The sequence below is a fragment of the Alexandromys fortis genome, unplaced genomic scaffold (assembly GCF_014885135.2).
Source record: "Alexandromys fortis isolate MF-2015 unplaced genomic scaffold, M_Fortis_MF-2015_v1.1 scaffold_14, whole genome shotgun sequence".
NCBI classification, from domain to species: Eukaryota; Metazoa; Chordata; class Mammalia; order Rodentia; family Cricetidae; genus Alexandromys; species Alexandromys fortis.
Window position 1 is genome coordinate 13,671,335 of NW_026067910.1, and position 54,381 is coordinate 13,725,715.

General features: G+C 38.9%; 1 protein-coding gene across 3 annotated transcripts; it reads left to right on the top strand.

Moving 5' to 3' along the window:
* Positions 1-4,195: 4,195 nt before the first annotated feature.
* Trmt11 (tRNA methyltransferase 11 homolog) lies at positions 4,196-49,312 on the top strand. 3 transcript variants are annotated; one of them, XM_050138125.1, is made up of 13 exons: positions 4,196-4,349; positions 7,608-7,673; positions 9,182-9,255; positions 11,420-11,501; positions 11,590-11,682; positions 14,552-14,686; positions 15,523-15,679; positions 21,721-21,801; positions 24,674-24,838; positions 26,272-26,344; positions 26,465-26,596; positions 34,572-34,692; positions 47,969-49,306. In XM_050138125.1, exons 1-13 carry the CDS (start codon positions 4,278-4,280, stop codon positions 48,098-48,100), a joined length of 1,383 nt encoding a protein of 460 aa, XP_049994082.1. In that variant the 5' UTR covers positions 4,196-4,277; the 3' UTR covers positions 48,101-49,306. The 3 variants fall into 3 exon arrangements, with proteins under 3 accessions (XP_049994082.1, XP_049994084.1, XP_049994085.1); XM_050138127.1 differs by lacking the exons at positions 4,196-4,349; positions 11,420-11,501 and having other exon boundaries at positions 7,613-7,673; positions 47,969-48,480; XM_050138128.1 differs by lacking the exons at positions 4,196-4,349; positions 11,420-11,501; positions 15,523-15,679 and having other exon boundaries at positions 7,613-7,673; positions 47,969-49,312.
* The last annotated feature ends 5,069 nt before the right edge of the window (positions 49,313-54,381 follow it).

The following is a 54,381-nucleotide window of genomic DNA, read 5'->3' on the forward strand; positions in this document are numbered from 1 at the left end:
TTTGGAGCCTGTCCTGGAACTAACTCCTGTAGACCAGGCTGGTCTCGAACTCACAGAGATCCGCCTGCCTCTGCCTCCCAAGTGCTGTGATTAAAGGCGTGCGCCACCACCGCCCGGCTTGATGGGGGTACTTTTTGTCATTGGATTTTGATATCTTTTTGTAGTTGATAACTCTTTATATCCTTCTATATCTGTTACTATATACTATCTTTCTAAATCTACATTACATTAGTGTTTCATCTGTATGTCTGGCCACAAATCCACTGTATTTCTCTGTGTACCTTATGATGCTGATAATGTTACCATAACACACTCAAGTTTTACTGAGGAGCTTAATATCACTGTATTAGTTTTTTGTCTGTTGCTATGATAAAACACCATGGACAAAGCAACTTACAGAAGGAAGTGTTTTATTTGGGGCTTATGTTTTTAGGGGGCTAAGGGTCCATCATCATCACAGTGGAGAAGCATGACAGCAGACAGACATGGTGGCTGGAGCAAGCTGAGAGCTCACACTGTAAACTTCAATCAGAAAGTAGAGTGAGCAAACTTGAAATGGTGTACATTTTTTAAGTTCTTAAAACAAGTTCCCAATGACATACTTCCTTCCATGAAAGTCTACACCTCATAATCCTTTCCCAAACATTGCCACTACTTGAGAACCAAACATTCAAATATTCCAGTGAATCCATCAAAATCAAGTAACTTTTAATCAAAAAGTTAATGTGATAGCCTGCATGTAGGCTGATCTTCTTAGCTTTGTTTACTTGGTGGCATCTATATCCATTATAAATTAAGTGGGAAACTCTGAGTTTATAAATCCAAACACACTAGATAGTTAAAAGAATTTAATAGCCAAATTGACAAGGCTATGGGCAAGTGTCATATAGCTCCTTCCCCTTGCTGACCTTTCTTTTTCTCAACATTTTTTTAGAACAAGTTCTTTTTATTAGACTTGTTTTTAATGTTTTTTTTTAAGCTTTAATTGTATCCAGCGTTCATAGCTCACATGAAGTCATGTCATTGAGAAGGCCCAGCTTAGTTCAACCAGACAGACAGACTTATTTGTAAATCTGTAGTCCTTCATTGATGGTTATTGTTATATTTGTTAGCTCAACAAGCCAGACATACTTATTTGTAAATCTGTAGTCCTTAATTGATGGTTATTGTTATATTTGAATCACAGCAAAAGTAGAGCTTAAGAATGATTGAGAGAGAAAGCTGACTCCATCTATTTTTCTTCTTTCTTTAACAAACAGAACTTTCTTTAGCAGTAGGGAATTAGGAGGGTTTGCAGTTAGGGCTTCAGATTAGTTCTGGGGAGTCTGGAGAGCAAGGGACAGGATTTATTGGCATGTGCCTTCATGGCTGTGTAAATTTTGGGACATAGGAAGAGACATTTCCTTCTTATCGGTTCTCTGTGATGCCCAATCCCATTTCAGATGTTGGGTGTTCTGCCTCAGACACATGCACGCATGGTTTGGCATTGCATATGACCACTGCTGTTGGGACTTGTTAACTTTTTACTTCTTTGTTTTGTGTTCTATTAGTCTCATAGCCGAGTTGGCATGTTATAATCACAATAGAAACTACTTTGTCTAATTTCTGACCCTTGCTGTCCAGAAATGGCCTCTGAGTTCTAGTAGGGAGCTGTGTCAGGGTCTTCACTACTTGTAGAATAACAGACTTAAGGATTCAAATTTCTAAGAGGATGGCTGTGTCTCCTTCCCAAATTCTGCATCTTACTGGTTCAGAACACACAGTTTTTATCTAATAAATTTTATCTAATAAATTTGGGGCTTGATACTGCCACCTTTTTCTAATTCTGAGCTCAGCCACTGTCTCAGTTAGGGTTTCTATTGTTGCAAAGAGACACCATGACCACGGCAACTCTTATAAAGGAAAAACATTTAATTGGGGCTGGCTTATAGTTTGAGAGGTTTAGTCCTTTTTTTTTATCATGGTGTGACATGGTGGCATGCAGGCAGATGTGGTGCTGCAGAAGGAGCTGAGAGTCCTGCACCTTGTATCCTAAGCAACAGGGGGTGACACTGAGACATTGGGTGTGGCTTGAGCATATATGATATGCTCATATGATATATGATAGATGATAGCCCATCTCCACAATGACACACTTACTTCATTCAACAAAGCCATACCTACTTCATCAAAGCCACAGATAATAGTGCCACTGCTTATGAACTTATAGGGACAATTACATTCAAACTACCACAGCCACATAGCAGATTACCTGTAACTCTACAACTCTCAAAGTTCTGAGAGAAGCAGTCACCAGCCACCAACCAGCTCAGGTAAAGGAATCTAATGCCTCCTGCTCGTCTGTGACTGATGAACTTTAAGCATCTCATGGTAATACTGGGCCAGAATAGTCTGCTTCCCACACTGGAAATCGTGGCAAGTCTGGGAAGTTGTCATATGATATTGGGGAAACCCAGGTAACTTCTTAAGGCTCTTGGTTTCACTAATAAAAGAATTGAAGGACAGACAAAAACGGAAGCTTGAGGAGAAAAAAAAAAAAAAAGCTCAAACAGAAGCTTGACTATTGAACTTTCAAAAGAAAATTCCAGGGCAGGCAAGCTGCAAGTCTTGAAGTTACTCTGGAGAGACAGGAGGTCTGTCACATGGAGGCAGTCACACTGCTGGGAGAGGAGCTTTAGGAAAAGAGCAGAGCAGCTCAAAACATTTGTTAAGAGAATTTAAATGCATACTTAGGCTCTTGTCAGCACCTAAAAGAAAAAGAAACACAAAAGAATAGTTATATTCTGAGTCAGGACCCAGAAAGCCAGGTAGACCCAGAAGAATGTCCTGGCAGCTGGTTTGTAGGGACTGCACCAGAGAGTGGGAATTCAGGAAATGTGAAGTACTTCGATCTCCTTGACTGCAGGTAAGCCCTCATCCTTGTTCAGTAAAGACTTTTCAGGTGTAGCCTACTGGGGTAGGAGCACCACAGCGATGTAATGGTACCATATACGCTATAACTCAATAAACTCATTGGTTTCCAAAGTGAATTTTGGTGATACTCTGCCTTGACTTGTTCTTGAGACTTGGGGAGAAAGGGTAGATGTTTCTCACATGTACCCAGTGAAGGAATTTCAGCAACAATAACAAACGTAAACCTTTTTTTTTTTTTTTTTTTTTTAGAAAAACAGGAATTCTCATTTAAAAAAGAAAACTTTCTCAATGCTATTGGCCCCATGCAATAGGCTATGTTTTGAAGTGTAAATATTATTATATCTAATCCTTGTAACAGTCATTTGTAGGTGGCAATATTCCAGTTTTTATAAGAAAACAGAGACTCGGAGATGTCACAAATTTTGCTAAGAGCATAGGAATGATAGTGGACCCGAAGTTTGAGTTATGAGAATCACCACACTCTGTGTATTGAGCTCTACTACTACTGCATCGACTGTAACACGTGGTGCTAGGGAGAAGCAGGATACTTTTACACATTGTCTATTGTCAAGGTGGAATGCAAAACCCCCAACATGGAGGTCTCAACAGGACAAAGGGGCAGTACTTTTAAAAGTTAACCACACTTGAAGAATGAGTCACTGTCTTACAAACTGTTGATATTAGACCCATCTGAATGATTAGGACAACCCTCGCCAATGTTTTTAATTTACCATTGATCATGTGTGACTGTGTGCCTGTATAAAACATAATTATTGAGTCTTAGTCTGAGAAAGGTTTGTGTTGTCTTCCATACAGAGTAAAGCAAAGTCCTTGAGAGCTCTTGACAAGTTTTGCAAATCACAAGAAGTCCATTCAATGTTAAAGCCTGGTGCAGGTGAGGCCTAGAATCCTGGATAGCTAGAGGGGTCTACACAGAACAGTAAAATTTAGGTCCAATTTTGAGTTGAATGGTTGAGGAGGGAGTCGGAAGTACACTCCAAGTGGAGCATCACTGGGAACTGCGGGATTACAGCAGTCATGCCCTTAAAAGATGTACCTCTCACTAAGGGCGCAGTGCAAGATAGTGCAGCCTCTGGAGAAGGCACATTCTAGCTCTGCACCCCCCCCCGCCCCCCCCCCCACTTGCCATCTCGATCCCGTGACGCTCCCCCCCCCCCCCCCCCCCCCCCCCCCCCCCCCCCCCCCCCCCCCCCCCCATCTCGATCCCGTGACGCTATCAGGCCGGCGCACTCCTGGCCCAACTTCCGTTTCCTGTCCTCGGTTCGGCTTCTGCAGAAACTTCGCTCCTGGGTGGAAAAGGGGCGGGCCCGCAGAAGCCGCGCAGGCGCACGGCAGCCGCTGCAATGGCGGTGCCGGGCTCCTTGAATAGGTATCTGCTGCTCATGGCACAGGAGCATCTGGAGTTCCGCCTGCCGGTGAGTCGTCCTGGGGTACCCGACGCAGAGACCCGCACTCCCTCGCTCGCCGGATTGGGGGTCTCTGGGCAGCCGCGAGCGCCCGGCTTGGGGCGGGGGCGGGTGAGGTCGCTGGTGGGATGAGATAGCTCAGGGGACCTTTCTCCAGGACCAAACCAAGTCATTCATTTCTCTGGACGTGAGCCTGGCGCCGCAGTTAAGCAGGAGAACCTGATCAGGCCCCCCAGGACTCCTCGTCTGACCGAGGACACAGACGTCCCATGAGGGCGCTCAGGGGAGTGTGAGAAGTATCAGAATATGAAGTTCAGGCATGGTAGAAAGCTTGAGGGTGGTACTTGATGAAGTTGGGAAACAGCTTTTTGTTTATTCAAGAAACGTTTTCCAAAGCGGGTGTAATCGCGTGCTCCGGGAGGCGAGGATGTGCTGACTGACAGCCCTGCCTTCAAAGAGCCTACTGTTCATTTAGGCTAAGGGCCAGCAGACACCTAAGCACAATTGTAACGTTGTTAAGTGCAGTGATGGGGTGCCCAGTAAGGATAGATGGGAGCTTTTAAAAAGACAGTCTTGTTCACCGAGGGATGGGGGCTTTCATGGTGGCCTCCGTGAAGAGGTGACATTGAACGACAGGATTTTTTAGCTGGGCCGAGGAAGTAGGTACACTAGAATTATAAACTGTTGTTCATTTACTGGTTACCAGTTACGTGGCAGAGCGTGGCCAGGAGAGAAGTAGGTTGATGGACCAGAAAAAGCAGACTTGAGAACTCTATAACTTGGAAGCGGGATTAAAGAGGTTAAAAGAGGCAGAGTTAGATTGTTTTTAATAGAAAGCAAAATGAAGGACAGACTTGGGAGGAAGAAGACTTGAGACTGCTTAAGAATCAGTTGAAATGTTAAATGTTTAAGAAATTAACCTAGTGGTGAGCAATAAGGACAGGAGAGACTTGCAGTGTGGGAGATGGGAACAAATCTAGACTTAGGATAAATCTTTGTGATTGTTTTGCATAAGAAAACTACGAAAAGGTGGGATTTTTTTTCAAGTGTAAGTTCTGAAAGTGGTGAGACAATAGAATTGAAGAGATGGTTCACTGGTTAGAACACTCACTGCTCATCCTGAGAACCCAAATTTGATTACCAGTAACCCTATCAGGAAACTTGCTCACAGGTATCTGTAACCCTACTATGGGGAGAACCCACACTTCTAGACCATCAAGCCTTTCTTAGTTTTCTAAGTGTACACAGGTTTTGTGTTTGTTTGTTTGTTTGTTTTTGAGTGGTGGGCCAAGTACAAATGCTTGGAAGCATTGACATTAAAGGAAAACTGGAAGAGGAGACCACTCATCATCCCAAACATTAGAGCCTCAGACACAAGGAGAGAGTGAAGGTTTAGAGAGCAGAAATGAATAGTGTTGAATGCATGTACTTTGGGGTTAAAAAGGTTACTCTCTGAAAAGATAAAAGTGAGGAAAGGGAAATAAGGCAGACTTCACGAATATCCGAATATGAGAGGGGAAAGGACAAGATTAGTTACTGTTTGAGGGGACTAGGGAATAGACCTGCCGAGAGAACAGAGCTTCAGTCACCACCATCTTATTGCCATGATATCTACATTTCTGTGTTGAGCTCGGCTTAGGGACATCCTACCCCAGATAGCTGTGATAATATACATGGGAAGGAATGGAGAGTCCAAGGATGTGGTAATATTTAGGAGATCTGAAAATCAAATTATAGTTTTACTCCCATGTTTCATAATGTCTCCTCTTCAAATTTGTGTTATTCCTGTAAAGAAGCCTTCGGGCTACCTTCACTGATTTACCCATCGTCTGTACTAGTTTGTGATTCATTCACATGTTTGACTTGAACTTACCCCTCACACACACACACAAACACACACACACACACACACACACACTCACCTCGTCAGAATATTTTTATTCTTTAAAATTTCCATACAGATTGTTTTGATTGGATTCACCTCCAATTCCTCCTAAAACTCATAACTTTCTAATGCAAGAAACAATCTGATGTATAGCCAAAGGAAAACTAGAAGTAGCATTTGTTGTCAAATCTCCCATTCCTTTTGGTTTGGAATGGACAATTTGATGATGTGGCTCTCTTTCTCTGCTGACGGCTTTGGGCTGGGTGTTAAGATCTGGCAGGGAGGAGAGGAGAATGTTGGCAGCCAGCAGCAGGGTCACTTAACTTCTCCTTAGTTCCTTTCGCCATAGGGCCAATGTAGAGGAATAGAATTCATTTGCTATTGAAGGAAACAAATTTTCAGTGTTAAGAGGCAAACTCTTTGTATAGTCATTCTGTGTTTGTCAGTCCAAAGAGATTCCTTCAAAGAATCTCTGTGTTATTTGATCAGATTTCCCCTTTGCATGTGTGTTACATTTAACATCTCTACTGTGGGCAGGTGTGGTGGCCTACTCCCGCAATCCTAGCCTTTGGGAAATGGAGGCAGTGAATCAGGAGGTCACAGCAGCCATTGAGACTCTATCTCAAAAAATAAGCACACAAAAATAAAAGACTCACTGTATTAGTCCTTTCTAGTTTTATTCCTATTGGGAAAGGAAGTTAACCATGTACTTATCCATACAGAATTCACAATTATGGTCCCCTAGCTAATTATTTCTTTTCCAAACATCTTAAAATTATGTTTAATAATTGATTTTATTTTGCTTAGTTGTTTGTCTTATTTACTAACCTATAGCATCTGTAAATGTTTTCTCCCTCTCCAAACCAGGACAGGACAGTTTCTTTTTGCACCTTCTATATAAAAATTTCTCAGAAATTGCTTAATCATGGTTAGGACCATACAAATCTCCTCAGAGCTACACATTCCAATTGCCTGATGTTGAAACTTCAATGCCTCAAGTAGAGATCAGCCTACGCTTTTATTTCTATTATTAGACCTGTTTTTCTTAGCAGGCTGAGTTTAAAGTCGCTCTTCTTGGTGGTGTGATGAAGTAGCTGCCAGAAGTAATCACATGGAAGAGTTTTGTTTTGACTCCTGGCTTGAGAGAGTATAGTTGAGGCATGGTGGAGTGGCTTAGTGTGTGGCAGGATCGTGGGGAAGCAGCCTGCTCACTTGACAGACCGGAGAAAATGAGCAGGTTGGAATCATCCTCAAATCCTGCCTCTTAGTGATGGACTCAGTCATCCCTGGCTCCACAAGCCAAGGGCTGAGGTTTAAAACATTGAGGGACATTTCTTAAATACACAATAACAATATGTATTTTCTCTGTATTTTCGATACAGGAAATAAAGTCTTTACTATCACTTTTTGGAGGCCAGTTCATTAACAGTCAGGAAACTTATGGAAAGGTAAGATGAATTTTTTTTTTTTTTTCTTTCAAAGGAAATAGGTATTTATTTTGGAGCCTATTTAAGTGACCATGGTCTGGGAACACAGATTCAGGCTACCCCAAGTTTCATGTTCCAGTATGGGAGCTTCATAGTTTCAGAGAACAAAGGAAGCCAGAAATCAGTCCTTAAATCGAAGTCTTCTGTGATGGCAATTCAGAGTGACTCCTTCCCTATGCGAAGAAGGATGGAGGGGAGAGTATGGATACGATGCGTGAGAGAGCAGCGCTGTGCTTGCCCAGGTTCTGACAAGGGGCTGTAAGGGTGGAGCTTACCAGTTCATTTTTGGGGACAGAGGACTAAGAAACCCCTGCTGATACATCTGAAGCTTTCCCCCTTAAATAAAATAATTAAAATTAGTAGCAATGTATAGACACTATGACTTTACATCACTGTTAATTCTCAGGATGCCTCAGACCACAGCTATCCAGAAAATGGGTGACCAGGGTGAGCATGGTGGCGTACCCCTTAATTCTGTCGCCTGGGAAGTTAAGACAGGAAAGTGACAAGTTTGATCCTAGCGTGGGCCACTTAGTGGGACTTTGTCTTTGAGGGGGGTTGACATAGTTTGGTTTCTGTTGTGGTGATAACACTAGGACCAAAATCAAGTCGTGGAGGAAAAGATTGATTTGGCTTTACAGCCTGATTCTAGTCCATCGTGGAGGGATAAAAGGGCAGGGACCTGGAGACAGGAACTGGAGCAGAGACCATGGAGGAATGCTGCCTACTGACTTGCTCACTTGCTTTCTTACACACTTCAGGACCACTTGGGATGGCACAGCTTCCAGTGGGGTGGGCCCTTCCATATCCATCATTTCTCAAGAAAATGTCCCTGAGATCTAACCCCCTGCCAGTCTGATGGAGGCAGCTAGGTGTGTCAGGGAACAAAAAGCGAACCATATGGAGAGCAAGGAAAGGGGGAAGGGAGGTGAGATTTAGTAATTAGGGAATAAATCAAGGCAATATATTTACTTAGAAGTTAAAATAATGATATAAGGAGTGATTAGTAATAACAAAACTTCCAGTAATATATGTCATATATGCATTAGTTTTCTAGTCAAACTTCATAAAGACAAATGAAAAGTCATCTTAATCCAGATGTTGCATGCAGGCTTATAATTTCAGCACTTTGAGGTGGAGGCAGGAGGCTCTTGACACACTGAGTATGAGGCCCGTCTGGAATACATAAATACATAGGAAGTAGGTTTTTATCTTTAAAATTAAATTTAAAGTGTACTGACATTTTCACTTATACAGTCATTTATAAGAGTTTTCTTACAATGTAATTTATTAACAGGTTATCTACAAGTAACTTATCATTTTCTTATCCGAATGATTCTTATTTTGGTCAGAGTCAGATCAGGCATTTTTACGTGACACATAGGAATTTCTCCCATTGTCTTTCTGAATCAAAGTGTATTAGACCTTGGAGCCTTTTAACAATTTGCATGCTTTTTTTTTTCTTTCAGTCTCCATTTTGGATTCTTAACATTCCCTCTGAAGATATTGCCAGAAACTTAATGAAACGGACAGTGTGTGCCAAGTAAGAGAAACCCCTTGTGTTGTGCTGCATGCCATACACGGGCTCACAACCACTCTCTGTTCTGTGCTGGGGAAGGAGGTAGAGGCTGGGAGGGTGGTTGTGGAGGGGGGATCATCTTAGCCTGAGTTACATGGATTTACAGAGTCCCCTTCTGGAGCTGAGGTGACGGACGCTTGCATGTGCAGTGGGAGGACCCTGGAATGACATACCCTTACATAGAATGAATATGGATATGAAGGAATGTTGCACTTGGTGTCACCGAGTCTTACAAAATCTAAAACTGCTTTCCTCATTTTCGATTTTCAGTTGATCAGATTAGTAAATTTAAATTTTTAAAATGTGGGAACTGTCATGAAGTATATTTGTTAGAGAAATGAGTTCTTTTTTTTGAGACGAGGTTCTCTGTGTGACTCTGGTTGTCCTGGAACTCACTTTGTAAACCAGGCTGGCTTCAAACTCACAGAGACCCACTTGCATGAGTGCTGGGGTTAAAGGTTTATACCACCACTGCCCAGTTAAGAAATGAATTCTAACAAGCATATTTTTTAATAAATTGTTCATTGATCATTCTTGTTTCTAGATTTTTATCTTTAACCTCCCTTATTTCCTTTTTCTTTAAATTTTCTTGATTGACACTTAGTTGCATTTTTCCCTGAATATAATGGCAGGTTATTGAAATATTTTTCCTTAGATTTTGTTTTTAATAATGGAGTGAAAAGAATATAGCAATGTTTTGTAATGTTATGGTATGACGGTCACCTCCATATTTATCTAACTTTTTCCTGTTGAGAAGGATGCATAATTCTAAATCTAATTTCTTAAATTTCAACTTGTTAAAGATCTTATTATTAAATATAAATGACTAGAAAATGGAAACAACAACAAACATAAAAACGACTATTTGTATGCCACTTTATTTTATGGTTGTTTGAAGTTTTTGAATTCCAGAAGTAAGGGATATTACATTTAAAATAGCTACTTGAGTACTCAAAACAAATATGTTGAAAGCTCATTTCTTTTGATGCATATGTTTGATAAGTAGTAAAAGGAATAATTGTATAATACTGTAAAATATATAACATTTTCCTTTTAGTTGTTCTTTATTTCTGTGGTTGAGCTACTCCTAAAGAAACTGCTAAGTAAGAGTAGCATTACTTGCTTTCTCTAAATTCAACAGAAGAGGAATTCACTTTCAAAGATAGTATATGCAACCTACAGATAATTACACTAGACTTACAAGGTCATATTAAAAACATTAAAAACAAAATTTTCTGAGGTTAAGTTAGGATTAAAATTGTTTTAGCAAGGATTTTTAGGAGATTTATTTGTGTATTTTTATTTTATATACATATCTGTTTGCCTGAATGTATACATGTGTGCAGATGCACTCAGAGGCCAGAAGATAGACTTGGATCCCTGGAACTGTAGTTATCGGTGGTAGTAAGTTGCTTGATGTAGGTGTTGGGAACCAAATTAGGTTTCCTGCAAGGGCAGCAAGCTCTCTTAGTCACTGAGCAATCTCTTCAGCCCCTTTAAAATGGAATATTTTGTATATTCCACAAAATGAAATATATATCAAACTCTTGGTACTCACTTTATTAGAGCTCAATGTTTTGAGTTACGTAGAAAATTTTAACAAATGATAACTAAATAGTAATGATAGGGTTTTTTTTTCTGCTTACCATTCCCCTTTTGAATGGGGAAAGTGTTGAGAAAATTTTTATTTTCTGCACCTTTTCTTCTAGTGCCATGCGATTTTGTTGCAATGTTTGTATTATCCAGTATAGTATATAGTAAAAAAGACATAGGTTATAGCTCAGTGGTTGACAACATGCTTACCACACATAAAACCCTGCGGTCAGTTCCTAGCCCCCCTCAAATATATACATATATATTTATGTATGTGGATAAATGCTGAAAAATTGGAAAACCCCTAACTTAATGTTGGATTTCCCATCTTTCATGTCAGGTTCAGCTTCTTTGTATGGTTTGGGGTTATATTGTTGTTTGTTTCCAGCATACGCATTTCTCATGAGTAAATGAGAAAACATGGCCAATGATGGTTTTATTGTAGCAAGCATAAAGAACTAGCAAAATAACTATTATGTATTGCTGTGTGAACTAAGTTCTTTACTGAGGTTAGTACCAACCATTTATTTCCTAGGTCTATATTTGAACTATGGGGTCATGGAAAATCTCCCGAGGAGCTGTATACTTCTCTTAAAAATTACCCTGTGGAGAAGATGGTGCGTAGTGAAATGTGATTTTATGTAGGCATGTGTGCCTGTTCTGTAGGATGCATACGCTTACAAAATTTATCTGCTTCTATTTTAGGTTCCATTTCTACATTCAGAGTCTACGTATAAAATAAAGATTCATACATTTAATAAAACATTGACTCAAGAAGAAAAAGTCAAACGAATAGATGTAAGTGAAATTAGCTGAACTGAAATACACTCTAGATGTGGATATATGTGAATGTGTAATGTCTGTTAAGGCTTCTATGTTGTGGTGTATATCTTGTGTAGTTGTGACATCAAACCCGCACAGCATGTATTACTAGATAAGCACTGTTTCCTATGATTCTTTTTTATAAATTCTTGTAGTACATTAGAATTTGCAGGCCGAGGCTGCTTGTTCATTCGCGACTGCCCAAACCTGGAATAATCACACAGAAAATATATTAACTGCAATACTGTTTGGCCAATAGCTTGAGCATATTTCTACCTAGCTCTTACATCTTAAATTAACCCATTTGTATTTTTTTTTTTTATTTTACCATGAAGCTTGTGGTTTACTGGCAGGCAGGAGGGATGTCTTTCTCCTCCAGAGGCTGCATGGTGTTTCCCTGACTCTGCCTACTCTCCCTCTCTCTCTTTCTCTGTTTGCATTTTCCACCTGACTTTACTCTGTTAAGCTGTTGGCTGAAAACAGCTTTTTTTATTAACCAATGACAATAAAACATATTCACAGCATACAAAAGGGAATGACACACCACCTCCCCTTTTCTATCTAATAAGAAAGGAAGGTTATAACTTTTAACATTCAACAAAATAGTTATCAACCAAGAATTACAGTTACAGTACTTAGATCTACTTTATCTTTTATCATAACTAAAGAAAACTATAAGTACAACTATCTAGTTTTCAACTCCATCAAAGACCCCAGAAGGATATAATATCACCTAAGTTAACAGGAAGTACATTGTAAGCAACTTCCAAAACTCTAGAATTGACAGAGACATCTCGCTGCCTGGACAGTCACCCAAAATTCCTCTGTACTGTTAGGGCATCCATCTTCAGCCTCCAGGCCCAAAGTATCCAGCAGACTTTTCCATGAAGCAGGAAATTTCAAAGAGAGTTCCACCTATATTGGCAGTTTGTCAGTCACTTTCTTCTGTGTCCTGTTTCTAGAATGTCTGGCACACTCTTTTATGAAGCAGGAACCCCAAAGAACTGTCTCACCTTTAGGCAAGTTTAACAGTCGTTTTTCTGTGGGTCCTGCATGTCTAGTTCATACAGCATAACATCAAGCAGTCCAGGCAAAAGCAGTTTCTTGCCCAGATGGCTAATCAACTCAATGAGGAGCCTCTTCGATGCCTATCGTCCTCTTGAAGTAATTGGTGCTGCCAGGAGCAGATGTGTCTCATTGTCATGAAAAGTCCTAAGTTTTTAAAACATTTTAAATACCATAATCTGTAAGTCTTTGAAAGATTTGAAAAATAGCTACCCTGAAATAAATCTCTGTATATCTAGAAAACCTAACTAACATGATTACAAGCTTAATTTTATAGATGACTATCTATTAACTTGTATTTCTTAATTATGCATTGCATTTTTAAATGAGCTGCACTAATACAATATTTTAATAACAAAATTGACCTTAAATTTGTATCAATTAGACCAAGATATATATCAGTGCAAAGTATTCATCTCTATAGCATATCCATCTTTAAATGTAAACAAACATTTATAAACAATATTTGGGAATTTGGGCATAGTTCTATCCTAACTGCTTCCTGCTTTTTGTTGGGCTAAGAATTTTTGGTGGTTCACAGATACCTTTCAGGGCTTCTTGTTCCATCAAATCACATTAGTCTGAAAGGAATCCACAGGTTCTCATCTTTTTTGGAAACAAAAGCAGACCCTCTTTTTCCAAAGCAACATATTTTTAGACCCAAATTTTGAAGTCCAGATACCTTTAAAACATATATATTGGTTTAGCTTAGCAGCCCCCAGAATCAAATGTCTCTCTGTATTTAGCTTATTCACAGTCAAAAAATTAAAAAAAAAACCACAATATTATACATAATTCAGACTCTCTGTGTGTATTCCATCTTTACATGGCTTATTTTTCTTAACTCTATTAGTTTTTCTGCAAGTTTTATGGTTATTATCTTTACTCCTTTAATGACTGTACCCTTTTATATTATAAGTGTCTATACTCTTTTTCCTCTTTCCCCTAAACCTATGTACATTTATCCAACACTGTGACCCATTTAGAGGTCCTTTTTATTTTAATTTGTATTAATTGTGTGTGTATCTGTAATTAATTTTTGACCAGGAGCGCTTTTTTAAATGTTAAGCATCATGGCTAAAACTAAGGCTGCTTTGCCTTTGGCTCCACCTAGTCCAACATGACAGAGGTTCTTTCAGCTCCAGCTTTGCAAGCCATGCTCACAGCCCCATTTTGAGACACACAGTGGGTCTGTGCTGCCATTAATCAATTTGTAGAACTCTGCTCACAAACTCCATTCAAATTATTAGTCTCCTGAAAGAGTTGGAATCTTCCTTCTTTTATGCTGAGTTGGTAAGCCTTTTTTTTTTCTATTTTTTAAATTGATTTTATTGAGCTATACATTTTTCTCTGCTGCCCTCCCTGTCTCTCCCCTCCCCTTCAACCCACTTCCATGGTCACCATGCTCCCAATTTACTCAGGAGATCTTGACTTTTTCTACTTCCCATGTACATTAGATCCATGTATATCTCTCTTAAGGTCCTCATTGTTAATTAGGTTCTCTGGCATTGTGATTTGTAGGCTGTTTAATTTTGCTTTATGTATAAAAGCCACTTATGAGTCATGGTGCCTCTGCTTGCTGACATCAAACAGCCCATCTGAAAAAAGTCGTTCTTACCTCCGTTCTTTTGTGTCTAGAATTCCTTTCCAAGCTTTCTCAGGTTTTATGTGGATGTAGTTGACTGCATTGATGCCATTCTGTTTGGCCATTCTCTTAAAGGGTATTGACTGAAGGAGTTTCCAAAGCAAGAATTACCTTTTCTTTTCTTTTTTTTTTTAGGCCCTTGAATTTCTGCCATTTGAAGGAAAAGTGAACCTAAAGAAACCACAGCATGTATTCTCTGTTTTGGAGGACTATGGTTTGGACCCAAATCGCATCCCTGAGAATCCACATAATATTTATTTTGGTAGATGGGTAAGCAAGTTCTTTCCACCTATCTTCTTTCTTTGAAAGCTAAATGCAAGGTGGGGATGGGGGATCAGTGGTAGAGCTCTGGTCAAAGCAGATACCATGCCTACCTTTGTATTTGATTTTTTTTTTGTTTGTTTGTTTTTTTGAGACAGGGTTTCTCTGTAGCTTTGGTGATTTTTTTTTAATATGTAAAAATGGAAGCAACTGGAATCAGAACTACTTTATTTTTAAAATTGCTGAAAAGCATGTGATTATAATTGGTATTTTTCAGAGATTCCTGTGAAACATACGGAGCTTGTTAGAGACACGACCTAGGAAATGGAGGTTACACCTGATGGTGGAAACAAGATTTCCCAGAATGTCAGGGGTACTGTTTTAGTGAGACAGAGAGAGGGCAGAGTGCTGGGCTGGTGCAGTGTCTCTCATGAAAACCTCAAACCTGTGTCTTCCATTCTGAGGGGAAATGGAGTTATAGAAGTGCCTGCTTACTGTCGTGAGGCTGGATAGGTGAATGACAGCTGAGAGCCATGTTATGGATGCTTGTCATTTCAGAGAAAGAGAAAAGGGTGGTGAGAAAACTCAAGACCATGCCCTTGAATAATTATATTTAAATTTGATTCCTACTTGGTTTGAAAGCACAAAGTAGGTGGAAAGGCATTAGAGAAGTAAAAAGATTGACTGTAATGGTCTCAGTCCTGTGATTTTTGAAGGATTAAGTTTAGAACAGTAATGAGTGGGAAAAAGTTCTCATTAGCAAGGTGCTATCATTTTTATTGTGAATAATTATCTTGAGTCTGTTCTGTATAGCTAGATTAACTTTAAAAAAATCTCTGATCTAGATTGCAGATGGGCAAAGAGAGCTAATTGAGTCATATAGTGTCAAAAAGAGACATTTTATTGGAAATACAAGTATGGATGCTGGCTTATCGTTCATCATGGCCAACCATGCAAAAGTGAAAGAAAATGATGTTGTCTTTGATCCATTTGTTGGAACAGGTATATAAGTCTATTTGTTACACTAATGCATAGATTTTGCTTATTTATAGCAGTGAAGGTTATAGTATGCTTTGGATGAGAGATTGACTTGACAAACTTTTCTTGTGTAATAGCTCATATTTAACACTTTGTCATTTGATGGATGTGACTAAAATATTGTGGGTTTTATTCCAAGTAAGCCACTGGGGGGAGCATCAGGCTTATTTTTTCACAGATGTCTTGCAGCATATCATATCTTGTAGAGATGTATAGAATCATAGTATTTATTTAATTGGGAGAACTTTTACGGAAAGAATAAAAAACAAAGCAGAAAATACTCATGCTTTTAAATAAATAGCCATGTATTTGGATAGAGGAAAAACATATCTTTGATTCTGTTTGTGGGAGTTTTTGAGTAAGTGTGAAACTAAAGGTGACTAAGTCTCCATAGTCTCGAGACTGCTTGCTGACACCAAAACCCACGTTCTTCTGAACTTCGCTGAGATGCTCTCCTTTTTAAGTCTATGGAAAGCCTGAAATTCCAAGTTGAATTCATCTGATTCTGACGTTTCCCTTTTCTCAGACTGCTTTCTTGTTTGATGTAGCCCGTAGGCAGGCAATACTCTTATTTACATTTTATCTGACAAAACCCCCTGTTGTTTAGTTAGTGTCACCACAGCCATCTTGGGAGCAGTGGAGATGCAGGGTCAGTGCCTGTTGAGTCTGTGGGTCAGTACTATATTGTTCTCTAATCCTGATGACAGCCAGCATGAAGACACTTTGAAGTCTTCCTGAGGAAATTGTGATGCAAGGGGAGGCTATGTGACATGGTCAGGGTTACCCAGTATATCGCTTTTGCCATCAGACTCCCGTAGTTCATGTAATTGTTGCTTCTGCAGAACTGTCTCTCTCTGTATAAAGTTTACTGGCCACTACTTGCACCTAAATTAACTTCAGGAGTGTGGCCAAATGTGATTAGGAAGAAGTGGCATCTGGTCTAGAGTTCCTAGGGGTGGAAGAAATTTTTGTAATTTGTTTTGAGCTAATTCACCAGTGCACTTTCTGGCATGTTTCCGTGGACCCCTCTCTCAGTATGCTAGTTTGTTCTTCTCTACCTTCATTTCCCTAAACACATTCTCACATTTTGAGCTTGCTAATGGAACCAATATCAAGTTTACTTACAAATTATAAGAACAAATAATATCCATATATCCAATCCCAGTTTAAGCTCTTGTTAATATTTGGCTTCTTTTACCTTATTTTATTTAATTTATATTTTTTCTTGAATCATTTGAAGGTTACATTTACTTTGTTTTTTAAAAAATTTATTTATGTTTGGCCTTACATGTAGTCTGTTGACGGTGTTGGATCCACTTAGAACTGGAGTTACGGGCAGTTGTGAGCCGTCATGTGTGTGCTAGGAACTGAATTGGGTCCTCTGGGAGGTCAGCCAGTGCTCTTAACCCCTGAGCATTGCATGTTTTACCTTCCTCTCTCAAACACATCAGTATATATTCTTAAGAAAAAGAATTATATATATATTTGCATTTATCTATTTATATTCTGCAGTTGGGTGTTGTGTTTTACTGTTAAAATCATTTTGATTTGGAACATTTTTAACACTTTTAAGATTAAAATAGTTTTCATTTGAGTGGCTTGAATTTCCTTAGAATGGATTATTCATTCCCACTAGAGATGTTGTGTCCTTAAGGCTTGCATACCCTGCTTCTCCGCCTCAGTATTAATACTAATTTTTTTCAGCATGGTACCAATTGAATTTGATTTCCATATGTGATGATTAGTTACTGTTATATTTTATATTCTTGCAGTTAATCTAAAGCATTTGTGGGAGATACATTACGAGTTTGTAAATATACTGCTCCTTATCCAGGTGTCTCTTCATCTTGTCAAGTCAGATTTAGCATCCAGTGTCAAGATTCTTGTTTCAATCAGTCTTTTCCTTGATGATTTTTCCACTTTAGCACTTCTTCTCTTTCTGTTGCTAATTTCACTTATTATCAACAGGAACTACTAAGTCTGTCCCTTTGTGTCAGGTGATGTAAAAGTCCTGATCCCCTTCATTATTAGCTATTAGCCATTGGGCCAATTCGCTGTGAGCCTGGCTCTGCCTACCCCTTTCACACCGAGTCTGTCTTTGTGACTTGTCACTTTTTTTTCCCCCTTAGAGAACTTTTAAAATTGTCATAGTAGGGGAGGAAAAGGATTGTGCTCTTGATGCAGTTGAGCCTAGGAGTATTGTGAAATTCCACTTCACAGCAGTCGAGGTGCTGGCTACCTTGTGCGTGGTGAGGGGTAAGGATACCTGGCTCCCTGCTGTGCACGGCTCCCTGCTGTGGACGGGCCATCTCACTACTCACACAGAAGAGGAAGGTCAAGTGATAGGTGAATCTTTAGAAGATATACCACGAAAATATATTCTCACAATCCGTGTTTATGGTTTAGATTTGGCTTTAGGATATAAGTCAGTTTTTGACACTTCTAACTTTAAACTGGTTATAACCCCTAATTTTGAACAGAAACCTTCAAGGGTCATTGGTTTCCTCATGGAACTGATTCACAGACAGCTTGTGTCCTGGAAAGGACTAGACGAGTAGCCCTGTGACTTCTCCAAGCCCATAGGTTTTCTATCCTCTTTGATGATGGTTTTACCTTTGATTTCCATATATTAGATTAAGGTCTCTTTTGTTGTTGTTGTTTTTAATTCAAGTGTGACTCTTTTAATGGTCCAGACCGAAATGTGTGCAGTTTCCCAAATGAATTAATATTGAACTAGTCATGGCTGCGGTTGTTCTCAGGGCTGCAGAGCAGGTTGATATCTTTTCTTGCTGAAACATCTTTCCCTTTTCTTTTAGACAGTTTGCTGCTGCTTGGAGTTATATTCTGACCTGCAGAAATGCACTTTTCTTTCTGTTTTGGCAAATATATTCTCATTTAAGTCACCTTTAAAATATTACATTTTTTCATTTTCTGAGTAGAGAGGAAACATCCCATTGGGTCCACTCTCGGTGGTCAAAAAGTACACTATTAAGGTTAGCATGAAAATATACAACAACTATGTTGGTGTGAACTATTATGAACTGGATACATAGTTTTACCTAATTTGCTTAGTAAAACAATTTGCTTCTATTTTATCTAGCTGGTATGCTAATAAACTTTCTGTTACTATAACGAAATACATGATAGAATTTACAAAGAAGAGAGTTTATTTTTTGCTTTTTACTTTTAGGTAGGCAGACCATTGCTTGTAGGCTCTTGTTTGATGTCAAGACAGTGTTAAGGGACACAGAGTAGAATTGGCTGCTAATCTCATAGCCAAGAAGCAAAAGGAAGGTCTGGGTTCTATAATCCTCTTCATTAGAGTAACCCTGTTGGCTAAAGGCCCTTCTTCTAAGCCAGACAGAGTTCCGATAGAACCACCATGAGGACCAACACTTAAGCATACTCATCTGTGAAGGGCATTTGACAGCTAAATCTATACCAGTAATTTAGTCCAATATAAACTAGTGTATTTTTTTAACTTCAATTGGTGCTGACCTAGACGAGATACTAGAGTATAAAGAAAAGCATATATAGTGTGAGTTTACTTTCCCAACAAGGTGACTTTGGACAAAATTCTTGTGTAGATTGCAGTTCTGTCATTGTAAATTGGCCATAGTAATATGTTATAAAGATTGAGGGAGGTAATGTATGCATATAATGTTAGAATGTTATTTGAAAACTTGTAGACCTTCAGTGGACTATGCTACTATCATTATTTAATTTTTATTTTTTATGGACTTGGATACTTTTTGGTAAACATGTTAGATATAGCTAATACTAAATGATGATGAAGAGTTTGACTATGAACTCATTTTCTAGTCCCCTCTTGGGTTGATTTCCAAAATATTTGTAAACTGCTGCTATTGCAGCAGCAAAGGGATTACAGCTTAAATTTGCAAATGTATAATTTTTTTATAATTAAAATGATTGAGATGAGTTGTGTTCACTATTTTATGTGGCCTAGAGCTCTGAAGCCATAGCTTTGACTTTTCTCAAGTACTAAGAGTCCACCCAAGGGAGATCCTAGGTGCAATGAAAATCCTACTGCTCCTTTTGAATCTTGTCATTTCAAGAATGACAGACTGCGGTCCAGGTGAGGATGGTGACTTGGTCCTGAGAGGAAACTGTAGGATGGAAAAGAGGACTGGGAGGTAGTTCTCAGTAGATCATTACAGTGTTTTCTGCGTTACAGTAGTTCATAGTTCTTTGTAGTTTCTTTTCCTAAATCCTATAGTTGGTCTAGGTGTGTTGCTGTCTTTGGCAGTATTCTAGTGCTAGGACTGCTAGTTCATTTAGAGAATTTAGAGTCCTTTTTTTCAGAGGGATAAAACAGATAGAGTGAAAAGTAATGGCAACAGAATTGCCAACCTCTTTTTCTTTTACCCACCCCTCTAGCAAAACCAAAGACTAGTTTCACATTTCCTCAGTTTCAAAGCTTTCCCCTTAGCCCTCCAGAGATGAAACTCATAAATTAAGTTATATAGTATGGAATAAATTCCACTCATTGTATTCTTTTTTTTTTTTATATTACATTAACCTTAAAACAGTTACTGTGTAAGTAACAAGAAACTGAAACATTGAGTGTTAGTCTACCTCCCGTTTGTGGTATTCATATTTTACTTTGGATAGCGAAAATGGGCGAGTCGTTCTCCTGCCTTCTCAGCACAGCACCCTCTGTTTTTACTGCCTATCTGCCCGAGAAAATTCCACGGAAGGTATAACAAAATACGAAAACTGCTGTAACTGAAAGAGCAATAGATGCCTGATAGTGATTATCCAGTGAACAATTCAGAGAAACCAATTGATTATAATTTTATTTTTAAAAAGTTAAAAGCTTAAAAAGCCACCAGGTAACAGGTGAGTCTAACAGCTTATTCATCTCCTTTCAGCAGTGTACTGTAAATTGAGTCTTCTCAAAAGTCCCTCTAAGCAGTGGATAAGGTTCTGTTTAAGGAAGCACAGGGAAGCTTTTCTGTTCCCATGACTACTAGTTCTTCTAGGTGAGTATCTGCCTTGATGGGCAGAATTGTAGCAATGCCTTGTGATTAGGGTGAAGTGACCTTGTGAGGCTCACACGCCTCACACAATACTTAGTACTTTTCTGACTACGGGCCATCCCGTCTCTAGACCAAGAACTAGGAGGTCTCTTTTACACTGCATCTCACAGATGCTTCAGGGGTTAGCGTGAGAAGACCTAGGGTTTGCTTTCTACTGCGCTTTGAGGCCAGCATTCATCAAGGGAAACAGTAGGAAACTAGTTAGTGTATTTTTGGAATACTCCTCCCTGACTATTTTTAAATTGCTGTAGATATGCAATTTGTAAATCTTGACCCCATGAAGGCATTCAACATCATATATTTTAGAGGTTACATTTTAAAAGGGTGGGAAGGAAAACCCTAGAGTTTGCCCTTTGTCCAAGGTTGTGTGCAACTTATAGTCTAAAAGCGAATTTCTCATTTCCACTCCGCTGTCATCTTTCTGTATTGTAATTGGGGACTGGTCAAGCACGAAAAGCATTTTGAATTTGAGTACATAAAAATGTGGAGTTTAATAAAAAATAATTACTATATTTTATTTGAGTATGAAATTTTCTGAAAATTTTAAAAATATTTGTTTTTATTTTAAGGCATTTCATTTTTAATTGTTAGAACTTTTCCTTCATATTTGAACTGGTCACATCTGACATATTCCTTAGTCTGGTCAGTTTATATTGGAACATTATTTTTACTTTAGCCATAGCACTGTTTAATGGAAAAATGATATTAGCTGGATAGGTTACTCAGAAATTCATATGTGTAGTGTATACTAAGAGATAATTACATGACAGGCCATGTTTTAGCTTCTAAAAGTTAGTATTGCATACGTGAAATATGTTCACTTTAGTTTTCTGAAATTCAAACCCAGTTTTTAGTTTATTTTAAATCTTTGTGTTTACAGACCGGCATGTTCACATTGAAAAGGGAGCAAAATGTTTTTTTAATAATCTAAGGTAATCTTTCCAGGTGGGCTCCTGATTGCGTCTGCTCACTTTGGCGCTTATGTGTGTGGGACGGACATCGACTACAACACGGTTCATGGCTTGGGTGAGTAGAACTTACAGTGTTGACGTCTTTGTTGTTAAGCCAAATGGTCCTTTAAAATAATAGTTTTATGTGACATTCTAGTGTTTGAAGCACAGCATTTTAGTGTAATTTTACCACAAAGCTTCCTTGAGTGTCTCCATTTTATGGCATTATTACTCAGGGTGTGCAAGGTAAACTAGAAGATTATTAAGATGAATAGAAAAACATCTCACCATCCCCAGTCAGGAACTTGTCATCCTAATAAGAGAAGTTTTGTTTTTTCTTTTATGTTTTTTAAATGGCAAACTGAGTTGGGCAGTGGTGGCGGACGCCTTTAATCCCAGTACTCAGGAGGTACATGCTGGCAGATTTCTGTGAGTCTTGAGACCAGCCTGATCTACAGAGTGAGTTCCAGGACAGACTCCAGAACTACAGAAAAACCCTCTCTTAACCCTGGTTCAGTTCCCAGCATGCACATGGCCGCTCACACCTGTCTGTCACTCCAGTTCCAGGGCTTCTGACACCCTCACATACATGCACACAAAATGAATGTAAAAATAAATTTTAAAAAAGAAAGAAAACATAGGTAGTCTCTATTTAAGATTATCATCATTGATTTACTTGGCAATCATGCTGTGAGTATAGGTTGGATTAATATTTAGTTTTTGAATAACATTTAAAAATTTAATTTTTTTTTTTGTGATCAGGACATGCTTGAAACACTTGAGGTGTCTACAAATGTAAAGGTTCTGCCTTTAAATGAGGGTAACTTGAAACATGAGCCACTTTGATTTTGTGGCAGTTACGGAAAATACCTAAAAATTGGAAAGCTTCACTAATGGTCTGTGATTGGATAACATTAAATCAGAGTGAAAAAAGTATATTTCTCATAATGGGGTAGTATTAAAATTACCAAATAAATTCATGCTTTTGAAATTGTTTGCCTCTGTGCTAATATTCCTCTATTGTATCTTGAATGAGTTCTTAAACAATTTCCTTCATGCAGTGTAGGTTAAAGGTGAGGTTTTATTATACTTTCTGTTGCTGAAGCTGTTGTGTGCAGAATTAATAGCTTGTTACACTATGTCTTGAGTCTTAAGGAGCTTATAGTTTTGAATATTTTTCATGAATGGGCGATTTAGAAAAAGATACTCTTTGTCTCAGACTAAGTAAAATGCTGGGACTTGCTCTAGCTTATTGCGAGTAACACAATACATTGCTTTAAGGAAATTATACCACACAGATTTTAAGACATTTTTTTTTTATTAAAGTCTTGAAAAGTTATTTCATACCCTTAAGTCTACCGGGAGTAGATTTCTAGTTGAGGAGAGTTTCTTAGGGAGTATCCTGTTGCTAGGTATGTCCTTTGCTCCCGGTTTCTGATCTCTTAGGTTATACAGTATGGTCGTTTCATGTTTTTTCCAGTTGGGCAGCTAGAAGCCTTTCCTGTCAGTCTTATAGGGTCCCTTTAGCTGTATTTTCCTTTTGCCCACATGCCTGGAAACCTGCTGTCTGCTTTCAGTCTCACTTTCTCATCGTCTGTGACCTTGAGCACCTGTGCCCACCATTTAGCCCAGAACGCCCACAGTGGCTCTCTGTTCTGCAGTGTTGACTGTCATGAGCCTTCCTTCTTTCCGGGATGTGTTCTCACTGGGTGCTGCTTTTACTCTTCTGACAGTTTTATTTCATTCTCTTTAAGACCAGGGTTTTCTTTCATTTCTCTTCACATACTATTTTTTTTCTCTTGGCATCCATTTTTTGTTTGTTTGTTTGGCTGTCCAAAGGTTTTTATTTTTGGCTGTCCTGGAACTCTCTGTAGACCACACTGGCCTTGAATTCAGAGATCCACCTGCCTCTGGTTCTGGAGTGCTGGGATTAAAGATGTGTGTCACCACTACCTGGCCAGCATCCATTTTTTAATCCCTGTTTCTATCATATTGAATGCTGTTTGGAGTTTTTCATCTTCTTGAATTTCTTTTTAAGTTTTGTTTTACTGTAAAGTTGATCATAATACAAAAGTGTATAGTTGCTGGGCATGGTGGTACATGGCTACAGGAGGCAGAGGCAGGAGGGTTTCTGTGAGTTCCATCCTGCCTCAAGAATAAGAGTAATACTAGAGCAAGCTCTTGGGTAGCTGGCACCTAGGCTGAAATTTATTCATTCTCACCAGTTCCACTTGTTTAAATACTGATGGCTCCAAGTGTGTATTCCAGAGTTCAGCTACCCGATGATTCTCTCTTTCAGCTAGTGCCATTTTCTGGTTGTGTGTATGTGTAGTGTGTGTGTGTGTGTGTGTGTGTGTATGTGTAATGGGTATGGTGTGGTATGTGTATGGGGGTGGTTATATATCTCAGATTTGACTATTAAGCTGTTTTTTTTTCTTTGGGTTTCTCTAATCTTATCACTGGCATGATTATCATCTTCCCTTTAGGTCTCTTATGTGCTAAGCTTTTGAGCTTCTTCATTTTTTCTGTGTACACTGATTTTTCATGAGTAATTTTTCCATTTGTCTGCCTTCTTCATGGTCAGAGCTGCTGTGTTTCACAAGTTAGCATTCTTCATTTCTGTTTCATTTATCTGATCAAACATTTTCAACATGAACTCTATTCTTGTAAGATAGGTTCATGTTCTACTCACTTATGTAGCTTACTGGTGAATACTTCATACTTGGAAAGTGTTGGTCGTTTTAATAAGGTGCATTTTACTGTTCAAAATAATAAGGTGAAATATTTGCTTAATTGTGTGCATACAATTAAGATTACAAACAAACACACATTTTATGTAGGTAAATGTGGGTTTGCATGGGCATAAAAGTATTTTCGGCTAAACTAAAGAAAAGAATGATGCTCTGTTTGATGGAATAATTTTCTACCTTCGCTTTCTTTCTCTTTAGGAAAAGCTAGTAGAAAAAACCAGAAATGGCGAGGACCAGATGAAAACATCAGGGCAAATCTTCGTCAATATGGCTTAGAGAAGTTTTATCTTGATGTCTTGGTTTCAGATGCCTCCAAGCCTTCCTGGAGGAAGGGAACGTATTTTGATGCAATCATCACAGATCGTGAGTTTATTTTCTACAAAGTAGGAAGGGGGTTAGTTTTCTGAAATTGGTACATTTTAAGTATAAATATATCAACACATGAGAAACGCCCACTTGTACTAGGGTTCTTCCCACTCTTCTTCAAAATCAATATAAAAATTATGACGAGAAAGCAGGTTGTTAATTTTAGTACTTAAGGGTTTGTAGTTTCATTTTAGCAAATACATTTATTTCCTGTCTGTACATAATTTGCCATCCATTTTCCCTCCCATTTGCTGGCCATCAGTGTATCAACTAGAGCCAGTGTTGTTTGTGGTTTCTGTGTCAATCTCTGGGCTTTCAGTGATCTTCCATTTAGGTGAGCCTCCCTCTATAGCACCTGTTTTCACCAGCATCTTCTTTCTGGACATAGAGAGTGGGGTTGTGCAAACTGCTGGGCTCCTGCACCAACTAGCTCTAGAACACTACATGAAAACTTAGGTTCTGTGCTCGTGAATCGTCTGCATTTGGGGCGCCTTGTCAAAACAGATGTGCCTTTTTCACAGGGTTGCTAATAATCTTTGTAAAAATTTTTGTAATTAAAATCTTGGTAGTAATTGGTAAATAATGCAAAGTTAAGACCTTTTGTCTCAGCCATTTTTTGTTCTTTGCCTTAGAGGATTTCAAATCTAACAAGAAATTTCTTACAGCATTAAGATGCCATTGTGAATATACATTATGACAATTTGGAACCTTTTATTATTTACTGTTTTTTTTCTCCCAGTATGGTATTTTTCTTCCAATACTTTATTGTCGATTTTCTGAGAAAAACGATAGTATCTTAGCCACAGTATGTCTGTCTGTCTGTCTGTCTGTCTGTCTATCTATCTATCTATCTATCTATCTATCTATCTTGTTTTGTCGATACAGGGTTTCTCTGTGTAACAGCCGTAGCTGTCCTGGAACTAGCTGTGTAGACCAGGCTGGCCTCAAACTCACAGAGATTTCCCTGCCTCTGCCTCCCAAGTGCTGGGATTAAAGGTGTGCGCCACCACCGCCTGGCTTAATGGTTTTATTTTTCATTTTTCTTTTTTGATTAGCAATCAACTTTACTAAGTTGACACAATAATCAACAGTTTGTTAGCCAGTTTTGTCAGTTAAACCACAAATATTATGAACTACTTTTTCCCTTGAATTCAGGATTTACTTCAGAGTCAGACATTGCATTTAATAATTTCTGGGCCTTTGTTACTTAACAGTATGTCCACAACCTTATTGTGTCTTTATATTGTGGAGATTTTTGAAGACAAAGTTGTCCCTTCCTGAGCATTTTTTGTTAAATATTTTCGGGTGGAATGATGCATGGGTGATGATTCTTTCCATCCGTGGATATCACATTTGATCACCTGTGATGTATACCTGTCCCTCATTGGCGATGGGCTGACTTGACTGTCCTGCTGTTTTTTCCTGCCTAGCTCCATATGGTATCAGAGAATCTACAAGAAGGTCAGGTTCACAGAAGGAAATACCAAAGGGAATAGAAAAGTGGTAAGTGAAATTTAAATGTAACGAATTATCACTTTGAAAAACTTATTGATTTTTTCTTTTATAATTACTGTGAGCAATTTTAAACTTTTTACTGATTTTGTAATATTTGTTCTCTGTTAGTCCAGAAAGCCACGTTCCTGTCTCCTTGAGTTATCATCTGAGTGATATGTTTTTTGACCTGTTAAACTTTGCAGCTGAGACCCTCGTACTGGGTGGAAGACTAGTCTATTGGTTACCAGTATATACACCAGAGTATGTAGTCTTTATTTTTAATGTTATTTTCTATTGTACTTGCATGCTTTAATCATCCTTGGTTTTTTATCTCTAACTTTGCTCCTATTTTTATATTTACTGTTTATCAGTAGCCTTGGTTTGTTTGTATACTAGTCCAAAATAGTCCCCTTCCTCTTATTAGTTGGGTGCTTTTGAACTTTTAATGTAAGGTATTGGCCAAACCACCACCTTTGGGACAGATATGCTTTTCATACTGTTTTTATATGGTGATTGAGCATAACTACTTTTTTACATTTTTTTAAAAACTAATTGTTAGAAAACTCACAAAAATGTACCAGAAAATCTGGGCATAATAGTATGTTTGTTATCTTGGAAGGCATAGCTGGGAGGTCAGAATTCAAAGTCAACATGGCTACCTCTTGATTTTGAGGTTAGTCTAGGCTATATAATATTTAAAAAAAAAAATAGTTGGTGGTCCTCGGACTTCCCACAGGTCAGGGAACCCTGATTGCTCTTTGGGCGGATGAGGAGGGGGGCTTGATCGGGGGAGGGGGACTTAATCGGGGGGAGAGGGAGGGAAATGGGAGGCGGTGGCAGGGAGGAGGCAGAAATCTTTAATAAATAAATAAATAAATTTAATAATAAAAAAAGAAATATATGTACCTACAAAATCTAAAATATTTGCATTTTGGCTCTTTGCCTGAAAAGTTTGTCAACCCTTTTGCTCAGTGTCTGGTATATTATATATCATAGATGTTTAGTAGCTGCTGCCTAATCGCAAAACACAAATCATTTTCAGAAATGTCCCTGAGTAACTCCTATGCCTGTTATTTCTAGTACTGGCTTTCTTACCTGCCTCTTATGACTACCTTAAATGCAATAAATATTTTCAACAACCTAAAACCAAGATAAAACATATGCATATATTTAAAGCTGTTTTATGTTGAACATGATTGGCTTTGTTCCTCCATAACTGGCAACTGTTGAATAGAGCTGTGTGCATCGATGAAGAGAAGGTGTCTGAATAAGATGTGGTATTAAAGGGGCCTGGAGAGAGGTTCAGTCGGTAAAAGTATGCCATCAAGCCTGGTGATTGGAGTTCAGTCATTGGGACCTACATAGTAGAAGGAGAGAATTGATTCCCATGAGTCATCCTCTCTCTCTGTCTCTCTCTCTCTCTCTGTCTCTCTCTCTGTCTCTCACACATACACACACTTTTTAAAAAAGGATAAGTTCTTAAGTTAATATTTATTTATTTATTATTTATATAGTATTCTGTTTGCAATGCCTGCAGGCCAGAAGAGGGCACCAGACCTCATTACAGATGGTTGTGAGCCACCCTGTGGTTGCTGGGAATTGAACTCAGGACCTTTGGAAGAGCAGGCAGTGCTCTTAACTACTGATCCATCTCTCCAGCCCAGTTCTTAAGTTTGAAAGACAGTATTAACATTATGGTTTAGTTATTTCTTTAACTTGCCACAGAAATCTTTTGAAAGGTATTAAGTATTTTAATACTTGTCTGTTCAATATATATTTGTTCAAAAGCAGTTAAGGACACTGGTAGCAGTGGTGGGTTAGGTACCTCAGGATTTGGAAGGTGTATAGCTTTTGCTTATTTTATAAACATTTATTTGAAGTGACTTTGGCCTAGCTTTAGTTATGCATTTGTTTATCAGTTGATTAGTATATGTATCCAGATTACTTAACACTGGCTTTATGTTTAGAACACTTGTTGCTCTTACAGAACACCTCATAACTGTACCTCTAATTCCAAGGGATCAGACGACTGCTTTTGGCCTTTGTAGCCACTAGGCACACACATGCTACACACACACACACACACACATACACACACGCACACTCACTCATAATAATCTAAAAAAATGTAATTTAGCCTCTTTATTTTAGAAAACAAGGAAAATTGTTTTCAAGAAGTACCGTGAGTTACCTAAATTTTCAAAGCTGCCCAGCTAATTGCATTTCTTATTCCCAGTGGTGTATCCTGCTGTCTGGTCTGTGCAGCTATAGATAGGGATTTATTACAATTTTCAGGAGAGCATTTGCCCACTTATATGTGAAATGGTTGTTACATTAAACAGTGTTTTCTAAAATGTGCTTCCCCACCCCCCGAAAGCGCACGGTTTTTGCTGGCAGTCTCGTGGGCACTCCAGCCACCTCTTTGTTTTTTTTTTTTTTTTTTCTGCTAAATGCTACTTGAAAATCTTGTATTTACTTGCTATTTCTCAGCACTTTCTCTTCTACCTGTGGCAGAAAGAAGTGACTTTTGTTTTAATTCAACTTGCAGTCCTTCCTTTAATTAAAAAACATTCTGAAAGACTTCTCAAATGTACAGAAAACGTTACAGTATAGTACAAAAAGCACTGATTTTCTGTCCCATGCACACACACACACACACACACACATATATATATATTAGCATAGATGGCCATTCCTCTATTCTGTATACACCCATTATTATTAATCTCTTTTTGTGTGTTTGTTTTGTGTTGTTTTTGAGGCAGGATCTCCTGTTGCCCAGGATGGCATTGAACTCCTCGTCTTCTTTCTCTGCCACCTGAGTGCTATGATTATATAGGTATGCACTCCTATATATGGCTACATTACTGAGCCCATGTGAAAAGTTAGGAGCGAATGCTCTCTTCCTACCCTGTATCCATGATTTTACCTTCCTGTCTGCCACCAACTCTGCTGTAACTGGAAATCACATTGGGAATGGCTGTGCTGTCTGTTCCTGGGAGCCTTTCAGATTTTCCTGGTCTGAGTTCTTCCAGGAAAATGTGCAATCTTACCTTTGCAGTGTCTTCAGGTCAAGGTGTCTCTCAGCCTTTCCTTATCGTTATTGTCATGGAAGTTCTATAGTTTTATAGTGTCCATAACCAGTATTTTTGGGTTGACCCTTGTTTCTGTTGTTTTTCTATTGCTGTGAAGAGACACAATGACCAAGGCAATTCATAAAAGAAAGCATTTGATTTGGGGGCTCGCAGTTGCTGGGGTTAGAGTCCATGATTATTAAGGTGGAGGGCATGGCAAAGAGCGGGCAAGGCATGGTGCTAGAGCAGTAGCTGAGGTTAACCTCTGCTCCTCTAGGGAGAGCGGGCAAGGCATAGTGCTAGAGCAGTAGCTGAGGTTAACATCTGCTCCTCTAGGGAGAGCGGGCAAGGCATGGTGCTAGAGCAGTAGCTGAGGTTAACATCTGCTCCTCTAGGGGGAGAGAGAGAGAGAGAATAGGAATGAATTCTAACCCATAGTAACATGCTTCATCTAGCAAGGCCACACCTCCTAACTCTTCCCAAACAGTTCTATCAACAGTGAACCAAGCATATGTGACGCTATGGGGACCATTCTCATTGAAAACTGTCCCAGCCCTCACCAGGCCTCGTGATGTTTCCTCTGTGACTCGACTGAACAAAAATGTTTTCTTTGTGGGAGCATTGTAAAACCGATCTTAGTGTCTGGCACCTTTATAAATCATCTGAATTTTGATCATCTGGCCATTTCATTTTGTCTGGTGTCTCTACTCTGAGTCATTATTTCCTCTCATACGGCAGATTTCTAGAAATGACACAATCTTCTCTATCAAAGTCTTGCTCACATTGACAACTTTTATTTGCTTCTCACGTTGTATTACAAACAGCACTGCTTTACTGTTGTGCTGGAAAGTGATAAACTATTCGTCATTCTTTATGCATTTGTGAGTCCGCATTGTACAAGTCTGCCCTTCCTTTGCTCATTTAGATTTAGTGGTATGGAATCATCAATTACTCTGTTCCTCTCATTAGACTCTTACATCTAGGCATTATACTAGACTCTTACAATCCAGTTCTCATATGCAATTAATATAAATGGCAAAATCCTGTGTGTGGGGTCTTTGGGTCCACAGTCATAGGGAAGCATCCTGGAATTCCTGGTACTGGAATTTTGTTCAGTTGCCTTAGGGCTTCTAGGAGTGCCTTTTGCTCCTCATGCCAGATGCCTGTGTTCACACTCGTTAGCCATAGTTTTATGTTACAGGCATAGACTGCTATAGGATTTTCTTAAGCACTCATTATGTATTACCTAATTACTTGTGTAGCTATAAAACCCTAGAATATCATTGCACATCTGACCCCTGCACCCTGTCCCAATTATTTCCTATCCTTGCTCCTATGGGGGTGTACTTACCTGCCTTTCAGATGCCTCTTTAAATCTGTAAAACACTCGGGCTAACACTATATAACAAGACCTTTTTACACACTCTGGGCAGGATCCCTGAGGGCTCACTGCAGTCCATTCCTTCCAAGCACATGCCACCTAGTGTCAATAAACTACAAGGCCCAGCGCAGCACAGAAAGGCCCCGTTACTTCTTGCAGTTCTTTTCTCAGAAGAGCAGTGTTCACGACAAGAATGGATGGATGGGGAACATTACCCTAAGATCTTTAAAGTCTCTAATCGTTCTTTGTGAACTATCCCAATTCCTCCCTCTGGAGTATTTCTTTAATGCACCCCCCCCCAAAAAAAAAAGAATAAGAGGTACAGGCTTGTGCTTAACATCTGGCCTGGGGTCAGGGGAGCCAGGGTGTCTTCTTCCAGGGTCTGACTGGCTCTGCACTTGTGCTGCTGCCTTCTGCTGCCCCTCTATGGGCCACATTTGACTCTCCATCCCCAGGGGGAAATTCCCCGTTCTTAGGACACACTCACTCCTTTTCGCTTGCACCTACGCCATCTCCATTTCCATTCACTGATGCTTATTGCTCCTGGGATCCAACAGGAAACAGTAGGTACCTGCCCCATCATCTGTCTAAGCCCAAATAATCTGCAGTTCAGCATGGGACGTTCCCGTTGCACTGTCTTCTATAGGCTTCCTTCTCTGCTGTGTTAGGGAAGTGGCTGTGGTGTTTCCCATTCCATAGAATTTCTTTTCTGAGTAGCAGTTGTCATAGTGGGAAGCCCTGGTATTTTCATGCTTTAATTCCCATTGGTAAACTGCTGTTCAGGCTTTAGGGACTTAGAGAAATTATAATCGCTTTTGGTCTTCTGTTAAGTTTTCCTCTTGGAAATTCCAGCTCTACACAATTCCTGACACATTTGCCTTTGACCTAGACGGAACCCATCATCCGCTATGTTTGGAGCACTTATGACAGCCTAAGTCGCTGGGGTCAGCAAAGCCACACAGTCCTGATATCTCTGCTGGATTGGCTAACCTCCTGACTTGTAGTGCATATAGTCCTGCCTTGTTTGGGGAGGTGAGCACAAGAAGTACTTCCCTCACTCCCAGTTCTCCTCCATGTTCATCTCCTTGCCTATTACGATTTGATTCTACTCACACATCCCAAATGTTCGGATCCCAGGAGACACTATTTAGAATTGGTATGACATGCACTCTTTGGAGTCGGACCCTTTCCACTCAGCTGGAAGAAGTGGTGAGGCTCTGCCTGCCTCCATTTTATCTTTATCCAGTTTGCCAATCAAATCAGGGCAACCATGAACGATTCCAGCTATATACAGTTAGTTCTTCATATCTGTTGTTTCTCAATCTGGATTTAGCCAATCTTAGATGCAAAATGGAGTTTGGGCTACTATAGTAGTTTTACGTGTACTGAATAGACTTTACTCTTGGCCATTTCCAAAGCTCTGCAGTATAGCAAGTTGCATTTCTATCATATTGGGTATTCTGAGTAATCTAGAGTTGATTTACAGAGTACTTGTTGCGGGAGGCTGCTTGTTGGTTTCCCAGCCGCCTGGCAGCTCAGACCTAAAATAATCACACAGAAACTGTATTAATTAAACCACTGCTTGGCCTGTTAGCTCTAACTTCTTACCTGCTAGATCTTATATTTTAATTTAACCCATTTCTAGTAATCTGTGTATCGCTACTTGGCTGTGGCTTACAGGGTAAAGTTCTGTCTGGCTCCCATAGGGCTACATGGCTTTTCTCTAACTCTGCTTCCATTCTCCCATTATTCAGTTTAGTTCTCCTCGCCTATCTAAGTTCTGTCCTATCAACAGGCCAAGGCAGTTTCTTTATTCACCAATGGTATTCACAGCATAAACAGGGGAATCCCACATCAAATACTGGAAATTATTAGTGTTATTGCAGATATCTACTGGTTTGAATGAATCCTTGGATTATAGTATGGAGAAGGTGTCCTACAACCAGTCTAAGATACAGAGGGGGGACTGTAAGAGGCTAGCGATCAGTAATGTTCCTTTATGGTTAAACAAACAAACACTATTTTATATGGTTTTAAAACAAATGCTGTGGTTTGTGCCTAGCAGGCACTTCTCAAAAAATAAACTTAGCTACTGATACCTTGTTTGAGCAATATTAAAGTTATTCATGTCAGAAATATAACTTAAAATTGCTTATTAAATTTGGATTTGACTTATTTTTTGTTTTCTAGTTATATAAGAGGCATAACTATGAGGAATTTATATTTGTTTATATTTAAGTGACATTTTAAAAACATGATTCAGTGTCAATAGAAGGTCTTTAAATTTCTTTAAAAAGTTAAGATTTCTACATAGAAGAGCTGGAATATGAGAACAATTTGAGCTACATAGTGAAAAGTAGGACCTTCTCTTCTAAAACCAAAAGTGTACATTCAAGTATGACAGATTCTGTTTTAGACATCCATTGATTTTGCTGTATATAAGTTTAATTTCAAAGTTATAGATTCTGTTTTTATTTTAAAATTTAGTCTCAGTCATGATGTGAAACTTATTTCTTCATATCATAAATATTTTCGGTGGGGAATCTAAATTTATATGGACTAGTTTTATTAAAAAGCATGTTATTTCTGACTATAGAATAAGTACTAAAGACTTATTAGACGAGGTAAAATTGAAATGGTCATGAGTGCCCTAAGGAAGAGCAAAGAATGACTTCAAGAGAATTCCTTCCCCTGATAATGGAGTGAAGTACAGCATGAACGTGCTTGGTGAGTGAGTGTTGAAGGTTTTGAGCATGTGATTGAGACAGTGAGGGGGAGAAAGTTGAAGGTCAGAGACACATGGAAGAGTCCCCAAGAGTGGTGGGCAGGGTGATGTTGACACATGAGAACAGCTGGCTGGGTTCAAGGTGCATAGTCAGTACCTTTCTCAGTTCTAGTTAGAGGTTTAAAGTTATCCATGTAACAAATGTGCAGAGACTACAGAACATGTAAAGGTTGCAAAAGGAAAGTAAAACCTGCAATCAGTGTTCTGCAGGCACCCACACAAATTGGGGAGGGGGTGCTTCCTGCTGCTCTTCTCCACTCTGCTCCAGCGGGGTCCCCCCATTGCTAGTTCCTTCTGCTAGACTCTTGCCTAGTGTGTTTGCTGGCCTGCTTTCTAGATGCCAGTCATCTCTGTTCATGTAGCACATCGCCCTCTAGCAACACTTGATCCACTCAGTGTCTTGTCCAGTGTTATTCCTAGTGAATGTGACCCAGGAACTAGTACAGTCTGTAGTGTTTACTTGTTGTTAGTTATTTGAATTATTTGATAAAGAACTTTAGATTTATTTACATATTTAATGGAGGTCTCAAGATATCACTAGCGTTTTTTAGGAATGTTTTCATTTTTCAGTGTAAAGTATATGCATGCTATTGTAGACTTTATAAAAATCCCCAGAGGAGTCATCCCTCTTGACTGTTAAGGGTGTGCTATGGAATGTACTTCTGTCTAATCTGCTTTTGTGGCCCCATTAGGGTGTATCACCATCTTGTAGTTCTGTGGTTTGACATTCTTCATCAAAACATATGGGTAGATTCTCCCTTCTTCCCTCCCTTCTCTCTCCATCTGTTTTCCTTTCACTGTTTCTTACTGTCTGTCCTTCTGTCCTTCCCTTCAAGGGTTAAAGTATTGAACTTCAGTTTTTGGTACCAGTACTTATAAAGTATTTGTAAAGTACAAGTAGATGACTTATGGATTGTGTGGGCACTGCACTTGGCTTCCATGGTGCCTGTGTAACTACTGCTATGAGATTTTCCTAACTGTCAGCTCTGTCTTCAGGTACACTGAAGAGATGGTGCCCTGGCACCCTTGCATGAAACTTATTAGCAATTGTGAGCAGAAGCTTTCCAGTCACACAGCAAGGCGCTTGATCACAATGGAAAAGGTGAAGGAATTTGAGGTATGTTGCCTACATTTATTTTTTTTGAAACTTGATCTTTCCAGATAGTTTTCCTGGAGTAGGATTTGGAAATGTTCCTCTTGATTTTGATGGTATAGGTGAGTTTAGGAAGAAGCAAGCTGAGGAAATTTGTGGCATTTGGTTGTTGTAGGAGTGGAATGGAGGGTTTTTTAGAAGAGCAGAAAACACTCACTGATGCCATGGGCTTTTTTAGGTGTCCTGTTGCAAAAGCATAACTCTCTGACTACAGACTTGAATGTTTGTGTTAATCTGTTAAGAATGTGTTCATGCACACACATGCCATGGCTCACATGTAGAAGTCAGGACACCTGAGGGAGTTGGTGCGCTTCTTCTACCATGTTGTTTCCAGGTCATCAGGCTCGGTGGCAGTCACCTTTACCTGTCGAGCCATCTCACCGGCTGAATTGTAAATTTTCATCGAGACAATGATTCTTTATTTAAGGAAACAAGGAAAATATCCTCATTTGTTAGAGTACAGTGTCAGTAATCATTCATTCTCATAGTCTCTCATTCTCTCTCTCTCTCTCTCTCTCTCTCTCTCTCTCTCTCTCTCACACACACACACACACACACACACACTATATTTAAGTTTTAATAACATTTATTACTTTCTATCTAGAGATCTAGATTAGAAGTGATGTAACTAGTACCTCATTTAATGCCACTTGAGTACCAGGACAAAATGTCCTTTGTGCTGTTCTTCTCTGAACTGACTGGCTCTCCCAAATGTATTGGCTGCTTGGACAAGCCTTGTTCTTATAGGGCAAGCAGAACAGTTGTGCCTGAATATTTTCTAATGCCCATCTCCACTCTGCATTTGATTGATTATCATCTAATTTATAACTTATGGGTCTTTCACAATAGTAATTGATACACTGCCTTTTGTGTCTGTCACTTTGCATCTTTCATCCCTTTCTCATTAGTTATCTGTCTTTAATTTAGATTCTTATTAGCACATAATTGGTTTACGCTGACAGATCCCAATCTTCCTCCTGTCTTGTTCATATCTATTAAGCAGATTCTCCTAAAATATGGCATTTATGTTACTTTATGCAAAATGTTTTAGTTAATAATTTTTACTAGTAGATAATGTTTTTTAAAGTTTTCAGCATGGTATAAATTATCCTCAGTAATTATCCTCCAACATCAAAACTTTTCAGGAAACTAAGCTATTCATCTAGATAAGTAGTTGATGGTTAACTACTAGATGTCTGGGTATTTTTATGCTTGGGTGTATAGATATATGTGGTTTGATGAGAATGCGAGGTAGTAGTTAAAAAAAACACAGCACCAACCTGTTTATGTTACAGCCTCATCTCTGCAATTACTATTTAGACAATAGATACTTATGGGATGGACACGGTTTTCCAGTGTGCTCCTAAAGTTTATCTGTGTACTTACATTTAAGAAGGGATATCACTACTAAACCATTGATACTACACATTTTGTACTGGATAATTTTCCTAATTAGAGTTCCTTGTGGAAATCAAGTCCTGTCCCAAGTATGACAATGTACCATTAATTGTTCAGAACGTTGCAGATCAGAAGCTCTCAAGAGTAGTTTCCTTATTTATTGGCACAGTGACAACCTTCAGAAATGTCCATTTTGAATCCAGTAGAAGCCCTGTATCTTACTGTCCATTGCAGTTGAGTGATCAGTACTGGCCGCTCTGACTCAAAGCCACCTGTTTGATGGTGGTAATGTGTTAAATACTTCCAGTTGCAGGCTTACTTCCATGTACCAACTACACTTTCTGTTTCCCTGAGTTACTTGTGCTGTTCTCAGGGCTGTTTACTCCAGGTAGAAGTGCCACAGTCTGATGACCTGAGTTTGATTCCTAGAACCCAGATGGAAGGCGAGAGCCAACTTTCACAAGATGTTCTCTGATGTGTGACACATGCAGCCACTCCCAAATGAAATAAGTAAATAAGTGTAGCTTTTAATATGTATATAAAGACTTAAGTTGAGAATAGAAAAAGGATCACAGTTCAAGTTTTTGGACTCAGTTTGCTTTGTAAGACACTTAAGTTCTTGGTTTACTTGATGCAAGACAGAACTAGGGCTCTATAGGTTAATTTCATAAAGGCTGATAAATTGCTGTATAAATATTTATAAGTGAATCGGTATTTTAAACTACAGAAATATCTCATGTTTGTGGAAGTGGGAAGTGCCAAGGTTGTTTTCTAGGAGGTGGAACTGCTCTCCTGGCATCTTGGTGTCTCCCTTGTTGCAGTGCCTCACACAGCCTTTGTTGGTCAGCCTGCCCATGTTGTCTCTTCCTTTTCACAAAGATACTGGTTACAGTGGATTAAGGCATACCATTATGACATCTTTTACCCTTAATTTCTGCCTCAAAGGCCTTGTCTTGAAATATAGATTTTGAAGTAAGTCTTTTTTAAGCATTGGGGGTGGGGGGTTATGGTAGTCCCTAATGCTAACCATCATCAGCTTAATAGGCTGTTTGTTGGTAGAGCCACTCTCCGTTCCCTGTCAGTGGCATCTCGTGTATTTGTATGTTTTTCTCTTGATATGTTAAAGGAAGTGAGGTGTTGGAGCATTTAATAGTAGCTTTACAGCTTCTATGGATTATAGCATTTAACATAATCATTTGAGTTGGTGATGAATGATACTAGTAGCTGTTGTGTTATGTGCCAGGACAAAAGAAATAGTTAAACAAAACAGAAATATTACTTGTAGATGTTATAGCTTTAATTCTTGTTAGCAAAAAGCAAAATATGTAACATGAGCTTCCTTCATGACTTGCCTAAATAAATAACAGTTCTCCATAAATTATGTCCCATGGAATTGCCCAGCTATGGAGAAGACTCTTGGCCATTTCTGTTTTTTACAGAAACTGGAACAAACAGTAAACTAGGATCTTCTGTGAACTAATTTCATATATGCTTTCTCCCGAGTTTAGTTTAAGAAAGTCTGTTTTTCTTCCAAATTTATACTTCTGGAAGCAAATTTATTTCAAAGTCAAAGAAAAGTGGGCTTCTGAGAATTCTTACTGTATATTAAAAGGATAAATAAGCTCATCTCCCTCAGTGTTTTCAACCTGTAAAAACAGGACTGCTCCTGACTTGGCTTCCTGCTTTCAATTTGTTCTTGTTTGAAGCAGGTGCGTGCCTGTGTGCATTGAGACAGTGTCTCACTGTATAGCACTGACTGTCCTGGAATTCATCTGTAGATGAGACAGGCCTCCAATTCAGAGGTGTGCCCCACCACACATGCCGAAATTGATTTTTTTCTTTTTTAATAAGGAAAATCTCTTCCTAATGGTCACATTAGTACAGGCTCCATTAGCAAGTCTTATGTAGTGTGGGATTAACTGTTGATGTATTGTTAACATGACTCTCTGCCATGTTTTTTTTTTTTTAATTCATTGCTTCACTTCTGCCTTCTCTTTCCTGCTGAGGAATGTCTGCAGTTACATCAGCGCTGCAGCCCTTCATAACACAGGCGAACACAGAGTTGTCAAACAGTCACGTCTGACAAATTGTTCTCAGGCTTGTTCAGTGCTGTTGATCTTGGCAGTGAATGAATATTAATTTTAAATTTTACACTTCATGTTCTTTTGCTTTTGACTTGACAGTTGTTTGGTCTAACCAGTTTAAAGTTAGGCTTACTTGATATGTTGTTGAAAGTATTCTCCCACCATTTAAAATGTAGAAATAAGTCATAGAAATTAGTCTAATGAATATGAATATTTATATCTTTACATCGTTGGCTATAGTTTTAGACTTGTTTATTTTGTTAGAATTGTGAAGAAGCTATTGATAACCATGTCAATATTATGAAGATACCCGATGAGAAGAACCTCATTTTTGTTGTCATTATCCTTCATTGATATATTCTAGAAACTAAATGAATTGTTATTATCCTTCATTGATATATTCTACAGACTAAGTGAATTAAGTGCCCTGTTTTCTTGGTGCTTGTCTGTAAACACTTTTGAGTTTATGTCACCATTTCAGAGATAAAGAGCCTTCCTATAGTACACTGATGACTAAGTGAACAGCAGACTTAAAAACAAGTCTTTATCCTTGAAATTTGACCCTTTTCCTACATCACATAATCTTCTACCTTTGTAGTGTGTGATATTAAAGGTCTGTGCATGCTGTTTAGGGACAAGATTCTTGCCTATCACACACATGACCTAGGGGTTCATTATAACTACCACAAAAATAGATAAGCAACAAATATTCTTAAGCATTGAATTCCTAGCCTCTTTTAAACATACTCCTAATTTCCCTGTTGTTTTTAGCCAGTGTTCTCAGGATGCCGTGACATGATGTAATAAGTTTTGCTAAGGTCATTTTTCCTCTTCTCATTGACACACAGTTAATGGTACTGTGTATAGTTGTGATAACTCTATGAAACATTTGTTTATATATAAAATTCACTAAATAAAAAGACTGATCTCCAAAAAATAAAGGAATTCTAATCTCCAGAAATCTCTAGATTAGAACAGAGTGTATACAAGGGACTATGCATTCAGTGCAAACTACCTAAAATCAGTATGCTCTCAATGGCTTCTGCCAGTACCTACTAGAACCAGATGAAATACTACCTAGAGTAGCTACTTCACAGGTTTTTCTTGACTTTTTTTCTTTAAGAGATTTATTTTTATTCATCTATATGTAAGTGTATGAGAATGCATGTGTGTATGCATGCATACATCTCTGTGAGTATATGTATGTCTGTGTTTGTATGCCATGTATGTGCAAGTGTCCATGGGAACCAGAAGAGGGCATCAGATTCCTTAGAACTGGGGTTACAGGCAGTTGTGAGCCACCCAATGTGGGTGCTGGAAACCGAGCTCTAGTTCTCAGCAAGAATAATATATTCCTTTAACCACGGAGCTACGTCTCTCCAGAACCTCGAGATTAAGAAGAAAGAAAACAAAGGCATGCAACCTTTCTAGTCTCCTCTACAATATATACTTGATTAAAGATAAATACATCATCATCATCATGTAGTAGAGCATATGTACCTTATATGTTTTTTGGCTTGCTTACTTGTAGATGCTAATTCACTCATTGTGTATAGTTGAGTAGAATTACATTATATAAGAATATAATAATTGAATATAAACTCAGCTTATTTGCCTAATTGTCCAATATTCATTATTGTCATAATATGATATATTAGAGAGTAAAAGATAAACTTTCAAATATTTTGCATGGGAAGTCAGAATATTTCTATACATTTTGTTTTGGCATGAAGCACTTAAAGTCTTGAGAAGGCAACATGGTTGTAGTGATGCTTTGTGTCATGCTGTTTGAATTCAGTTCCAAGACAATTTGTTTTTGTTAATAATCTTACCTTTTCTTGGGTTTAAATCTTAGAGGGTCACCATTTTTTCTTTCATTCTTCAGTTAAATGATTTTGCTAAGCAAGCTGACAAGCCATAAGAAAGTGAGTCACCAACTCCAGCAAGAATAATCAGTTCATATGTATGACTCTTGCAACACATATTAATAGATATGACTCTTATGGTGTAGAGGCAAGCAGCTCACTAAAGTCAGAGCAGACATGGATTCTGTAATTTCTAGAGCAGCAATAGTAAAATAGATTTAAAAAAATACAATGTAGTAGGATTATAAGTGTGGCTGACTTATGATTCAGGTACCTAGTGCATGTGTTGTCGAAGGAAATGGGACTCGGTATAGAGTCCTGGGTGCTTCCTTGGTAACTCTTGTATGACTGACAGAATTTCTGCTTTGTAGCTTTTTTCTTTATTCTCATGGATATTCAGCTTAAAGTTGGCTTCCTAGGTGTTTTCCAGTTCAGTGTGGATTTGCTTCCCCTTTCCACCCTATGACTCCTAGAATTCAGCGCTGAGATTTTATGTGCATTTTCCTAGCACATAAATGTACAGTTCAGTGAATACTTAGGAAGTGCATATCTATATAGTCACTATGAGATCAAGGTCACAGAGCAGTGCAGTCCTCCAAATATACCCCTATTTGTGACCATTTAGAAAAATGTGTTGTTGTAAACATGTCCTTCCTTCTGGTAAAACCATGTTCTGACCTATATAGGAGCTAATGTCTTGCTTGCCTTTGAATTTGCCCATAAGCAAAACAGTTGTACCTGATTTTGCTCTTTATTTACACACAGATACGTCTTTATTAGTTTTTCTTTTAATTGATTGTGGAAATATTAAAAAGTCACTCAGGACCAATATTGTTTCAAAACTAAAGTTGAAAGTGTTTATTTTTGCAGGTAGATGCTTTTGTATGTTATTTATCCTTTGTTCTTTAAGAAGATAAAGATTCTTGTTAGTTCTAATTGAATTTAAAATGCAATATTTAATTGATGTTGAGCTTTTATATTGCATGTTGGCTATTTTAATATTCGACATTCAGATTTGCATTTATAATGGCATAAACTTTAATACACTCATGTGGAAAGCACTCATACTGTTGTGTCATCATGCTAAGCATGAATGTCCACAGGGTTCATGTCGCACTTAGGATGAAATTATGTCCTGAGTGTTCAGTGCCCAAAGTTCATTTATTAATGATCACTTATTTTGAGACTCTAGATAAAATTTTAATGTAATATCATAGACTTTAGACAGCTTAATATCTTGAAATTACTTTTATAAGGAACTGAATAAACGTGAATATATAAAGTAGGGATAAAGATTTCACCTTTTCTTTTTTTTATAATTTATTTATTTATTTATTTGTTAAAGATTTCTGTCTCTTCCCCACCGCCGCCTCCCCGATTTCACCTTTTCTATGTTCCCATTAAGAATAACACTACAGATTTAATGGTATTAGATACCAGACTTTTGACCTGCTTGTCCTTGGTTTGGAAATGGCCTAGTGCTGTTTATAGTTGTATAACTTTAGCACAAGTGGTTTCTATGGCTACTGTCCAGTACCAGATGTAGAACAGTGGAAAGCTTTGATAAGGAGAGCAGGATTTTTTAAACAAAAGCCGGACATGGGTAATTACCCTGAAGCTGAACCGAGGTCCATTATATTCAGTACTGTCATTCACATTTCATTCCACTGTTTGCTGATTACGAGAAACAAGCCAACCTGCTGCTTTTCTCTTCCATCTCTCTGCCTCCTTCCTCACACTTCTTCAAGAATGTGTTCAGTGCTTAACTCTTTCTCGCCAGCTGGAGTCTTTGCTGACAACAGGAGATGAACACTCTAGTTAGGTGGCATTTGCTATGGTGCCGGCACTGCTGGTTTTCCTTTATCATGGAATAAATTTTATAAGTCGTTTGTATTCAAGTATTTGCCATGTATAAACTCATGTTGCTTTGCTAATGGCAGTGATTTAATACTAGTGACGTAGAAGAAATCATTTTCTCACTATCAGGAGCTGTCACTTACTAAGAGACAACTTAAAGCTGACCTACAATTACAATAGAAACTGTTTGGTTTTCTGTTAAATGACTTTAGCATCCTGCAAGCTTATCCTCTGGATAGGGAACTCCCCAAAGCCTAGAGAAGAAGCCATGTATAAGTTAATTGTTGCCCTTTGATATCTAATTGATGATTTGGAGAGTCTATAAAGTTAGCTCAGCAGTGAGCTGCACTGTGAAGCACAATGCTGTCTTTGCTCAGTGTGGGTTCTCAGTGGTGAGAGAGACGAGGTGTAGAGTTACGTCAGCAGGAGCCACAGAAGACAGGTGTCCAGGGTCAGGAGGAAGTTGACAACCTTTGTACCTGGTGACTGAGTGTTTGCTGAGAGAAGAGACATAATATCAGTATTTGAGCACAGGCGAATTCTGCAGTAGGTGCCGTGAGAAAAGAGGAACTTGTGTCACTGAATATATTTTACGTTCATTAACCTTTCCTATTTTTGTACATTTTCGTTTCTTAACTTCAGTATATGCTCACAGAGGGAAGCCATTTTATTTCACATCAGCCTTCATTGTGGGACCATATTTATCAAGTATTGAGGTTAAGTAGACCAGGCTCAGTCTTAGCAAACCTGATCATTAGGAGAAGGTCACCAAAATTGTTCCAACTTAAGGTTTTGGGGTTTGTATTGGTGTGTGAGAGGTGCTGCATGGAAGAAAGCATTCATCTGAGGAGATGGTGTTTGAGGCAAGAGGTAACCACTTGGTAGGTAGCTGTCATTTTAAGTAAGCTGGAGAGCGATGAGAAGGGATGTGGGATATGCAAGGACTCCTTCAATGGAGTGTGGGGCATTGAGGGAGAAACAGCAGGAGACGACCTGAAGAACCAGAGATGCCCATGTGCAGAGCCTTACGTACCAGGTTGAGGTTTATCCTACCTGTGGTAGCAAGCCTGCAAAGGATATTGGTTGGTAGCGTGGCAGAAGTGTATGCTTCGTGAAGAGTGCCCTAACTTCAGTTCATAGGTAAGTCTGCATGGTGAGGCCATAAGTTGTGATTCTCTGAGGAGGCTCCAGACATCACTCTGCAGATGAGTGATGAGCCGGAAGAGGGAAAACGTGACTGTAGAGGGTCTGAGTGAAGTAAGAGAAGGCAGACATGGTGTGATTGGTGATTGGATAGTTGGTGTGGAGAAGAAGGAAGACATGGTGTGATTGGTGACTGGATAGTTGGTGTGGAGGCATTGGAGTTAAGGAAGACTTCTGAGAAATCTAGGTTGGGATGACTGAGTAGCTAATTTTTCTCTGTATATTTATATTCTTCCCCTACCTCACTTCTTTTTTCTAAGGACCATACAGGGTAAGGTGTCACTGCCCTCATGTATTGAAAGTCTCCCAATTCCTTTACTTCTTTCTGCACATTCTCCCTCTACTTCATTTCCTGGACAGTGGCCAGAATATTTTCTAGAAAGAGAATAGATAAAAGAAGTATAGTTTTTAAATTGTATTGATAACTCTGAAAAGTTTAGAATAAAATTACATGTTTTTATCTAACATCTGGACCAACCCTGTTGTGTTCCTGGCATTGTCTCTAGGTGCAGTCGGTGCCACTTCATCTTTTGCACAAGCCTTAACCTTCAGTCTCCTTTCAGCTTCCAGAGTGGGCTCGCTTTTCTGTTTTCAGTCTCTTTTCCTTGAATCTTGTGTGTTGAGTATTTCCTCCTCTGTGTGATAGGGTTTACTTTTCTTCTGCAGCTCCCAGATAAATGCCTTTTCCTTAGAGAAGCCAATCCTGTCCTTTCTTTTCACCTCTTCATATTCCCACGGTTGCTGTTTCATCTTACTGTTTAATACTACTGTGTACATGTGTGTCTAGAGGTACGACATTTTATGTCTGTCTCCCATCAGGATCTGTGAACTCACAGAACTCGATTCTTTTCCTCACCATATGCAAGTGTTTATGGAACAAATAGTAACTGTTTAGTGATTATTTGGGCTGCCTCATCTAAAATAAAACAATCATACTGAACAGTATTTAAATCATTTTAAGAAAGAATAGGAATAGGTAATTAGAGCTAGCTAGAAGTTTCCTGTTTAAATAATAATAAACAAAAATTTACCATTACTTTTTAAAAGTCACTGGGAGACACCATTTTAATTCATATAAAATAAACCAAAAAGCAGCTGAACTAGAAAACATAACCCCTTCCCTTATTTAAGGAGGAGGTGACACAAGAGAATGGCCAGCTTCTGAGGGAGGCGGAAATTGTTAAATAGTTTTACCTGAATGGGCTTATTGATGAAGAATCTGTAGTTCCTTTTCAGCCTAAACAGTGTACCGTAGTTTTTGAGATGTGCTATTAAAATATATTCTTTGTATAATCCAGAGTGTCTTTAGTTCTACTGAAAATGACAATTTTGAGTGTTACTCCAGGCCATGTAGTTGTTTCTTCACTTGATAATTTATTCTTCCTTAAATTCATATACAAAATTATAACTGACTGAATACTTTCCTTTTAATGTCCTTTAAATTTCCTTTAATGCTGTCTTCTTATATGGAGTTAAATTGTACAAAATTTTAAGTAGAATTTTGTAGGTGTAAGATGCATGGTTATAATCCAGAGATTATTCTGGAGACAAAGACAGGAAGATGGAGATTTCAAGGACAGTCTGCGCTGTAACTAGGTGCACTCTGCCTCCAAACTAACAGTACAACCTACACGATTAACTTGAAGTGAACTTTTCCTTTCTTATTCTACAGAATGACTTGCTAGTTTGCACACAGATAGTCGTGCCAGCTTAGACTCTCTGAGGTGCATGTGTGTTTTCCTATTTCTGCATCATTCTTGTGGATTAGATGATGTATAAAACGATAATGCTGTCTTAAGTAATAAGGTCACCCTGGGCATATGAGGGTTGTATGGTTGTAGGTGTTCTGAACAGTCAACACTTGAAAACAGCAAATGAACCAGCGTGTTCCTGATGGTCAGGTGTACAGTCTTTTCAGCTGGAAACAGGTTTCAGTCCACATCAGGAAATCCCATGAAGAAGGACTGTCCGCATCCGCCAGCAGAGGGTAGTGTACACATAAAAGTGAACCACTGCCTCGTGAGGCTCCTCTGGCAAGTGTTAGAATCCCGAGATGGCTTATGTTTGGAATCAGAGGAACTGATAGGACAGCGGTTAAAGTGGAGATCTGAAGCGTGTGCTACCATAACGTTGCTCTTTCAGGAGGAATGGCCTCTAAATGTCAAGCCTCATTTTAAACGACCCACTAATCCGCCATGTGGGAAATTGACTCAGTCTTCTATGTGTTCCTGTAACTTCTAGCTTTAAAGAAGGACGGAAGGATAATGAAGAAAGCATGAGCTTTTGATGTCTGACTCGGGCCGCAGTCAGGCGGTACTGCGTTCCAGCTGTATGGCTTGTGGCAGATTGTTAAAGCTCTTTCAATCTCCGTTTCTCCCTCTCCAACATGTAGATGAAAAGAATGCAGAAAATTAAGTAATTACTTTAGATAAGACTCAGTTGATAACAAATCCATAGTAGTTCTTTTTTGAAGGAACCTGTCTATTTCTTCTAATGTTTACATTTGCTGACTGTCTGAATGGGGAGAGGTCAGAGAGCTGTTGTTGGTTTCTGTGTTTTCCTACTGACACCTAGTCACTGGCTAAGAAGCGGCAGCCGGCAAGAGTGCAATCAGATGTACTATTTGTTCATTCTGTGTCTCCTCATTACGGCCCTACTGCTATGGACTGGGCAAAGCCGTCCTTCCGTCTTCATCACACAGTCTTCTTTTCTTTCTATTTTTACTTCATATGCATGCATGCAGTGTTTCATGTTTATGAAAAGTTTACAGGATTGAAGTTCTGTGATGTATAAATGACACCGTGATTGATAGTTGTAGACAGGTTTGGAACTGTTAGAAAAAACAAAAGTCAAACTCCAGACATGCTTGGATGAAGGAGGAAGATCAAAGACTGTTGCTTGAGGATCCACTTCCTTTTTCAAAGAAACATATCTCGTTGGCCTTCATGATACTGAGTTTAAAAAACAAAACACAACAACAACAACAACAACAAAGGACAACGAAACAAAAAGCCTACAGCTGTCCCTGGGCAGGAAGAGCAGTGAAAGACCATGGGAACTGCGGAGCTGAAGCCCATCATCTCAGGTGTGAGACCCGGGAAAGGAAGCGAGCGACAGATGGACAAGGAGCCTTTGAAAGAGGAAACAAAAATTGATTCTGTTATTTGTTTCAAGTTGTGGTGATGTCATTTTATGTGGCATTTCTGTGTATGTGATGATGGATGGTCCATGAGAAACATTTGTCAGTTAGGGTGTGTCCACATAGGTGGAAATTTTAGCCACAGTCTCAGAACTGTCTGGCTTACCTCAAAGCAAGTCTTAACTGCTCCCAGATCCTTGCCTGCTCAGGGGATTTGGGGCTTTGGGGCTCCAGGAGTTCCAGTAACGTCTGTTTCACAGTTGGGGGATAGTTGATCTTAAAAGTGGACATTTGAGCCAAGACTCATGCACTTACCCAACACAGATTCCTCTGCTTCCTGGGACATGAAGAGAACGAGACTGTCCCCTGTCCACTGAGCTCTTGCATTTTAATGGTTAATGATCCTAGACTAGCTTTCATATGTCTTTGCTGTCTTGTGTATATGGCACTGAGGAAAATGTAGTCTTTTAGGTTTTTGTTTTTTTCTTATGAGCCTATACTGATCAAAATACTGGTGTGATATTTTCATCCGTGCCTATGCATCATTTTGGTCACTTTCTCTGTCCTGGATCGCCAGTTTGTCTTATTGGTCTCCTTTAGTTCAGTGATAATATATTTGATAATATATCTGCTTCACTTTCTCTTTGGTCTGTAAAGTGATAATATACTTGATAATATATCTGCTTCACTTTCTCTTTGGTCTTCACTTTCTCTTTGATCTGTTTTCCACCGTGCGTGGCTTTTGTTCTCCCTTCTTGATGAGGTCATATTAGAAGCCTGGGCCAGAGAGGTATGCTTCCGGCATTTCGCATTTCTGGTCTTCCTAGTCCTTGCTGGGGAGGGTATTCTGTGGAGTTACATGGTCTGCTTTCAGAGGTCATATGTGGCTATAAGAGCCGTAAGGAGAATAGCGGACAGAAAGGCAGAGCTGGAGGAACGTGATGCTGGTGTTCTGATTCTTGTGCCAGAGAGTAAAGCAAGATGCCCTCAACAAAGTGATATGTAAATTTAGACTAAATCCCCAAAAGTCCATGTGTAATTGAATATGAATGTAAAGAAAAACATGGGACACTATATTTTTAGGTTTGCTTCAGAACTTGTAAAATTGAGAAGCTAATGTTTCAGTTTCTGGCAGTATTCTCTCACCTAAACTGGAATGCTGGGTCATCCTGACCCAGATTGACTTTTCCGGTGCCCAGTGACTATCCGTCTGAGTACCAGTCCTTGTTTGGCTGTGACGTTTGCACTATGGAGCCCCTCTTCACCCTGTGTCTGCATCTCCTGTGTTGGAATCCTTTGTTGCACTCATGGATGTGGATGTAGTGTGCAGCCTTGTGTGATCTTATGACATCGCAGTACTGCCACGGTTCCCTTTGTCCTTGACTAGAAGCTTCTTTGGTATTTTCCGTAGCCCCAGTGATTTCAGTGTGTGTTAAACCAGGAATGACAAGCAATTGTAGTCTGGCCATATTCTTTGAATTTTCTCTCTGCCCTGAGCAATGAAAGTGTCTCCTTCATTCAGTGTTCTGAGTATCCAGTGAGGCTGAAGTGACGCTGCCGTGAATTCTCAAGTGCGATGCAGATGTGGGACGGCTGTGAAGCCAAGCAGATGCACCTGGAGTGGGTGACTGCCATGGTTCAAGGGCAACTGAAGGAACTGACATGTCTTTATCTTTGTGTTTCTCTCCTGCCAGGACCGGGACCAGTATTCACACTTGCTGAGTGACCATTTTCTACCATACCAAGGTCATAATTCCTTTCGTGAGAAATATTTTAGTGGTGTGACAAAAAGAATTGCCAAGGAAGAAAAATCCAGCCAAGAATGAAAATCATGACGTTGACAATCAAGAAAGAATAGCGTTTTATAGAAACTACCTGTGCTGTTTAAAATTTTTATATAAATAACTATAAATCAAAATTGAATAATTCAAATGATCTTTGCTTTAGAGACTATTTTGATGTGTCTTTTGAACCTGGTTAAGTTCAGGGACTGATACATATAGATGGAGTCTGTGTTTATATTTTTACAGAGAAAATATTGTTAACTTTTAAGCCATATTTGCCAGGTATATAGTAAGCAATTAATAGTCCTTTAGAATATTTTCATTTTGTAAATTTGCTTGGCTTGGTTTTTAGTTGTAGCTGTTTTTCATTGCCATCAATAAACTTTACTGAGAATTTCTAAAAGTTGTGTAGTACTCAGTATTGCTCATCTCATCTCATGGACAGCTTTGTGGAAAATGAGTCCATACAGGTCAGAACAACAGGGGCCATGCTACTGGGAGGGAGGCTAAGGCCTGAGAACTGTGGAGATTCCAGCCTCATGCCTCCAAGGGCCTGTGCATCTGCACCGTGCCCGCACTGTGGTGTGCTCTCAAATTCCTGAAACTTAACTGTTGGTCAAGTTAACTAACTACTCCCAAATTTCAGTTTAGCAACTAACTGATGGTTAAAAGCGGGAGCAACAACAGCTCAAGACCCCGATGGACCCCTAATGGTATTAGGCCTAATTAGTACTCTTTGAAACAGAAGCTCTGTTTTTCTTGAAGGGAAACTTTGCTGAGTCTACATTGTGTCCATCCTGGAAATATCTTCCTTGAAAACCACTGTACCCATTAATTCTAGATGCTAATAGCTTTCTGCTTTTGGTGGTCAAATGTACCTCAGCAGGGCGGCAGTAAATGGATACTTTCTCTCTAACCAAAGCCTATTTTTATTTGTGTTATTATTATTATTATTATTCTCTGACTGTGACTGCTGAGTTTTATGAACTCAGTATTAACTTACATGACTTAGGAGCTGCCGAAGACCAAGGCTACGGGTGGAGGTCAGCGTTCCACCGCCTCCTACTTGTCTTACAGTGCAGTCCTGGATTTCAGGGCGTCTAAAACCTTTCCTGATTGGTTTGTTTGGGTTTCTGGATGTTATCTGTGGTACTCTGGGGAAAATCTAAAAGTATTCAGGGATGATTTATTGGCAGTATTTCTGTTATATGCCGTCTTGTTTTTAAGTTTTTGAGGTTATGTGGGGGATGGGTATGAAACTTTATAGCTGACTCAATTGCAATATGAGATTTCTAGTTTAACCTCTTTTTGTGAATTGTCTCAAAGCTTACTCCAAATAAGGTCTAGAAATTCACAACATTAATTTTAGTCTCTTTGTCCTTAATAATTAATCATAATAATTAAATCGAATCATTTTATTACTAGTAATTGAAATCTTCTGAACATCAATTCTTCCAGCCACGAGGTTTATTTTCATATTTATTAGTAAGTTCAGCTTCCTACTCCTGAAGTGTCACTCAAAGTTTAAACATATATATTGCTTTAATGTTGAAGCTCATAACTACTGGAGTAACTTGATAACTTCCAATCAATTTTGATTTTAGGATGTAGGTCTTCAGTGCTTTCTCTTTTGTAAAATTTTATTTTATTTATTACTATTATTATCATTATTAATTAGTGTGTGTGTGTGTGTGTGTGTGTGTGTGTGTGCACGCAAAGGTAAGAGGACCACTCCATGATTTCTGGAGATTAAATTTAGGTTGTTAGGATTGAGCCCAAAGGGCTTTTACCCACTGAGCCATCTTGTTGGCCCCCAAGTTTTCTTACTCTAAAAACAAAGCCTTTATTTTCTGTGTGAGTTTATTTTCTGCGTGAGTTTGGTAGGTGACCTTTTCCTCATGCATTTACAAGCAGGAATATCTCCTAGCAAGATGCCAGTGTTCACAAAGACCTATAGTTTGAATTTGTAGGATATTCTGCAAGAGAACTGTAGGTGGTCTGTGGACTGGCCTACTTAATGTTTATAATATGACAAAGTATGTAATTTTGTTTCTGGCATATATTAAATAGCCATAAAATCCAGATGGTTACCTCAGTAGTGCCTCATCAGAAGCACCTCCTTTCCGTCCATTTTGTTGAGTAATTTCTTTTTCCTGTGATAACTGCGGGGAAATAGTGGAGTAGGTGGTCTTGGGTTTGTTTAGCCAAAGTGGCTAGAAGATTTTTTTTTTTTTTAAGTTGAAAATCTGTTAAAATTTTCTCGACCTCTTCCTGCCCAGCAGGAGCCTGTTTTGAGCCAATTTCCAACCAAATTCCTCATGACTAACTCTTCAAATACATGGACTGAGCAGTAAACAGTTAGAGACTCTAAGCTCCGGAGGTAACTCAAGGTTGTCACTACTTCCCTTTTGAGAAAACTCCCTCAATCCCTGAGATCCCCTGCGTGTGAAAGAAAAAATGGTGATTCCAACTAAAAACTATGTTGAATTTGATGTAGAAAAGTAGAATGTGTTAATGCCACTGACTGTTGTACTGGGTGTGTTATTTGATTGGATTGAAGATTTGAGCTCTAAGACAGAAATATTTTTTAAGGTACCATTTTCTATACTCAGTATACATTAAAAGCAGGAGGTAGGCTTTCTTTTAGCATCCGGAAATTACATGTTAACGGGTGTATTACCTAGATGCCAATATAAGCAACTCTATATTTGGAATAAGATGCCTTTGATGTTAGGTGAACTTCTAACATGTTGTGCTAGAAATATCAAGTACTTTTTATTGAAAGAGATATGGAATAAATTATAAAGTTTGTTTATTTATTTAAAATTAGAGATGACTATTTGAGAACTTGTCTTTCTGTGTCATTTTATTGTATTTCTCCTGAAAAAGTGAATAACTCTAACATTAGTCATTCTTCTGTTGTATTATGTATGCATATAAGGTTGTGTGTATATGTGTGCATATGTATGATATGTACAATGTGTGTTATGTGTGAGTATATGTAGAGTTCAGAAGTCAACCTTGGGTGTTGGTCCTTATCTTCTGCTTTGCTTGAGACAGTCACCTCTTTGTTTGGCCCTGCATGTATTTGCCAAGCTGGCTTGGCTGGCTGCTCGCCAGGAGTCTCCTGTTTCTTCCCATCTCTCCTTAGGAGAACCAGGATTACAAGCCACTACCAATCCCAGCTTTCTATGGGTCCTGCACATTTGAACTCTGGTAATTATACTTTCTTGGTAAGTCCTTTATCCAGTAAGTCTTCCCTCCAAACTTCTGGCACTTCTTACAGTTAAAAACCCAAAACCTTCCTAGATAAAGCAGAGCATAGTAAAATTCAGCGCAGTGAATTAGTAAGTAAGGATGGAGTGGAGGTGGGTGTTACCAAGGAAACTGTTGACCTAACTGCTGACCTTTCTGACCAAAAGAGAATAAATTACACCAAAATGAAAGCCTTGGCCTTTCTTTTTGCAAGAATATGGTTTTTGCTCCATTACAAAGATACTTAGTAAACTAAACACTTGCAAGAAGCATTTCTCCCCTTAGGATTGTATTCAAAAAATAAGTGAAGTTCACGTTCTTTTCCAACACACCCACTCCCATTTTTCTCAGATATTTATCAAGTAATGTGGTTTATAATCCAAACAAAAAAAGTGCCTTAATCCAGAACATACACACAGACACGATAACTCTAGGCGGATGCTGTTTGTACTTTGCTAAAACGTTGAGATCTTCTCTAAAACAAAGTGGTTTGCACACATACAGTCTAGAGTGTAAAGAATTATAGTGGAATGGTAAACATATCTGTGATTCTATCTAGCCATAGAATCAGAGTAACAGCACATTCCTGTCTGTCCTTTGGGGTGAACAAACTTAGAAAGAACCTGACTGTTCCCTTAAAAGAGGCCTGCCTCGGGACGTGCATATGTTTCCTTGTGTGGGAAAAGCACATTGACATTTACACATAATTGAGGCCAACCTGGAATTTGGCTCTTACCCCTTCCTTCCTTCCTAAGCCATTGTAGGCAGGCCCTTAGGAGAATGGAGTTTAGTCGTTAGTGAAGTCTCTTAAGAACCTTGAGTAGGGCTGGAGAGATGGCTCAGTGGTTAAGAGCATTGCCTGCTCTTCCAAAGGTCCTGAGTTCAATTCCCGGCAACCACATGGTGGCTCACAACCATCTGTAAAGAGGTCTGGTGCCCTCTTCTGGCTGCAGACATGCACACAGACAGAATATTATATACATAATAAATAAATAAATATTTTTTTAAAAAAAAAGAACCTTGAGTCATGGGACAAAGTGGAGCTTAGTGTAGGAAAGTTAAGGATCGCCATTCTCCTTTATGTAACCCATACCCCAGGTTCTCGGGATACTGGGATGTGCATAGTAGACTTTTCTTGTAGACTTTGAGCGTTCTCACCTAACCGGCTATGTTGTTGTCATGTTGAACTGGATTGCTTGAAAGGGGTTCACTTTGACATTTTAACCTCTAATTTCAGAATCTCCCCTTTAATCAAGCCTCCTCGACCTTCCTAAGGGTTTATCAAGAGAACAGTTGTGACTAACACATTAAGTGTTAGCCATGAAGGTTAGCTGGGCCTGTGTATGAAGTTAAGCAAGTTAAAAGAAAAAAGGGCTGGGGAAGAGAGCTAGAAATGTCAGTGTTACTTATGATATTGAAATTGTGCTTTTGGTGGGCATTCAAGTTGTGGAAATATTTAAATGGGTCAAAATGGTCAGAATTGGACTAAGTGAAAGCTAAAATCTGTGAGCCCGTTAATGTTTGTGTATAACTCATGAACTGGAACCCACATAGCTTCACATACCTGTAAAATTAGTATTCTTGAGGCTGAGACAGGAGGATCATGGATTTCAAGCCAGCTTGGGCTCATAGTGAAATCTGGTCTCACAAATGAAACAACAGTCATTCAGTCCACCACACATTGGAGTGCATTCAGTACAAATGGCAAGTTTGTGTGTGTGTTGGGGTGGGGGTTGGGAGGCCAGTGTTGGTTTTGTTATTTGCATTTTTTTTTTGGAACATATACTTGTGGAGGAGCAATTCTACACAGAACTCTTGCATTCTCTGTGTCTGTCTAAGTAAGGTAGGTACCTAAACTGTAATGAGCTGGGATTCTGGAAAAGAAGGTTTTCTTCAAACTCTTTCTACAAGTCACAGAACAATAGTCAAGTAAGCATTCACACAGTCTTGGAAAATAGTGTCTTCTCTCCAGAGTAAAAGCATTGTAAATACCCTTGATTTTTTTTTTTTAAAGAACTAAGTTCGCATTTTTTTATAAATAAAACTCACTGTGTGTACAATTACCTCTTTGGACCTATTGACCTCACCACTTTAATCTTTGTCATGATTTTTAATGATTGTCATGCTTGCTGCATATACATTATAAGTTCCTTGTACATTATTCAGAAGGCTCATATCTTCTGCCAGCACTCATGAAACTGCCCATTAACTTACTGGATTATAAAAAGCAAAGTCTTGGATCCTTTACAGTTCTCAGTTGGGTAATGAGGATAGGATTCTGGCAAAGATGTTGCTCACTAAGAAAGGATGAGCTTTTTGACGTAATAACAGGATTTTAAAGAAGTCCACAGGAGTTGCTAATAAACCTCTAGGGCCACCCAGGTCACAAAGCTGTCTTTATTGTTTGCTGATAAGGAATGTGGCAGTTTCAATAGTAATGGCTCACGTAGGCTCATAGGTTGGAATGTTTGGTCACCAAGGAGTGGCACTGGTAGGAGGTATGGCCTTGTTGGGGGAAGTGTGTCATTGGAGATGGGCTTAGGGATTTCTAATGTTCAAGCCAGGCCCGTGTCTTTCTTCTTGCTGTCTACTGATCCAGATATAGAATTCTTGGTTCCTTCTTCAGCATCATGTCTACCTGTGAACCACCATGTTTCTCACCATGATGATAATGCACTAAACCTCCGATCCTCTAGGCCAGCTCCAATTAAATGTTTTCCTTTATAAGAATTGTCATGGTTATCATGTCTCTTCATAGCCAAAGAAACCCTAAGACAAGGAGTGAGTCAAATATCCAGAAGTAGGCTCAGAGCCCCAAGACCTAAGAGGTCCCCATTTCTTTTTGCAGCTCATTTTCTGTGATTAGGGTTGGTGGGATGTGGGCTTTGCAGTTTCCTCAGTGGTCTGAGGAACATTTCATTTATATTTTAATGAATAAAACTTGTCAGATATAATTTGATCTCCTAAAGAAGCTAAATAAGAAGGTGATCCCAAAGAAAAACATATAGCTATCCTCCTGATTATGGGAAGTAGATAAGATTGCCGGGCAAAAAATGGGATCTTGGGGG

Bases quoted from the DNA above. Each gene is read 5' to 3' on its own strand.
- Trmt11 (XM_050138125.1), top strand. From the start codon at position 4,278: ATGGCGGTGCCGGGCTCCTTGAATAGGTATCTGCTGCTCATGGCACAG. The intron at 7,674-9,181 runs GTAAGATGAATT...TTTTTCTTTCAG, and splicing joins GTCAGGAAACTTATGGAAAG to TCTCCATTTTGGATTCTTAA. The intron at 11,683-14,551 runs GTAAGTGAAATT...TTTTTTTTTTAG, and splicing joins AAAAAGTCAAACGAATAGAT to GCCCTTGAATTTCTGCCATT.